The sequence below is a fragment of the Cricetulus griseus genome, chromosome 3 (assembly GCF_003668045.3).
Source record: "Cricetulus griseus strain 17A/GY chromosome 3, alternate assembly CriGri-PICRH-1.0, whole genome shotgun sequence".
NCBI lineage: Eukaryota > Metazoa > Chordata > Mammalia > Rodentia > Cricetidae > Cricetulus > Cricetulus griseus.
The window spans coordinates 32,308,840-32,380,928 of NC_048596.1; the positions used below are offsets into that span (position 1 = coordinate 32,308,840).

Consider the following 72,089-nt stretch of genomic DNA (forward strand, 5'->3'; position numbering starts at 1 on the left):
GAAAGCACCCATGAGAATTGAGAGTAACCACCCAGGCTCTCTTCTGGAGAGCCCATCCAGAGAACAGGCTAGAAGCATTCACAACAAGAGCTTGTTGTACGTACAAGAACATTTTTCCAGAAACCCTACTCACAAGGCCCAAACTCTCTTTCCAATTCCCAGAAACTGGGTTCTTTGTCCTGAAAGCCATATCTTTGCCAGGCTTGGTGGTGCAGATCTGTCATCCCAACTACTTGGGATGCCAAGGCAAGCTCAGAGCCTTCCTGGGTTAGAGTAGCCTCAAAGACAGGCTTAAAGAGCCCCCCCTCACATACACACACACACACACACACACACACACACACACACACACACACACACACACACAGAGTGAGAGCAAGAGAGAGAGAGAGAGAGAGAGAGAGAGAGAGAGAGAGAGAGAGAGACTGGAGATGCAGTAGTTCAGTGATAGGGCACTTGTACTTGTCTAGCATGTCCAACTTTGTATCTCAGTGACATGCTAACATGGAGCACCCAAATCAAACTTCTCTAAAACACAGGCATTTGAAAGCTCAGATTCAACCAAGTCAACCATAGAAGTACAGGGGCCTCCATTTCTCCAGGATCTCCCTCCCCAAGTATTTCTCCCAAAGTTCTTCTGACCTCATCTTGTAGAGGACTCAAAGTGAGCTCCAGGGGCACATTGAACTATTGGGATGAGGGGAATAGTTGATGTGATTCTCAGAAAACAATCACATAACTGAAAGAGTCCCACCCTACCCACCCATCTGAATTTCCTAAAGCCCAGACAACAGGATAGGACTTGGGACCTGACGTGGTGGGCAGTCACTGATTTGAAACTCAGATATGTGGGTTGTCCATGTTATAGATAGAGTGGGGATAAAGCCTGGCTTTTCCACCTTAAGTCCCTCACATTACTCAGCTTTTCAAAAATATTTCAGTCAAGAAAGTGAGCATTTACACTCATTTTGATGCATACCTGGAGCACTAAGGGAGTCTGAAGGGTGAACATCATGAGTTCAAGGCCAGACTGGGCTTCATAGTAAGGCCTTGTCTCAAAAAAAAAAAAAAAGAAAAAGAAAACAATAAAATGTAAGATTATTTATTTTCCTAAAAATATTACTGTGCCAGGAACCCCTAAATTTCTCCCTTCAGAATATATCATTATGTGACATTGTCTAGTTATGGTTCCTAATGCTGTGATGAAACACCATGACAAAAACCAAGTTGTAGACAAAAGGGTTTATTTGGCTTACACTTGAACATTGTAGTCCATCATTGGAGGAAGCCAGGACAGGAACTCAAATAGGGTTTGAACCTAGAGACAGGTCATGGGAGGGTGCTGCTTATTAGCTTGCTCAGCCTACTTTCTTACAGAACCCAGAACCACCAACCCAAGGATGACCCCACCCATAATGGGCTGGACCCTCCCCCACCAATCACTAATTAAGAAAATGCCCTACTGTCTGAAAGGAGGGAACCTCAATTGAGAATATTCTTTCATAAGATTCAGTTGTAATTAAGTCTATAGGGCATTTTCTTAATTAGTGATTGATGAGAGAGGGTCCAGCCCATTGTGGGTAGTGCCAGCCCTGGGCTGGTGGTCCTGGGAGCTACAAGAAAGCAGCCTGAACAAGCCATGTAAGCAGCACCCCTTCTTGGCCTCTGTATCAGCTCCTGCCTCCAGGTTCCTGCCTTGTTTGAGTTCCTATGTACCGTCTTTGGTTTAGAACTGACATGGGAGTGTAAGCAAAATAAATCCTTTCCTCCCCGAGTTGCTTTTGGTCATGGTGTTTCATCATAACAATAGCAACCCTCTCAAGAAAAGACACTTGTCAAAAAAAGTATAAGAGTTGTACCTTAGATTCTCAATATAAATTAGCATGTATAACATAACTAACTATAAAGCAAGATAGGGCCAATTATTTGGAAATAAGAGCAACACTTCTCATACTCCTGTCCCAGTGTCTCACTGCTACTTGACATCTTCATTGCTTTTCTGTGGGTAGCTCACTGTCATCAGTAAGATGTTTATATTCCAGGAAACCTTCCTCTGCTACCCCTCCCACTCTTAAATCGCTTTCCTCAAGTTGAGAAAGGGAGAGCCACCATGGAAAGCATCAGCTGACATCTGTATGAGGATGCTCTCTTTCCTCCAGCCAGGTCCTATTTCTTCCTGGTCCACATTCCACAAGATGCTCCCATATCTTGAATTGGTCATGGCCACTTCTTCATGTAGGTCACCATCCACATGGCTGCTCCTCTTTCTAGACCAAGAATTCTACTGGCTAAAATGGTCACAAAATTTATGCAGTATTTGTCTGGGCATTAGCCTTCTGGATATAATCTTTTTGTTGGTTGTAAGTTGTTAAACTGGTGGCATTTTGTCTAACCAATTCCTACTATAGTTCTGGAAGATTCTGGATGAGAACAGTGATCAGCAGGAAGTATTGTGGAGTATCTTTCTGAGAATGTTGAGGGGTTTAGCAACACAGATTACAACAGACAACTTGCTTCTGCCTCCCCAGGATCCATTTTTTTTTGTAAAAGCACTTCAGTTTTCCCTCAGGAATCATCTCTTCCTTTTCATTAATCCACACATATTAGGAGAGAATAACATTACCATCCAGAGAGAACAGGACCCAGAAATAGTCCCAAGAATGCACTAGTCAGCAACTGGAAATGCAATTCTAACAGAATTAAAACCAAACAAATTCGGCTAGAGAACAGAATACAAAGGCAATGTCTCCAGAGAAGGAAGATGTAGTCGAGCTTTCTTTTCAGTCACCAGTCCCTAATAATGACATGGAGACGTATATTAATTATGAAAGCTTGGCCTTAGCCTTAGGCTTTTACCCAGGTAGCTCTTAAAATTTAAATTAACCTGTTTTTTAAAAAATTAACTTACATTCTGTCACATGGTTCAGTTACCTCTCCTCTTTATCGTATGTCCAACCTCTTCTGTGTCTAGCTGGCATCTCTTGAGTACGTAGATTCATCTCAAGTTCCTCTCTCTGCTTAGAAGTCCTGTCTATTTTCTCCTGCTTAGCTATTGGCTATTTAACTCTTTATTAGGCCAATCACAGTGACACATCATCACACAGTGTAAATCAAAATTCTATAACATTTCTCCCTTTTGTCTAAATAAAAAGAAAAGAGTTTAACACAGTAAAACCATACATAATAAGAACAATTATCAAGTAAGAATTACATTCACGATGCTTAGCTCATTTCCACTTGGCAATTTCAGAGAAAATACTCCTATCTTAGTGAGCCCAAAGTTATGTACCCAATTTACTTCTTGTCATAACTTGTATCATCAATCTAAAAATATGTTTTTAGACCTTAAAACATTTCCTTAGATTAAACAACTTAAACTTTTATGTCTCTCAACTTTATACATTTTACATCTCTTTTGTAAGTTTTTTTTTTAATTGGTAACAAGAAACGCTATAAAACTATAGCTATCTATTCTTCAAACTATTCAGAGACCCAAGAAAGATATATTACCTGAGAAAACAGGAAGTATAGAGCAAACAACTCTCAAAACTATAAAAACAACAGAGCCATCTGACTGCCTGGTCAGCTCTGCTGCAATGTTGGGGCATCCATCTTCAGCCTAAAGGCTTAGAATATCTGACAGACTTTTCTGTGAAACAGGAATTTTATTTTATTTTATTTTATTGGTTTTTCGAGACAGGGTTTCTATGTATAGCTTTGGAGCCTATCCTGAAACAGGAATTTTGAAGGATTGTCCTACCCTGTCTTGACAAAGTTCAGAAGTTGCTTTGTGTCCTGCTTGTCCAATTAGGACAGCATACTGTTAGCAGTTGAGGCAAGGGCAGTTTCTTGCCCAGTGTCTAACTTTGCCACAATGGAAGCAACTCCATATGGAGGTTCTTCAATGCCCATCCTGTTTTGAAGTAAATTGGTTCTTCTAGGACCAGATGTAGCTCACTGTCATGAAAAGCCTTATGTTGCTAAAATATCTTAAATGCCATATTTTGTAGATCTCTGAAGTGTTTGAGGGTCACCTACCTATCTAAAATATATTTCTGTTTAACCTTGAAAACATACCTAACATGGCCACAAATTTGATTGTCAGATAACTAAGTACTATCCTTTATTTCTTAATTATCCTAAATAGTTTGTAATAATAACTTTCAGGGAATAGAAATTTACATTACATTATTAAATGAGTTGCATAGGTACAATACCTCAAACAAGAGTTGAAACAGATATACAGTATAACAAAAATAATCTTAAATTTTGTATCAGTATACAAAAATCCATACCAATGTAAAATATTTAAAATTAGTAGTTGCTTTTTTTTTAGTTTAAAAGTAGATTCAATAATCTACCCTTTTATCCTTCCATTCCCATTTTCTTTTCAGAATGAGATCCCTGAATCTAACCTCCTTTGCTTAGTTTTTTCCCTGACCATGACCAGTAACAACTTATAAGCAACCTCCCTAAACAATGACAAACATCCATAATCCACAGAATGACCAAAAATCACCTATCCCACCCTTGGGAATGTGAGTGCTGTGCTCTCTAGACTGCTTCCTATTGTCTGGGGGCAACGGCACCTTTACGGCACCCAAGAAAATTGAGATAATGGTCAAGTCCCGAGAGAGCTATCTGTTATCCAGTCTCTGTGTGGAGGCAAAGCATAGGGCTCATCTGAAGTCCTGGCTGGAGTAGTCTGTGAGGCTGGACCATCTCAGCTAGCAGCTTTGTTCTAGATGCAGATGTCTGAGGAAACTGCAAGAGACATTCTGAGAGGTTAGATCACCTGGGCTACTTTCTTTCTTTAATGGTGTCTTGTCCTTTTTCCCCCTCAAAACACACAAACTTTTAAAGGTAACATACATATCTGAATTAGCACAATATAGAATGTATGGCGTACACAAATCTGCTCTGTGGTTGAACAGGTTAAAGGCATCTGTCAACTTTATAAGTCCATTTGGACTGCATAACCAAACTGTAATATAAAGTTCCATCCATGTCATATGAAAGGATTGTAATAATAAGTCATGAGGACTCTATAAGCCAACAAGATTTATCATGTCTCACCCAGTCTCAGAGCTGTTCATGTAGAGGGATCAGCTTATATATCAACTGTCTTGAAGTTTTTCTGTTATGTCTATAGCCAAGATTCTCAGGAGGTCTCCTCCAGTCAAATCTGGTCTTTAACTTCAGGGAGGAAAATTCATAGCTTTTTGTTTACTGTAGAAACAAAAGCACAACCTCTCCCCCAACACAGTATTTTCTGACTTCCATTCTAAAGTTAAGAAATTCTTAAAATATACAGGCTGGCTTAATTCAGAAGCTTTTTTTTTTTTCTTCTGCAATCCAATATTTCTCAGCAACTGTCATTTTGTTGTTGTTCATTAGCATTTAAAAATTTTCAAGTCAACAAAGCACCATACAGGCTCTAGACACCTTGTGTATTTCCAATTTTTATGTCGCTTATTCGTTTTACATTATTTTACTTTCTCTCTGACTATCTATACTCATTTTCTTTTCTTTCTTTTGGTACCTACGCATATTTTCAAACATTTTTAAACCTATTTAGAGATTTTTTTTTTTCCAGTCTGGACCTGACTTTTTGCATGCCTGCAGCCTTGCACTTGCAGTGTTCTCTGATGGCAAGAAACAAATCTTTAAACTGTTAGGCTACAACCTGGAGTGGTGCTGGTGGCTGGCTCCACCACCCACCTCCCCCAACCCACCCCCACCCCCAGGTTCTGTGAGAGCCTAGCCTCATGCTGGAGGACATCGACCTCAGAACTACATTTACCCTCCCCAGCTCTGGGAAGCTGCCGAATGAACCTGCTTTCTGGAATCCCAGCTGAGCAGCAGCCAACTGGTGAGGGGCCAAGGTGGCAAATGCAGCAGCTCTGGCTGTTGTTGACTTCTCTGTCCATTAGGCACCAAATGTTGTCAAACTTTCTTTTTGACCACCAGCCCCAAATAATGACACAGAGATTTGTATTAAGTATGAAAGTTTGGCCTTAGTGTAGGCTTTTCCCCAACTAGCTCTTACAACGTAATTTAACCTGCTTTTATTAGTCTACATTCTGCCACGTGGCTTGGTTACCACCTCTATACCATATGTCCGACTTCTTCAGTGTCTCTGGCATCTCTCGAATGCCTAGATTAACCTAGAGTTCCTCTCTGTCAGGAAGTCCTGCCTGTTCTCTCCTGCCTAACTACTGGTCATTCAGCTCTTTATTAAACCAACCAGTGATACATCTTCACACAGTGTAAACAAATACTCTGCAACAGGGAGAAAACAGTGAAGAAAGCAGAGCTAAGAATAGGAGAGAGTGACTTACGAAGACGTTTGAATCCTGGAATCAGCTATTCCTGAAGCTAAATGTCTGAGTGAATTTCTTAGATAGAATTCACAAGTCTGAGTCAGTTTGTTGATTTCTTTGGCAACTGTATTCTATCCAGCTTCAAAGTCTGACAATTCAAGTTAACTCCCATAGTCCTCTGTCAAGGTACTTCTGGATGCAAGACAGTCAAGTGCCTAGTCTACCATCCATGAAGAAGTCAGCTTAACTTACTATGCCTAGTATGTGCCAGCTCAGCTCATCATGCCTGGTATGCTCACGAAATATGAGTGCTTGGACTTCATCACATTTCAGAATGGAGAACTAGATTTTGTTCATATCCTAGTGAGCAAAATGAGGCTCAAATGGACTTTGTAACTTGCTCAAAGGTAGGACTCAGCTATTAGACCCAACCTGACACTCGGGCTTGTCTGAGTTTTTCTACAACATGTTCCATGCAGTACCAGACTGGCTACAGATTATATACAGACATATGCAATCTCAGAATTACACACAGTTTCCTTTCTTGGTGGGAATGGCTGTTCCTTACAGCTCTATCTGGCAACATGAACAGGGAGGTCTGGGACTGGCAGCTCTGACTCAGCTAGGGCTTTCATTCTGCCCTCACTGTCTAAACACAGAGAACTTCACCGGGATGCCTGTAGGCCTTGTCACCTTGTCATGGGGCAGTCTGACCTCAAGCTTTGTGCAGGTGCCATGGATTGTATCCGGTCTGTTAACTGAGCACATCCAAGGACTAGATGTAAAGATAAGCCCTGTGACTCTCGTTGACAGTAACCTGTTAGATGAAGAAAAACTATTTTGATATTTTGAATCTACACTGAGAACTGAAGCCCCCCCCCCAAAAAAAAATCCCAATCTCAGGATATTGCTCAATAAATGCTCTGAATACTCGTGTGGAATGAGGTAGATGCTCCAGAAGAAACTAAGGGTCCGAAGGATTAAGCCAGCCTAATCTCAGGAATCAAAAGGCTTCTCTCAAAATGACCTTTAAAAAAGGTTTAAAAACGATGAGGTGACAAGTCACCCCGAATATTACATGCACACCCAGTAATCAATACTGTTAGTTAATCAAGGCGAGACAATTACCAGCATGATGGATACTAAGTAAGGGGTCTAGGGCACCTGTGAAAACAGGGAGAAGAGGGTATACAGGAGTCAGGGCCTTCCCCAGGAACTGCTAAGACTGGGGAGACTCAAAAGGAAAGGGGAAGGATGTGGCTTAAATTTCTAGGCCTTCTGAGAGTCATCAAACAACACATTAAAGTATAGCCACACTCCACATCTCTAAGACTTCATAGTTTTCCTTGATTGGTGGCCAGACATTGAATTCTTTGACAACCAGCGTCTTTACAAACCCAGCGAACACTCTCACTCACATGGTTTCCAAGGCTTTTAACAATTAAGTCAGAAAGCATTTATTTTGCTTTCTGGGCATTTAAATATTTTTTGCTCTTTGTAGTCTGCCACCAGTAATTTCCCCCTGGTTTCCTGCAAACATCCTCATAGCTTATAAATCCTAGACACGAAGCCTTCATTGCCTAGCATATTAAAACAGCAGTGACCCACAGAGCTCAAGACTGAGGGAAACAAGTGTCTGGGGAAGAAGTTCCAGAAACTAAACAGCCTCAAGCTGCTTGTCATAACTTAAGTTGGAGCCCTTCACATAGCACAGTCATTCTCCCATGTAGACTAAAGAAGAGTTTAAGGATGGCCGGGCACACCCAGACACAGCAGCAAGAAACAGTACTGTCCCTACTCCAAGAAGAGCAGCAGGCATGCTGACACTCTGTCCTAGCATTGGTGATCTGGCACTCAAGACAACAGACACATGAGATCACCATGTGCCTCATTAGTACCTTCATATTTAAAATGGCATCTACCCTGGTCAGTTTGAGTATATCATTTCCCCCAAAATGCAGCAGAGAAAAACTAACAATCCAACCAATCATAATAATTTTTGAATGCAAGGTTCTTTAAAGGGTTGGAGATTGTGGGGAGAGGGATAGAGTTAAGTCCTGAGCAATCATCAGAACCGCCTAGGATGTTTTCAAACCAAGTACAGTCAGGACCTGCCTGTCCTCCAGGTTGGGTCAGACTGTCTTGACAGGTAGAAGCTAAACATGACAAGGACCTAGAGTAGTCCTACACCCAGCGTCCTGACAAAATGACAACTTCTGCTTGAGCCATGATGTGGCTTGATCTGTTAGATGTCAAATATTGATAAATCATTCCTCTCAAATGACGTCTTAGTTGTGGCCAACAAAAGTAAATAAAGGCCTGGCCTGCTTCTGACCTTCCCACTGATAGTCACTTCTGAAGTGCAGGCTAGTGCCACCTGAATGTGGAACTCTAAGTCCTGGTTACTTGTCATTATTTGGATGGGTGAAAAATAATGGAGACATGAGTTGGGCTCGTAGACCATAGAGCAGAATCCCCATTCTTCAGACCCACTGAAACCACACGCTAAATACACAAGTCTCCAACACAGAGGCAACTCCATGTCTTCTCACATCCTTGATTGAAGCCCAGTAAATCCACTTATTCAGCCTACCCTGCCCCCTTGGCAGCTGGATAAAGCCATTCTTACTATATACATTGCCAAAACTCCAGAGTCATCTCTCCAGCACTTTAGTTTTCCCGTCTACCTTCTGCAATTTGTAAAGAGCAGTGTGCTGCATAGCTGGACAGTTATGCATCAACTTAACAAAGAACAGGGTCATCTAAGAGGAAACTCCCAGTGAGAAAATCTCTTAGGCTGACCTGTAGGCAAGTGTGTGGGGCATTTTCTAGACTAATGATTGAAAAGAGGGCCAGTTCACTGTGAGAGGGATCACCCATGGATAGGTGGTTTGGAATCCTATAAAGGAAGCAGGCCCAGCAAGCCAGTAAGCAACACTCCCCCATGATCTGTCCTTCAGGTTCCTGCTTGAATTCGGGCCCTGACTTCATGATGGATGCATGCCCTTCATGTGACTGGGCCATGTAAGTCAAAACAAACAAAAACCCCTTTCTCCCGAGCTGCTGCTTTTGGTTGTGGTGTTTTATCACAGCAACAGAAACCAAAACAGGATAGGCCAAGACAGAAAGCCAAATTCCCACATCAGATCTGCCCAAACAGAACTCAAACACAGAACTAAGCATTTACTAAACAACCCTGATGAGTAGATAGACCAAGGAGCAAAGCCAAGCTAGACCAGGGCAGACTGCAGGAGCCCAAAGGTCCCCAGACTACAGCTGACCTCCTGCCTACAGAATGGTTTGTTTGTTTGTTTGTTTGTTTTGAGAAACTTTAAATGGTTGTTTAACTAAATATTGCATTTGTGGGGATGCAGTCTTGTAATCACAGTATTTTGGAAACTGAGGCACTGCAAGTTTGGACTATTTACTAAGACCATGTCCAAATGGGGTGGGGTGTGGGGGGGAGACAATGAAAATCGAATCCACCCTTTGTTTTCAGTATTATCTTCACCACTGCTCCCATTTGTCCCATCTGCAGAAGCAGCTGTAGCAGAGGACTGGAACTCATCAGACACCCCTGTGTTTATAGACAGACATGTCCTCTCTACTGCTTGTGACAATCGGCTGGGGCTCTGACCTGCTCCCTGATACTGGCCATCAGTACCATTTCCAAAGCATACATATGATAGAACAGAAGGCCCCTATCAGACAAAACCCAGCAGGTCCAAAGCAATAGGGCCACTTAGTTCTGTTTGGGCAGGTCTGATATAAAACAACAGAGGCCTCAAATATACAGTAGACAAGATTCTAGTATGACCAATCAAACTAATTGAGACAGTGCCATAAGCGCCTAACCTGAAGACAGGAGGAGTGCCCAGGTGGGACTGCTACACCACAGACTGTTTCAAAGTACTGTTTTCTCTTGGTGTCCCAAGAGGCAGTCAAGTCAGATTCAGCTTCAATGTCAAAAATTTGATACAGCCTTGCTAGCCTGAAGATGGAGGGGTCAAATGAAAGGGAATGCTGGCAGACTCCACAGGTTTACGTTGTTGGCAGCAAAGAAACAGACTTCAGTCATGCACCCTGAAATCTGCACCTTCTTTTCCCCGGAGCCTCTGAATGAGAGCCAACCTTGAGACAACCTTGTGAGATGTCATTTAGAGATGCTACCCACCCCTGCCACACTTCTGACCTACCAACTCTGGGATGGTGTGCACTGTTTTAAACTGGTAGGCACCGACAGAACACAACTATAACGTGGAAAGCTCTGGACTTAGGGCCTCATCCAGAACTTCAAGATCAGCTCTCCAGCTCCGCATCTTCAGTCAGCAGCAAACGACACTGCTCTTTCACGAAAAGGAAAGGGTTCCCGAGGAAGATGAGTGAGGCAAAGGCCACCATGACCCCAAAGCCAGCCCCAGCAGGGAGAACACTGCTGGTTCTGTATCCTGTACATGACATGTATAGAATCTATTGATTGTCAGGGGAATCTGCCATGGTTCTGGGACCCTGCACATTTTCTTCCGTCTCTGCCTAAGTCCCTTTTCAAAACCCATGTTTGCAGTAAGCAGCCTTGAGGTGAAAAAGTCTTTCCAGTGGAACAAAGAACAGACTTACTATAGAAAGGAGGCATCATCCTCAGCATCCATGTTCCCTGCTTATGATGCAAATTTTACTGTATGGCACCTACCGGAGCCCCTCCCTTCCACGGCACGACTTGGCAGTAGGAGACATCAGTTTAAATATGTTTATGCTGCCTGCTATGCTACAAAGCTCTTGTGTCTCTGAGCCAGGACTTTGATAGCTAGGACTCTTGCTAGCATCCATGAAACAGGAATATTAGTTTACAAGCAGGTAAAATCCCAGATTCTAGCTGTTACATCTTTAAGCCAGGAGACCTAATGTTTTTGCATTCTAAACATCAAAGAAACAAAACATCCATTTGAATTTTCTTATCGAAAAAATAATTTACACTACAGTGCTATTAGAAGAATAAAAACAAAATTTATGCCATACCCGGGATACAGAAAGCATCTAAAGACACCCTGAAACCGCCCTCCCCATCCCAACCACCAGTCAGTCCCTCACAAACACAATTTACCATATTAGGTTATAGCAGGTGCCCATGCTACAACTCATTCATGAACAAGAGATATAACAAAAGCCCCTGGCATTCTCACAGTTTGTCATGATGAACGGAGAGAGGGCTTTTACACACACACACACACACACACACACACACACACACACACACACACAAACACACACACATACACACACACTCTGCCACATTAATCCCCGCACATAACCACAGTCCAAAGACACAGATGTGCTCCCAGGACACTGTTCTAGCAGCATGGCCACTTCTTGAGGGCCCCTCCTCCAGGCGAGTTGGGAAGCTCACAGTTTGGGCTTCCAAGGAATGTCACTGTCACTGGCGAAACAGCTGGAAGTCACATGGTAGAAACCGACTTTTATTTACACATCAGTATTTTCAGTGGACAATTAGTTAATAAAGTCCTTAATGTTATGAGGCTGTCCTGTCCTGGATGGACAGACACATCTGGACTTGGTTGGTCCCCTTGGTCCTTGGCTGCTTCTGCTTCATCCATACACAATGGATCCTCATGTTATGACAGCATCACTTGAGGGTCTTGCTGAGATTAGAGAAGCCAACACCAACGCAGGTCATCAGCACCTTGTCCCCACCCTTGAGTTCTTCACCACACGGCTTGGTTTCAATTTTAAACATAACCTGGAAAAAGCTCTTCAAATGCCGTAAAAATTCTATCCTAAAAGAAAATAATGGAAACAGTCATTTTAAAAGAAACTCTGCCCTCTTAAAACCCAAGACTTTAATTTTTGAGATTAAAGACTAAAATTAAAAATGTCTAATCAAAACTGCTTAAGTAATATTTATAGCCTGTCAGTTTCCCAAGAGGACTGGAACAGCCTGCAGAGACACACACAACCCAGCGAGGTAAGTTTGGCTGGAAACAGACTGGAGGTTGTGAGACACACAGCCACACACTTGTTAGAGGGAAGACATAAACATGGAGGGAACTGAGTGGTCCAGACAATGCTTACCTCTATGAGTCAGCATCACAGGGTAAAAAAGATGAACAAAGACTATTTCTGAGACAACTCCAGCAACTGCCTTCCACTTAGGAACAGTATTTCCTGAGTGTCTCTATTAGATACAGGCACTGTTACTAGGGACACTGCAGTCAAATGAAAGGATGAACAAAGGCGTGCTAGTATGTTCAGTAGTCTTAATTTAAAGAAAGTAATAGAGAAGGAGAAGGGAGGCTAGGGGTGTGGCTTGGTGGTAGAGCCCTTGCCTAGCAGAGAAGAACTGCATTTGTGCATATTTAGCCAGAGACAATGGTAAATACAACACCAGGGAGCCACTCACAGTGAACACTGAAAGATTCATTAGGCTGTTTCTTACCATTTCCTGTAAAAGAAATAATGGCATTCCTGCCAAGGGGACCTGAGGCAGCAATTCTTCAGGTGGGCTGCAAAGCAGCATCAGGGCCTCAAATAACAACCCTGGTAAGCTCAGTATGACCCTAGTCTGACCAGGCGGCTCACTGGAAGCATTCACTAAACACATAAGTTCCTAAGGGTGGAAGTATCCTCCTGGGAAACCCTAGAATCAAGGCGCATGCAAGCTCATGCTCTCCTTTTTCCTACACTCTGCTGTCAGAGCAAAGGGGCTACTACCACAAGCATCCCCAGGGGGTCTCACCAAGCAAGTTGAAGAAACATCATTAAGCGAAGAACCCTGTTGTGTTTAACTGCAATAAAGCAGACAGACACAGACACCAAGGTGTGTTGCTTCCTGACCCAGCCCACCTCCCTTCCAGCCACAGTTTTACGCCTAAAGCACACATGGATCGCCTGAGGAACTTTCAAATACCCTGATTCTGGACATGCACATGGGTGAAACAGAACTGAGGGTCAAGAAAGAAACCCGTATATTATTTGGCCACGTTAACAGCTTGATGAGGAAAGAATTACACAAATGACAGGGGAATAACTGATTACTCACAAGCAAAGAATGGAGGAATCAGACCTTTCTCCCATCACACACAAAAATGAACTCAAACACTTCAAAGACCTTGGAAAGACTTGAAACTATAGGGTGAACTTCATTACTTTTGGATGCTGAACAGTTTCTTAAGAGTTCTTAAAAGAAACAGAAACACCCAAATTCCAGCAGTAAGAGAAAATATAAAGAATTCTTACAACAATTTAGGAAAACAATTAGAAAAAACAGTCAAGAGATCCAAGGGGAATCTTCTCAAAGAAGACACACGAGTGACCAGCAAGCACGTGAAAAGCGGCTCTGCATCATCTGCTGTGAGGGAAATGAAAAGGCAAAACCGCTCCAAGAGACCACTTCATGCTCAACTGGATGGCGGCACTGAGAAAGCCACCCAGAAACAAGTGTGGTGGGAGGCAGGGAACGAGGAACTTTACACGCCCTGACAGCAATATAAAGTACCACTGCTTGGAAAACAATCAGCCCTTCAAACGCAAGCAAGGAGTCAAAAGTATGATCTATAACTCTAGATACATGCCCGAGAGAAGAGAAAACATACAGCCTAGAAAAACATCTGCACAACCATACATTTGTAACAGCACTGTTCATAAGAGTCAAAAGGAAGGCACGACCCAAACGTCCACCCACTGATGAAATGATAAATGTGTCAAATCCAATGGGGTATTACCCAGCTTTCTAAAGTGCCACATGCTACATACGTGCTGCAAAATGGACGAGCTTTGCAAATTGTGCTAAGTGAAAGTTGGTCACTAAGTACCACATATTATATGACTCATTTTTCATGAAATGATTGTAGTGGCATCCTGCCTTGCTAGTGAACTTGTAGCAGTGGCCACACCCTTTGGCGTGGTTTCAGGTGCAGACGTGACCCCTTTAAGTAGGAGAGGAGCTGGAGCACACTCTCTTGGGTTGAGGAGAGCATCGGAAGAGCAGAGACTGTATCTTCTGGAGCAGGAAAACCTGGGTGGTTATTTACTCTTATCTGTAAGTCCTTATCTAACAAACACCTACTTATCATTTATCTTAGGTCTGGTGAACTCATTTTGAACCCCCACCTTCAAATGGTCACAATAAGAACTCTTACTACAGGGCTTGGTGGCACACGTCTCTAATCCCAGCGCTCAGCAGGCAGAGGCAAGCGGGTCTCTAAGATGGATAGCCTGGTCTACAAATGAGAGTTTCAGCACAGCCAGGACTAAACAGAGAAACCCTGTCATGAAAAAACAAAGCAACAAGAACAAACTATTACTGAGACAGAGAGCTGGGAGAGTGGGGAGAACAGGCAGAGACCACAAATGGACACAGGCTTTCTTTCCGGGTGATAAAAATGTTCTAAAATTGGACTATAGTTATTCAACTCTATGAACATACTAATAACTGTTAAACTGTACACTGTAAATGGGTAAACTGTAAGGCCATGTAAATTATACTTAGATATGGCTGTTTAAATAAATACATACTTATGAGTTTTAACAAATGTAGTGATTCTGGTTCCCATCCCTAGTCAATTATGCATGAAACTAAGACTAAAGTTTGCCTCGGTGAAGAGGGTGAGGAGTGTGCTTCCCCTGTGTTTCTGATCCAATCACAGGACGGGAAAGATTCGGAGACTAAAGGGTGGCTGATGAACTCACCCGTCTGAGCTGCCTGGCATGTTCCAAGAAAGGAACCAACCACTAAGCTACCTGGTAGTGAAGGGACCAGCTCCCCTTTCGGCAGCCATAATGGCCGAACACGTGCTTGTCTGACCTTGTCCTAGACACTAGAAAGTCAGACGCCTGCCTCGTGACAAGGAACCAATCAGAAGTTAGCTGGTGGTGCTATCCTTTACGACCCTGGGTGTGCTTTACTACAAGCACACAGCAATGACGCACAGAGCATAGCAACCACCCTGGGAGGGCCTATGGACCATAACAACCAGTTGACCAATCAACACAGGCAAGCCCTCCAAGCCTGGGGGTACACCAATCGTGAGCCTGTGCGTACCCCTAGACACACCCCTTACGCTGCCCTACAAGATCTCTCGGGAGGCCCTAGTTGTTGTCTTTTGCAAGCATCCGCCATGGCGGGTGGGTGAAAGACCCGAGCTAACATGGGGTTAGCTCATTAAAAAAACCAATAAAGCTTCATGCAGTTTGCAGCAAACTCTCCTCGAATCCACCTGGTGATTGGGGTGACCGCAGTTGTGGCCTGGGACCCTGGATACCTTAGTTTTCCGGGGGTCTAACAGTAGAACCAGATCTCAGCAGAGATCTACTTCGCTGTCCCTCCATTTATGAACACGCGCCTTCATCTTTACAATACAAGCCCATTTTTAAACTCCGCCATGAAGGCTTTCTCAGCATCGACACCCGTCCACGTGCCTCTTCCCTCTCTGGTGGGCGTCAACATTCTCTGCCTGGGGACTACTTAAGTTATTGCCACAACTGTGCTGACACCCTGCCTGTCATCTATGCATCTCAGCAGTGATGGCCTATGCACACAACACTCCCTCCCTGCTACTGAAGGCTCACAGTAACAAGGCACCAAAAAGAACTGAGGTATTGAGGGTAACTGAGCAATGATGTCTACATTCTTGGTAATTATGGGAAGTTACTTCTCCCCCTGCTGGCTTTCTGGTCTTACTGACCATGGGAAACCTTTTTTTTTTTCTCTTTTTTTTCTTTTTCCTTTTCATCTTAGGGAACAAAAAAAACAAAGACATGAAGTCCACAGATAAACAAGCCCCATCTGTGGCCAAGCTTCTAGCTGGCCACAGCACAGAAAACACCAGGACCTCACCCCTCGTCTGTACACTGAGGGGAAGACGGTCTGTCTCCTCACTGCTGCAGTGTACACACAGGCCTGAGGCGAGCATCCCTCTGGGCCTCACCCAGTTACTTCACTCTGAATCATTCAACTGTGCTCTAAAAACCAGACACCCTCCCGAGCTGGCAGAATTCCTGGGGACTTCAGCTTGCTTGGTGTCTTGGAGGCTGGGAGAGATGCAGAACTGTGTGGGCCTATGTGTATGCAGCCCTAAGGGATTTGTAGCATTTGGAACAGTTAAGAAAAGCAAAGGCTGTTTGGACTTTCTACAAGGTGTCCTGCCAACCTCTCAAGCTTTAGGAGAAGAGCTGCAACAGATGGGATTGAGGCTTATATCAGAATGCCCTTCTCTCACCTCCAGCCTCCTCCCTACATCTTCAGTAGCTGGGATATTAAAAAGCAAAAGAGAAGTTGAAAAATGATCAGGGAATCAGCTGTTGTTAAATCAAAAGAAACAGCTTCATTAAGAAAGGGGAAACTAAGGCTGGGCGGTGGTCGAGAACGCCTTTAGTTCCAGCACTCAGGAGGCAGAGGCAGGCAAATCTTCATGAGTTTGAGTTCAGCCTGGTCTACAGAGCGAGTGCCAGGACAGGCTCCAAAGCCACAGAGAAACCCTGTCTTGAAAACCAAAACAAAAAAAAAACAATAGGGGGAGTGGAGAGAAAGGGAGGGAGGAGGGAGGGAGGGAGAGAGAGAAAGGGAAGGAAGGAAAGAAGGAAGGAAGGAAGGAAGGAAGGAAGGAAGGAAGGAAGGGAGGGAGGGAGGGAGGGAGGGAGGGAGGGAAGGAGGGAGGGAAAACTGATCCAAGAGCAAGGGGCAGTTTTTCTTTTAGGTAAGTCACTTGGGGCAACTGGAGTTTTATGAAACTTTTGAGTGAAGGATCTTAATATCTCCCTGAATCTGCAATTATTTTTTTTTTCTTTTTCCAGAACAAAATGATCCACTGTCAAAACAAACAGGACTTTTCTACGAAAGCCTCCAGTCTATCTGACAAGCAGGTTTCAGAGAATTTTGGAAGCAGAGATAATTGTCTCTGTAGATTCCAAAGCTCAGTTGTTCCCACTGCCACTGTCAACAGGTAAAGACCACCTGCCGTCAGAATCCTGACAACCAGAACTAGACAGGCTCAGACACAGCCCCTCCAAGTGCCCTGGGCCGTGATGGGTTAGCCACTTTCTGGTGACACAACAGAAAATGCTCCTTCCTGGTCCACCAGTCCAGCAGGGTTCTTCGTCACCTGGATGTGCGCCAGGGTGGCTTTAGCAACATGGTAGGTGTAAGGAGTTCTCCCTAGAGGCTGAGGGACAAGACCCAAGAGTAGGAAAGACTGCTTCCCATGGTCCCCTGCAGTCAGTACAGCGCAGCTTTGGAGATTGGTGCTGTGCCTGACGCCAACAACATTAAAACTCTACTCCAAGAATGATGTTACCAAACTCGCTTAGAGCCAACAGGAAACAGAACCAGGCTGGCTGCACTGCTGGCACACAGGGATCCAGGCTGAGTTTAGCCAACACTCTCCAAAAGCAGGCATCATCTTATTTTACTATAATCCAAACATCTCCTAAGGTTGAAATATAAAAAGTGTCACCAGGCCGGGCATTGGTGGCGCACGCCTTTAATCCCAGCACTTGGGAGGCAGAGGTAGGCGGATCTCTTTGAGTTCAAGGCCAGCCTGGTCTCCAGAGCAAATACCAGGATAGCCTCCAAAACACAGAGAAACCTGTCTTAAAAAACCAAAAAAACCCCAACAACAACAAAAAGAAAGTGTGACCAGACAGTGCAACATTCACAGCACTTCACAAATGTAAGGCACGGGACACTGCAAGTGCTCCCAAAAACCAGCAAAGCCAATATCTAGGAGACTGTCACATGAGTGTGCTTGGCTGTGTGAGCCAAGGAGCCTTGAGCAGCTGAGGTTTAAGGCAAAGACTTTTGTACCGCACCACTCCCATACCTAAAGGAAAGAAGTCATTATTAAGGTTTAAGGAGTTGAAGATGTCAAGGGTCACAGCAGACAGAGATTAAAGACCTCTGAAAGCTGCAGCATGATAATTCTGTAACAGCAAAGCACTGAGAAGCCAGAGACAGTGGACAGGACCCCAGCTCTTACGTGAGCTCACAGCAGCACCCCCAACAGAACTGTCCCAGTCAGAACCTCACTTGCTTTCTGTATGACCTTGGCAAATGACATGTCTTATCACCTAAGATGACGAACACAATAGCACCTACTTTTTCACTCATGCAGGGTTCTGGTGAAAACCAAATGAGTTAAAAGATGTAAAAAAAAAACACAAAAAACAAAAAACAAAAAACAACTTCCTGTTTAACAAGAGAGAAACCATGCCTGGTCCTGGAAACCCATCTATCTACCTATGGCTAATGAAGTCATGGATCTTGGAGGAGAACTGAGAGCCACCATAGTCCCTAACTACATTTTAAATACGTGTCCCTATACTCAGAGATAAGTGTGGTCCTCACACATCAAGAAAATTTCTCTTTGCAACAGATGGAGACCATTAGAGAAAACCATAACCCATCAAAATGCAGAGTTTGGAGCCCATCCCAACTGATAGAGATATGCCTACAATTCCTGTACCCAAGCCTCAGGGAACATCTTGGAAGGGGGTTGGGGTGGAGGAAAGATTTTAAGAGCCAAGGGATCAGGGAGTTTACTGTAAGATTGTGTCTTCTAGGAATGTCAGAAGCTACACACATACATGGAGTCTCTCCAACATGACTGCCTATCCATGAGCTGCACAAGGAAAACGACAGACATGCTAAAGAGGAAAAGGGGGGGAAAGCCCATCAGGCCTCTCAACTCTATACAAAGAACTAGAGGTGACTAAGGAATGCGGAGAACAGGAGAAATAGTCTTCCCCAGGGAAGAGCACATCTATTGGTTATCCAATACCAAATGGTCAGCCCTGAAAACATACATACAAGTAACATTATACAGATTGAGCAGACTACATTTGTGTATTAATGTGTGTATGTGTGCATACATGGATGGAGGCCATGAATTGAAAGAGAGCAAGGAAGGGTACATGGGAGGGTCTCCTGTCCTGGGAGGGACAGGAGAAGGGGAAATGATGTAAACAAATAGTTTTTCAAGAATTATCAGGGGGCTGAGGCTGTCTAGCTGGGTGACAGAGCACTGCTTGGCTGAACAGCATATGGTGCTGGGTTTGATCTCGAGGACCAGAAACAGAAAAGAACAAAAACAAGAAGCAATCAAACAAGTATTCTGCTCCCAGTAAACACGGTGTCTGTTAAACAAACGCTACCTACATGATTCTGGGGAAGAATAAATAAGAACATACAGTCTGTGAAGGAGTATGACTAGAAGGCAATCGTAAATCTTAAAAGTAATAGATTCAGATTTATTGATGGTTCAATAGCCAATACATAGCTGACTTTACTTCCTGTGCTCAAGGTGGCAGGATGGGGAGAAGGGACTAGGATGAGACGAGGGGTGTCCAGGCAGGATCTGAGTTCCTCAGATACGATGCCATGAACGCTGCTCAGTACCTCACCACCCCGACTTCAGTCACTTTCCACCATCCACATTGTCCACAGAGGTTGAGAGATGCTCAACGTCAGCCTCCCTGGTGGCTCCGGGCACAGACAGAACTGGAGTCCACACAGGCTAGACCCCAAGGCCTACGCACAGGTAGAAAACCCAAGGCTGCCAGCTCTGATCCCGTCATGATTTCTGAGCATTCTAAGATACCCGATGATATACTGATACATGTTCGTTGATGTTACTCCAACATTTAAATAAAGTATAATTTCTTCCTAAACTGTAAAATTAACCTTCTGGAGCACAGGGTAGAAATACTGTCACCAAGTGGAAGTCAACAATATTCACGTTTAAAAGAAACAGAGATTCCCTTCACATATCAACGGCATCCAATAGTATTTAATCATCCTGAGGAAAAACTGTCTGGCCTCAAAAAGTTCAAACATGTAGACTTTTTTCAAGCATGTAGACTATTTTCTCAAATAGTACAGAGGGGCAGAAACAGCAATGAGAGCAGGGCGGGGCAAGGGCAAGGAGGAACACAGCACCCCTGACTTCCCAGTGAGGGCCTGAACACAAGAGAGAAAACATTCGTTCTGAGCTCTGGTACTTAAGTGCTGCTCCCTCTAGTCAAACACATGCAAACTGCCAGAAGAGATAGTCAAGCTTTTTTTCAAACCAAGACTCTTTTTTCTGCTTTCCTTGAGAAAAGTGAGGTTCAAAAACTTTATTTCTGTGACTTTCATGGCACAAGAAAATGCACGTGATACTCCCCCACCCGCATGAGTCATGGAGCCTGCCCCATTGACAGATAGATGCAATCATGCCTGTGAGGTGCCATGTTTCACAATTCATCTTCCTGAGATGCTGGAGCCTTCTGCAAGATTAAGGACAAAAGGGTCCCAATCACAGACATGTCTCTGCTGAACTAACTCCTGCGCTTGCTTATATCAAAAGTGCTTGGGGCAGGAGGGGTATGTGTGTGGCGGAAGGGGTTCAGTGTGTACTTGCCCACCCTGCATGAAGCCACAGAGGAGGGAGCTCATGTCCAAGCCCCAGGCCCAGCTCTCCAAGCACAGAATGCTCCCATCTGGTCTACTCTTGTAAAGATCCGCTCAGAGCAGACTATTGTTTTCCCAGGAGCTGCAGTAATTTTAGGTTTCTGGAAGAAGAAAGGAAACCTAAAAGGATTATGTGGTGAAGGGCATGCTGAGGAGGGAACAGTCACATCCTAGCCATCTCCAGAGAGGCTATAGACATACAAGGCCCCAAAGCCAAACTGAAACACTATCCAAAACAACTTTTTAAAAAGGCATCAAGAAAAAAAAAAAAAAGATAAAAGCATATATTCCACGTTTACATGATGTTCTGCCAAGGCCCAAGCCCTGGACCACACACATTTGGAGACAGTGGCTCTTGCTGTCTGTCTCTAGGATGGCCCAGGCCTCCACTGCCCTGGAGCAGAAGCTGGACACAGCCCTGACCAGCTAAGAACCCAATGGCCCCAGAATGCTCACACAACCAGTAGCTGCTGCAGGCAACTCTGATGGGAGACGAATCCTGCACCCGGGGCAGTCCCTTCCCACCTCCTCTCTGAATGCCCCAGTGCGATTCTCTTTGAGCAATGTTGACAACTGAAGCTGGCAGGCCACTCGGATTACTCAACTCTAGGTTTCCTGTCCTGTGAAACACTTTATGCACATTAGCAGGAGATAAAGTGTGGCCCCTTCAGGTCCTGCTTATCAGTTTCCCCCGCTGCTAACACAGTACATTATTCTCTTTCATCTTCTGTTCCAAAAGACTCCCACTGACAACTCAAAAAGTAAAAGAATCGCTTTCTAGTTTCCAGTTCCCAAAGCCCCCTCTCTCAACGTGATGGCACCACCATTCTTCAGTTATCACAGTACTGTACCTTTCAGATATACAGCATCGGTACCATGATAACCGAAAAAGGACAGTTCAGTCTCAAATCTACCGGTCTCCCAACCCAATTTACCTCTCCTAGCTACCACACAGCTACCTTTAAGTCTGTAAATATGTAAGTACATGTGCATATACACATGTACACATATACACACACACACAAGCGTGCACACGCGCGCACTACCAAACCTGCTCGCTCATTTATTCCTAACTAGAAATGCTTCCTTCACTTTGAGCTCTGTAAGTCGCGTCTTCTGGCTAATTATTGTTCTTGGGAGTATGCAAGTTTTTATACCTCAGTAGTTAGTTTCTGCTAATATCCAACCGCCCGAAATCAACTCTGTAACTTCCCAACATTCCTATGAATTTACTCTCACAGCCAGCTAGTAAGTTATACCACTGGAAAAATAGCTCATTTGCCACAGTAAGAAAGCTAGAGGAAGATGGGATTGGAAAAACAGCAAGCTATATAAAAGTTTATCTCCAGAATATTAACAAAACATAAAGTACAGACACAAGAACTGCCCAATATATATCTGACACAGCTCAGATAACACGAGGACAACAGCTGTAATGGAAAGAAGGGAAGGCCCAAACCCATGTGTGAGTGAGTATAAACAAACACCAGGCCAGCAGTCACAACTGCTGGCTGGCTGAAGATCAACACAAGCAGGCACACGGCTGTGGTCACAGGCTACACACTGCACACTTTGTCATTCTGTACAATCAGAAAGTCAAACTGAACAGAATCATGAGGGCAAATGAAAACAGCTTACGTGTAAGGGGAGAGTGGTCCCAGAAGGACTTTGGAAACGTCCTGCTGTCCAAGCGTCATGAGCAGCAGAACTAGACTTTGGTTGGTTGAGTCCACACATCCGCCCTGTAAACACAAACACCCCAATGATTAATCATAGGACAAACCAGAAAGGGGACCCAACAAGCAGGGAGAGAGGAAGGCAGAAACACTCAGAATACAGGAGGCTCCAGAACAGTGGACCAAGTTCAAACAGCAACAAACAGAACATGGGCCTCCTGAGAACTGTTCTACAACCAACTTGAGGTTAAACTAATAGCTAACCCAAGTAATAGCTACAAACATGACAACACACAAGAAATCAACATTCCCAAGCATACATCTAGGGAAAAAAAAAGAAAGAAAGAAACTCTCCCTTTCTAACTGGGGCAATGGAGGGCGCCATCTTACTGAATAAAAGAAAGACATGCACATAGTTTGAGGACCGGGATAGTTGCTCCCAAGGGTTAAAAGGACGACCTATGCTTATTGAGTGTGTCACAGAGCAGTCAACCACACACAAAGGGACTATCTTTGAGGGCCCCTGCACTCATCCCAGCTGCTCTGAATTGGCTCCGGATGCTCCTTCCCTTTTCCCATGACTTCACACTGCCAAGGGCCACAGCCAGACCACCTGTTCTTACTTCTGAGACATTATCTCTCCCCAAGATTCCCTTCCTTTTTTCTTCCAAACATAGCCAAAACGATTCTCTTTAAACTTTGGGACAACTATTGGGGTTGCTTCTTTTCTTCATTCTTTATTTCCAACCATGTCAGCTGAGTTGCTATTTAAATATGTATCCTTAAAACAAGCCTTTATTCCTGATTATTCTTTCTAGGGTAACTGTAACAATGTCAACTTACATACAGTCTTACTGAGAACAAGCAGGATGTCATGAACTGTCTACCCATCTTACATATCTAAAATCATCCAGTTTGGGACCATGGCTCACTGCTGCCCAAGGCTGGACCCTTGAGTACAACAGGTAACCAGCCAGAGATGCTTACTGGGTGTAACTCCTTCCTATTTGAATGCATGCAGGGCAGGCAGTAAACCAACTCCCAAGCACAAATAGTCCTCCTCGGCTGTCACTCTCAGCTTAGCAGACCTGAAAACCCATTCCTCTCCTTAAGCACACTTTAGGACAAAAGCTGCTTTTCCATACAAAACAGGAAATCCAAAGAACAAAGCTAATTGTTTCACAGCTCTTGTTCATTTTCCCATTGTCTTCTGTCTGCTTCCTACACCGAGTTGCTCTTGCCCCATCCTCAGCTGACTTGTATTAGGTACTGGACTGAGGTCTTAATGCAATAAATATGTCAAGGTCCATGTACCGGGCACCGTGGAGTGGGGTAGGGCGGGCTACAAGATGTGAGGACACAGATGAGGGTGTTACTTGCCCAACAACAGAAGCAGGCTTTGGGGAACAGGCATTTGAAATGGCCTGGAGGCATAGACAGGCCTTGGAAAGAACAGCAGCACAGTGGAATGGCTCACAGCCAATGGGAAAGAGGTCAGGCTGTAGAGAGACACATGTAATCTGGGGGTCGGGAGTGGGGCAGTGTCTGAGGTGGGGCTTTCTGAACTGCTCACAAGTATCAATTGTGTTCTGGGAAGGTAAGAAGCCAGCACAGGGCTCTGGGTAGACATGAAGAGATCAAGTCCAGGTTGAGACAGAAACAGACTGAGAGGGAGGCTGAAGAGGCTGTGGAGAGGCCCTCCCCTTTGAAGACAAGGAGAGCAGCTCCCAGGGGCGTGTGAAGTGAGGTGAGGCGGAAAAAGTTCAGGGCAGTGGACAACACAGCAGGCCAGAACCAGTAGGGCATGGTAACCCACAAGCACAGGAGCTGGGTCAGAGACTCACAAATCTGATTTTTAAAAAAGCAGGTTTTATCATTTACACGTCACAACACAGACCTACAGAGAATTAGTCAAAAAAGCATTAGGTATTTTTATCCTTTTAGGAATTAAAGACTAGAGACACACGAAATTTTCTTAACAACTGAAACAAAGCAAACTCGGTTGAGGAACAATAATGGTTTTGAAAAGATCTCATTTAAAGATAAGAATTCAATACCTAATCCAGGGTGTATGTTTTCCTCCTGGAACTGGCAGGCCATGCTTTTACCTCAGGGCTCGAGTCTGCTATTAATGAGATACGAAACCCAAACTCCAGCTGTGCCCATGGGAGCCCACTAAACTTCTCTGAACACGGTGTTTTTCATTTTCCCATAGTCTACTAGAAAGGGACGGAAGTGTCCCCATAGTCAGAGAAAGGACCAATCAGCTCACAAAGTCACGGAAAAGATCTACACAAGCCAACAGGACCTTAGAGACCATACTCTTTACCCAACACAACATACAAGCAGAAAATTTAATAAAACTTCATGAAGTAACTGTTGAATCAATGGCCTCATCATTTACCCACAAACACCTAATCACCACTTACCTTTCAAAACCACCCATAAATCTATCCTCAAAAATGAGCTGATTTGGCACCAAACACCCTGCACCAGACCTGGGCTACACAAGACTCCTGACAGACCACATGCAGAGGAGGCCCTGACTTCCTGTCTCCACTGCTCCCGGCAGCAAGCACGGGGGCTCTGCCGTGCTTCTCGGGTACATCAGGAGGCTCTCCTAGCTTGAATTAGGTTAGACACAACCACTTAGGACCAGTGTTTACTTAATTCTGAAACAGTTCCGCATCCTTGATCGCACTATGAGAAAGCTGACTTTTGTTACATGACCACTGAGCAGGTTTCCATGCCAGGCTTGAATCAGGGGAGTAGCCTGCAGTGTTAAGCAGTCCTCCACTGAAGGGTCATTCCGGGGATCATATCAGAATGTGCTGTGCTCTCTTAGAAATGTATTTTCCCTCACCAGCATCTTAGCTCCACTCGAAATCTCCTTACTTTTTAGTCACCTCGGCTGTGGCAAGGCCAAGGGTGTGCTCACTTATGTGCCTATTGCACCTGTGCTCAACAGTTGGCGGCAATGAAGAATGCAGTTGGCCTGAGCTGCATCCTACCTACAGAACTGCAGAAGCGAAATGGGTACTGCCTAAAGTCTCTCTTTAACACTGCCTTGTTCTCACACTTTCCAGAGCCTTCCATGCTGTGACAGCCTGCCCTTCCCTAGGCAGTCTTCAATCCTCTAAATTACACCGTGAACTCTATTCACATACAAATCCAGCTTTCTACCTGGATAAATCTGAAGGCGAGTCCTTATCGCCACATAAGAACATCTGGGGGGAGGGGGTCGCTACGAGTGAGTAGTCTCAGGTTAAACAGATGGCTCGGTGGTTAAGAACACCTGCTACTCTTGCAGAGAGCCCGGATTCATTGTAGCACCCGCACAGTAGCTCACTGCCTTGTGTGTTCCAGGGAATCTGTCAACCTCTTCTGGCCTCTGCACATACATACATGCATGCATGCATCTATGCATGCATGCAAAACACTCATACACATAAAATAAAAACCGGGAGAGAGAGAGAGAGAACGCTCCTTTCGGTCAGGTCAGCCTCCATCTTACTTCACCTGCCTCTGTGTTTTGTTTTAACCTCCACTGCCTTTCCTGATTGCTCCGTTTCTCTCCTCTGCCTCCATTAAAACCCATCTGTTCTATGTGCCAATAGAGCTCGATCTCTGCTCATGGATTAATTCAATGAACCCATTAAACCAGTTAATTCTGAACACTTGCTGCACAGCACAGGTTAGCTCTTTAAGCTTAAGTGCTTAGAAAGGAATAAAGAAGGAAAGACATCCATTGCTTCTCCAGATTGCTCCTTCCCTGCACGTGCAGAGGCAGGGGACTTACCCTGTAGATTTCTTCAAGCAGCAGCTTTGCACAGTCCCTGCCCAGGTCCTCAGGAAGCACTGCTGCTCCCTGGCCCTGGGGATTAGAGGCCAGTTCAGCACTCAGGAAGGTACCATTGGTAGTCTCTGCCACCAGTGACAGTCCAAAGCCTGGAGACCTAGTGATTCAAAGGCAGACCCTGAGTAAGTAAAGGCACACACGGCAGCATACAAAGAAGACGGGGATGTGTTCTTCATTAAGGAAACACAGACTACTGAGGCACACAAAGCAGAATCAAGGCAAGAGGCAAGTTCGCACTTCCAATTAGTCCCCCAGTCCCTACTTTCTCCCTCCCTACTCTTTACAAAGACTCTCAATGTGTTTATAACAATCACGGAATATGACGTCAACAAACTTCCAGGTACTGAGTATGCAAAGAACACCAGGCCTCTACTTGAGCCTTGTTGAGAAGTTACCACTGCCTTCATTTTACAAATGAGAATATGCTGAGAATAAGCAGCCTGAACCATGTCCACTCAGTCGAAGACAAAGATAAGTCTCAAATGCAGGCCTTACAGATTCCAGAGTCTATGGACATTCTCCAGTTCCTATTCGACCCTGAACTACAGCCAATTCAGAACTTACTACAACCCTGGACACCATCTGACTTCAAGGCTGAGAAATACCAGATGTTTCCCGTAACGACAAGTATGAAACCAGAAAGGGTAAAAGGAGTTCCATCTTTGCACTTTTGTCTGGATACAACGCTAAACTGAGAATTCACTTAACTACAGTCAATGAGCTGGCACGGTGGTCTCTGCCATGTTTCCACCATCCTTCAGCTAAATCCTATCTTCCTGTCCAGGGTCACAGCTGACTTCCTAACGTATCCCACAAGCAAGCACCTGAGGGAAGCTTCCACAGTCAGGAACCGGAAGTATGCTGGATTAAACACCTGAGAGTCTGCTCTCACAAAACACAGTGACAACCAATTTAGCCAGAAAGAAAATAAGTAAATAAATAACCAGTCCATAAACAAGAAAAAGCACGTCTCCACAAATTTGCCAGATTTGATGCCTCAAATATACTTTGTCAACTGCAAAGTAAATCCATCTCTCGAAAAGCTTTCCCAATGGCACATTCCTCACACACTCCCAACACAGAGCTACTGCCTTGAACACTGCTCAATGCTGTTCTAAAATGGTCTTCTATACCCAGAACCCTGGCCAAAACAGTTCCAGAAAAACTACAGGCATACTTATGATGCTTATTTCATTTTTATTTTTAGAGACATTACTGCACCACTGAAGCTGGCTTCAGCTCCCATTCCCATTGTCTTAGCCTGCAAGGAGGACTGGGATGATAGACATGCACCCCCAAAGCTGGCTAATGACGTTTTCTATGAGCTATAGTGACTCCATATGTGGACAAATTCTATTGCCCAGTTTTTAACTTAGTTAAAACGATTATTTAGAAAAGGATAATACCACCTGCCAAAGTCAAGGTTCCAGAACACTCATGTTTAACAAACTTCACTCATCACTAGAGGCACACAGAAAATTATACTGCAACATACAAGATGCCTTTAAGTCACAAGAAGAAAACTGTGCATCTAGCATGGTGGCAACATGCACATGACATCACTGAGGACATGCACTGAGAGTCTGCAATGCACAGTCCAGCACGGAAGGACTACCATTACTTCTTTTTTTAAAAGTAATGACTGTGTGAGTCAAAATGCACCACACTGGACCAATGCGCATGCTGGTCTAAGTGCTAACACAGGCCAAGAAGAGCTGGCTCCCAGGGTTCCAGGCCTTGAGCACCACATGCCACAACCCTTAATCAAGTGGATCCATCTCTAGATCAGATTGGAGGAGTAATCCATATGACTACAGTCATTTATTACCCATAACTTGGGGGTTAAAAACTAAAACTAAACACATGGGTTTAGACATGATTTTTAAATGGTGTTTGAAACTAATGAACATCATGTCCATATCTTGATCTGTATGTACAGCTACTCCTCACAGAATCTGACCATATACCAGGTCAGCTGGGTCAATGGCACTATGAAAAGCCGTACTATCGCTGGTGGCAGACAGCATGGTTTCCAGGCCTGCGCTGTTCCTTTCCTGCCCATTCTGGTAAAGCAGAGATCAGAGAACGAACTCTCCTGGAACATTCTGCTTCTGCTACGACATGCCCTTCCCCAACCCGCAGGAATCCCCTCCAGAAAAGAAGGGGGGCCCATAAATTGCAGACCTACAGCTAAGGTAGAAGAAGGCAGAAAGAAAAAGCCAACATTAGGAGTCACCACTTTCGTAGCAAGTACTGCACGTACTAACGATTTATATACGTGCTCTTTTAACTTAATGTTTACAATTATCCTGGGATACACCATTACATTCAATGTGTAAATGAAGAATGTTCTGGTGATTGAGTAATAAAAGATATGGAAAGGTCAATGACCTTACTACCTGCATCGGGAAAGGCCAACTCTGTGTACCCATCATTTCCAGCCCTAACCTCTGACACCATTACTTTCTACTGGGCTGTGTGAAGGCCAGACTTCACTCACACTCAACCACCCCTTCCTCATCTTCACTCTTAGCTCAGGCCAGGAGAGACCCTCAAACAGCTGTGAGGACCAGTCATGCTGCCCCTTAGAGAAAAAGCAACTTCTTAACCCAAGTAGGTAATTGTAGGACCCGATGCTTCATTTTCAGAGAAAAACCTGAAAACTTCAGATTCAAACCAATGAGATGAGAACTGAAGCCAGGAAGGAGTGGTGCAGTATAGTATTCTCACTAGGGCATCTGTTCTAGAACACACTCACTTCCCAGAGTTGATGCCTTTCATGTGGTCTGTGTAAATATAGATGTCAGGGATGAACTTGTTGAGGATGCTCCTGGCAGAATCCACAATCCGGTTTGCCATCTGAGGAGATACGCGCACAGAGTACCTGCAGCCCAGGGTTAAGGAAGTCAAGATTCTTGGATGACAGAGGGGAGAAAAGCCAGTTAGAAAGCTAGAAAGCTTGCGTCATGCTGGGACTTACTTACAATTCCATTGTCTCTCAATGACTATTATTTAGCCAATTAGTTCCATTACTCAATTTTTTATTATAAAAAAATGGTTAAAACAGTCCTGATGAAAAAGAACCTAGATTCCTATAGGAAAGTATAAAGTCAAGCCAGACAGTCCCACAGCCCAATCCTGACTTCCCAACTACCCTTTCTCTGTAACTATTCCCCCCTCTAGAGTGTGAAGATGCCTGCTTCTTCAAAGCCACAGTCAGGCTCCCTGTGAAGACTGCTATAGCCTGACTGATATGAGAAGCCCAAGAATGTAGAGCTGGGTGGGGATAACACACGCCTTTAATCCCAGAGCTCGGGAGGCAGAGGCAGGCGGATCTCTATGAATTTGAGGCCAGCCTGGTCTACAAAGCTACAAAAGAAAAAGAATGTAAGGCCAGGCCAGATACCACACTGGGGTAGCCCTGGGTCAATCCCAGCCCACTTCCCAGGATGCCAACAGAGAGACAGGGAAGCAGAAAATTTTGACCAAGGGGACCACTATTTGAAAGATCGAAGGTTTTCCAAACACACAGAGCTATGTTCGGTGAAGAATCAGTCATTGCATTTGTGAGGACAGAGGGTCTACTTGCTACTCTGGTGAAAACAACTACCAACCTCTCCAAGGAACTCCTGAAATGGAGAAAAAATTTGCCAGAATTAGCCTGAGGATGTGGAACCCATAACCCCAAGTTATAACCGTGTAACAGAGTCTCCCTGACCCCACCTCAAGGTGCAGTGAACCCTCAAGAGCTGGAGGTATACAGATACAGATACAGATACAGATACAGATACAGATACAGATACAGATACAGATACAGATACAGATACAGATACAGATACAGGACTAAGCAGTGGGAACAAGAACGTGTGGTCCTCCCACCACCACGATAAACCATGTAGACTCCAGCATAGTGTGATGTGCCCATTCCTACAAAGCTGTTCAATAATTACTATCAATAACACATTTGATTTCATTAGCACTAAAAACAAATGCTGTGCACGGACCCTGGCCTATCAGCTAGCCCATCTCCTCGTCTGAACCTGAACACTGCTAAAGAGCAACCTTCCTGGATCCTACTGTCCAGACTTGCCGGCCTACCCCAGTTCACTCCCACCTGGAACCACTGCCCACCTCCATCCAGTCAGTCTTCACTCAACTGCCTTCCATCACTCTTCATTTCACAAATGCCTCCTGCATGAAGCCCTCCAGCCAGCACCTGACTTGAACTTACCACGGTTTCCTTCAGACCCATCTTGTCTTTGCTCCCTGAGGGCAGGGGCTTTACTGCCGCACCCCTCATAACTGTCCACAGGGTCCTTACGCTGCACCCCTCACAACTCTCTCAGGGGCTTTCCTGATGGACCCTCACAGCTCTTCTCAGGGTTTTTACACTGTCCCTTCACAACTCTCTGAAGCTCCACTTTTGTACTCAGAAAGGCTCAATAAATATTTGACTTGACTCAAAGGACAACTCCGGGATGGGGAAAGAGCAAAACAGGGATTTTAAGATACACAGCCCAGTTTCATCACCATCTCTTCTGTTCAGAATGTACTTTGAACAGTTTTAGACAAACAGCCTCGGGTCTCACAGCCTTTGGACTGAATGAGTGCCATCTTCCTGGAACCTGAGCCTACCCACTCTTCCTAGGACAGCTCAGGAGACGCCCCCACCATGAGACAACCCCACAGCACTCATGGATCCCCAAGTTCTTCACAGACATATCTGCTTATTTTATGCTTATGTCAAGCATGTTGCGGGGCCTTAAGTCCTGGCTCTCGGCTTCCTACAGGGTAAGCCCTTGGGATGCAGAACTGAGACATTTTCTCAAACAAACCTGACTACAAAAAAACAAAACAAACAAACCAGCTTCCTCTTACCTTCATGAGACAGGAAGCTGTGTTTGGGTGTGCACTGAATGTATACACATGTGTGGTACATGGTGTGTGTGGAAGCAAAACAAACCAAAAGACTCAAACTAGCTTCTCTACTGATGGGAATAACCCCAGACTGTCCCACAAGTCCCCCCAACACACCCAGCTCTCCTGCCTGTCCCCCCAACCCATCCAGCTCTCCTGCTTGTCCCTGGCTTCTGCACCTAACTCCTCCACAATGAATACTGAGCTCTGGATCAGCAGCGCCTTAGCAGATACTGGTCTGCACTTTCAGGGGAACCAATCTTTATACTCCTCCTCACTTTGTCTTCACTTTCCAGTTCTGAAGGCCTCTCGGGGTTCAAGTCTCCTCTCTGCATTCTTCATGACTGCTGACTTTAAAGCATTCACTTCCAGCCCTCATCTTGCCCCAGAGCTACAGATCCTCAATTCCAATGTCCTTTCTAGACTATTTCACTGGAGCCATCAAATTGAGCATTCCTAATTCTACCTGTGGTAGTTTGACTGTAATCGGCCTCCATAATCTCATAGGGAGTGGCACTATTAGGAGATGTGGCTTTGTTGGAGTGCGCGTATGGACTTGTTGGAGGAAGTGTGTCACTGTGGAGGTGGGCCTTGAGGTTTCCAATGCTCAGAACACTGCCAAGTGTCTCAGTTGACTTCTTGTTGCCTGTAAGCTGTAGTACTCTCAGCCACCACCAGGTGTGCCTGCATGCCATGCTCCCCAGCATGATGATATGGACGGAACCTCTGAAACTGTAAGCCAACCACACCAATTAAATGTTTTCTTTATAAGAGGTGCCGTGGTCATGGAGTATCTTCATAGCAATGAAAATGCTAAGACACCACTCGACTCCTCTTTTGTCGCTACTGTCAGAGCAAGCATCCCTACCAGCAAGCCTTGGTGAGAAGCATCAAAACCATCCCCAATGACTCCCAATCCTCTTCCATGTGTGTGTCCCATACCCTCCCTCTACTGCCTCTGTCACTAGCAGCTCTCACCAATCCTCTGACTACCACCTTCCCTGCCTCTCTGCAGGGCACAAGAATTGTTACCGCTGCCTCTAAGTGGCTGCCATGAGGCAGCCATACTTTCCAAATGTTCCACAAACGTTTGTGCATAAGTTCTCCTCCTAATATGCAAATCTGCTTTCCAGATGAAAACCACTGACTTTTAAATAAAGGCCAACTGCTCAAAACAGCCCTCAGTTCTTCGTGGGCTCCTGCTCAATTCAGACCCCATTGTGTCACTGACCACCTGAGTCCTGTCAGCCTGCATTGCTAGCCCTCCCCAGGAGGCTGGTGTGCCACTTCCTCAGCAAAGGCCCACTTTTCTCACGGCACCGTCCTCCTGACTTGTCCTACTTCACAAGCCTCCGTCCTTAAAGCCTCAGCCAAATGCCTCAGCATTGCTCCAGGGGAAAACAGCAGAGGGTAAAGCCTGGAGTTACTGACAAGGTTTAAATCCCAGTTGTGCCGATTAGCTAGCTATATGACATTATTAGCAAACAGCTTTTATACCTCAGTTTCCCTTATCTAAAGCCTAACACTGAGGTGCACAGTTATCCTCCCCCAAAGGACACAGAAGAAGCACTTCACAGCGGAACATACTGCCACGATTCCAGCCCCCCAAACATCCTGCAGACAAGTGGCCCCTCCCTCGTCCCGGATCCCACGGCCACAGCTCCTACCCCAGCATCATTTTACATGTTATACTACAACTCCACAGAATTGTTTCCATCCTCAGAGAGTGTAGCAGGAAGTGAAGAAAAAAGATGAATCAACCTTGTCACTGTGAGGCACAGAATGAATAAAACAGATCTCAACCACTACAATTTCACCACTGAAACTTTTATGAGACTGTTGTCTAAAATGCAAATAGTGGAAAGAAGCAGAGCCGTTCTCTTCACAGGGCAAGAAAATAATTAGATCTGATGCAAAGGATACGCCATTCCTCTGATACGCTTGATTTTTCCTGGGTCTGTGAGCTGGACGGGCTTCAGGACCTTCCTTACAGGGCATGAGAAAAGCACTTCGCCTCCTCCTCCAGGAGGCATTCCCCGTCGCAAGATCTGCACAAAATGGTAAGGGGAACACAGGGGTTAAGGCAGACAACAGAAAACACGGCTCCCTGACATCCCAACCCAGGAAGGTTAAACCATTCCCACCAGGCTTTGAAGACATCACAGATTCTCAGGAGCCCCTGGACACAAATTATACCAGGGTGATTCAGACAAGACAAATAACGGGCCAGACTCCAACAGCTATGGTGTGGTGGGAAGGTTGCCATACCTGTAAAGTGTTTATAACAGCACCTACTAGAGTTAAGTATCACATGACTGCTGACCACTATTACCGATATTAAAGGGTCCCTTTCAGTTCAGGGTTTGAAGCATCAGCTAATAAGCCCTGTAAATCACCGTGATGTATGATGACCTGAAATGTGGCACGTGTCTCTTCCAATAAGTTAAATAAAAAAACATCTTAGATGTATAGAGCCAGCAGCTCCCACATTCTTACCTTAAGCTCAAATGACTCTCCATCAATTCCAAACTGTTTCAATAGAGGGAGTGCTGTTGCCTTAAGAACATCAACCTGGAAGTTAATTCAAAGTAGAATTTTTAATTAAATTTTGGACATGTAGATAGAGTTTGAAGCAAACAAGACTCAAGAGACTGCTAGACTCGCACAGAAAACAAACTGTAACCTCTGTTCATTTTCATCATTTTATTTGTTTCTTAATAAATACTATTATTATAGCATTAATTTATTATTCTTTTCCCAATATATATAACACTATGTATATTCTTTTTAGCACTTAGAGCTGCTCTCTCTCCAGGTCAGAGTAAACCAAAGAACTCACAAATTATACCAGGGTGATTCAGACAAGAGAGGTAAAGGGCCAGACTCCAACAGCTGTGGTGTGGTGGGAAGGGCGCAATACCCGTAAAGTGTTTATAACAGCAGCTATTACAGAGTTAAGTGTCACATGACTGCTGACCACTATCAAGAATCTTGATACAGGTGCCCAATCCACATTCTGGGGGGCTTAGGGGGATGATGCCCTCAAAGCATATGAGGCACTGAACTCCCAATGGTGATTACAAAAGCACTGACAGTTTGTGGCAAGATTTTGCCGATTATTGTTATCTCTTCCATATCCAGAGCTCCCGGACCCTGGGGAGGCTGAACTAGGAGAGAAAGCAAGGGTGGTAGCTTCGTGAGGAGAAGAGACCAGAAGCCCTGGTCCTGGTCCCAAACTCAACCCCTGATGGCTCCCTTCAAAAATACCCCAGCAATCTAAACTTCCCTCCCCAAGACAGGTGTCAAGCCTGTCAAAATGATGTAGAAGTAGAGATGACACAGAAGGCCTAGGAGCCCCTCAGAATGGACTGGGTGTGGTAGGAACGGATCCAGCAGGACCATTAAAGATCAGCTAATGTCATTAATCACATGTCCCTCAACCACGAGATAGTGTGCGCCATCTCTTCAACTTGCCAGCTTCCAAAAGAGAAAAAGTTTCAATGTACCAGCTGCCTAGTCTCAGGAACTTTGTGACAGCAAAGTTCAGTCTGTATCAGAAAAAGATACAGACTCTATCAGGGCCAGCTTGTGCCTTCCGGTTTCCAGCTACACACCCCAAGAGAATGAGAGTTCTTTAAGGGAAGAATTAATTACTCCTGACACCCATTCTTACGCAGAGAGCACCACCACGGGGAACACAGAAAAGAAGATGACTGAAGATCCCATAGGCTGAAGAAGTTACTCTTTAATTAAGCACTGTGCTGATATTTTGTGTATGGTCTAACAAATAAAGCTTGTCTGAACATCACGCACTTGCCATAGAGGCCAGGCAGTGGTGGCACACACCTTTAATCCCAGCACTAGGGAGACAGAGGAAGACAGATCTCTGTGCGTTCAAGGCCACCCTGGGCTACTCGAGACTGAATCTGTCTAAAAGAGAAACAGAGCTCACACAACCGTGACCCCAGCACTTAGTGTAACCTGCCTTTAACCCCAGCACTAAGGAGGTAGAGACAGGAACGAATATGGCTGGACGGAGAGAGGAATGTAAAGTGGGAGACATGAGAGAGATGAAGTCTAAGGCAGCAGTCTAAGGAGCAGTGCAGTCTGAGGATTTGTAGAGACAGGATGGCCCCTTTGGTCTGGGGACTCAGTAGAGGTAAGAGGTCTCTCTTGTGGCTGCTCCTTTACTTCTATGACCTTTTAGCATTTACCCCAATATCTGACTCTGAGTTTTTATTATTAAGACGTATTAGAACAAGGCACTTTTGTGTTAACTTAGTCTAGTCAGGTTAAACAAAGTCATTTTAGTCATAGCTGGCAAACGTAAAGCATCCCCTAACTGTGAGAACAGATGTGCTTTAAGCGCACTGCATACGGGAATTCATCAACCCATCGCTGTTACTAAAACATAAAGTGTTTTTTAAAAACGTTTAAATCAGTGCTCATGAGCATTAGCAAATATAGAACGAGCATGAACTAGAGGGCAAATGCTGATCCCCAAGCCTGCATTTACCATTACTTGAGACACTTCACCTACCTACAATCTAAAGGTGCAGGCGCCTCCTCTCCTATTTTAACAAAAGGAACCATTTCCTAGGATCTCCAGACAATGTGGGGAGATGGAACAAGACGCTCTAATTTAAAAGTCTAAACAAGTTACATAGCATTCTTTCACCCACAGCTGAAAACTGCGAATCTTGCACTGTACTTGGCCTCCTATGAAGAGTCCATGTAGCTAAATGTCCAAGAACTGAGGAATAAGTCCTCAGCTGCCCAAAAACATATTACATAATGGGACCATAGTGGGAACCTTGCTAAGTATGAGTGGTCACCATTAACTGTTCCTTCCCAGTCAGGAAACTTGCAACACCCTGCAGCTACCCTGTATCTACAGAGAAGATAAGATGTCTCTTCAGTGATGACTGCACGGCCACCAGCTGTCCAAAGCCTTTTCTAGATACTAAAGTGTCCTCACGGAGACTCCTTCCCTCCCCACAGGATGTTAACACAGACACTGGTAACTACGGTGGACAAAATGAAAATTTTTGTTGGGTGTTAAACCATTTTCCTCCTATCTACAGGAAAATTAACATGCCTAATGAGAAGCTTGCTGTGTCCCACAACTACCAACACTCACACTTTCCTTGCCTGTCCTCATGCCCACTTTGTCAAAAACTTCTTTATGTGAAGAGTCCTTGAGTTAATGGCGGAGGCCTGGACAGGACAAGATTACTCTGTGGCAATGCCCAGAGATAATATTTCCTGCCGCTTCTAACCGTGGCCTGCTGTCCTCGAACCTCAGTGCTCACGCGACTCCACCCACACTGCAGCCAGCAGGGCCACATTTCATGTCAAGCAGGATGAGACAGCCAGCGTCAGTTCTGAAGGTTTGTAGATTCAACAGAAAAAGGCACGTTGACGAATGTTAGCCAGCATCTCCAACTTGAAGATTGTGGGTCTTAACTCACCCATGTCTCGGAGTGAATTAACGAACTCTACGTCTCAAGGTAAGTGGCAAAAGAAATGCATGTAAAAACAAAACTATGCTCATAAGAAACTTTTTTTTTCTAAGAAATCGGGGCTATGACAACAGACAAAAGAAAAATCACAGTATGGTTTGACCTAATACTCACCGAAGGGTCAACTTGGTCATTGGTCACTCCTCGTAGAATGATTTTTAATGGGTGCTTCATAAACGGAGCCAGACAAAGCAGGGCCTCCAGGTAATAGCCAATGCTTCGGAGAACACTACAGTCATGCTCCACAGACCCCCCATACAGGAGGCCAGGCTGGTAATACAAGGTTGTTCCTTAAACCAAGAGGGAGAAAAAAAAAAAAAAAAAGTAAATGATACAGCAGGAACAAAATTAAGTATCAAGACAACAAACGTAGTGAGATGAGTTCCAAGGGGAATCTGTTCAAGTCATCCAGGGAGCTCAAAATGTCATTTCTCAGAGTCCAAACCTCATGTCAAAAGCTGACTCACCACCACCAAGCCTCTGAACAGTAATAAGTGGTGGATACAATTTAGTACCACTCATATAGAAACTCCTCCCTGAGCTATGTAAGTGGAACGCAGAAGGCTCCTAACAGTTGCTAAGCTTCCTTCCAGTACACTCAGATGCTGGCTGTGGGTCTGTGGACCAAAAGGTCAGCACACCAGCAGCCTGCATCCTGTAGACTCCCCTCTCTCATGCATCCCACTTACCAAACACTTTTGATACCCACACAACCCAGATTCTTGTGATATCAAATATCATCAGTGGTAGCATTTTAATTTGCTATTAGTTAGTAAAACATCAACTTATTTTGTCAGCTGACCCTCATCATTATCCTAGTTCAGTTTTCCACAGATTCATGCAATCCAAAAATATTCACACTGCATTTATCAGGGGAAGCACAGTCAGAAAAAGACAGATGAACAACTCATTCCCAGGCCTGTTCTTCATTAGGTGTGGCTGAATACAGAGACCCAAACATCTACCTGTGACTTTAAAGTTGCATTCTTTCTTAAGAGAGTCAACATACTGGAAAGGTTAAAGAATCCTTTGTGGAATGTAGGTGGACAGTTCATGGTTCCAACCAATGTCTGCCCTACTTCCTAGTCAATGAAGGGAAGAAGAGGCTAAGGCTGAAGGGAATTTCTTAAAATATATTTATATAAACTTGAATCAAGTCTTTAAAATAAATAGGTTTCGGTACCTACAACAATACAGTATACCTGGGTGTTTGCTGTAAGAATTCAACATGGTTGCACATGCTAAATTCAGAACGTTTACATATATGCTAAGTATATGAAGAACTGAATGCTCCCTTTTGTCTGAAATGACCACTTGTCTGTTTCTCTAAACCAAGTGCATTTCCTGTCTCTTTTCTTCCAGTGTTAAGGATTAAACCTAGGGCCTTGAGCAAGCTAGGCACACACTGTACCACTAACCTACAGCCTTAGTTCTGTTACACAGCTTAAAAATTGGGAGATTTCATATATTTATGCTTGTATTTGGTATGATTATGTGTGTACATATATGCATAGTCATACCATAAACACACTGGGTCTTTCCAGTTGAAAGTACTATAGTAATGATCCAGCACAATGAACTATCTTACAATCTCCACTCAGCACTGTCTTGGGTTAGTTTCAAAAGGTGTTCTCCAAACACTCATGCTGATGGCTTAGCTAACACAAAAGTCAGTAAAATACATAATACAGTATTACCACCCAAATAAGAAAGAGGAATGCTTGTGTAGTACAAGTAGGTGCTTTCAGAAACAGAGAGAAGCCTACCTGTTTGGTTGATTTCAATTCGAGAACCATTAGTTATTTTGTCCAACAGCCTTATAAAGCTTGCTTCAAAATCTGGGAGGAGAAAAAAGGTAAAATCGTCCGTCAAGCACCTTTTCTAAAAAGCACATGTCATTCAGGTCCTGAAGGAGCCTTTGCTTTTAACATGTCATCTGGAGTTCCCTTTGGAACTGGCTGACAGATCAGTCATGGGCTGAGGGACCTGAGGCAGTGAAAGAGCACTGATGAGAACAATTCAACTCTCACATCTGACAACAACAACAAATACACACACACACACACACACACACACACACACACACACACACACACACACACACACACACACACCCCACACTCTATCTAATAGGAATGCTAATTTTGCCCACACAGAACCTATAAAAAATCCTGGTGTGGCAGCACACAACTTTAACCCTTGCACTTGAGAGGCTAAGACAAGAGAATCTGAGTTCAAGACCAGCATGATATATACACCCAGTGAGCTCTAAGGCAGCATAGTGCCTCAAAACAAACAAGCAAAACTACCCGACCTCAGGAGGACGCACCACAGGTGGTAGTTTGGATGGGAAATGTCCCTCATAGTCCACACTCTCAGACTTTTGGGTGCTTGTGATCCTGTTTGGAAAGGGTTAAGAGGTGTGGCCTGGTTGGAGGAGATACATCATTGGAGACGGGCTTTAAGTGTTTAAAGACTTGTGGTGCCGCTTCCAGTTCACTTTCTCTGCTTCCAGCTTAGCTGAAAGTGTGAGCTGTCAGCTCTCCATCCCAGCCTCCATGTCTGCTGTATGCTACCATGCCCCCCATGATGACAGACTCTCGTAGATCTGGAACCATTAAGCCCAAATACTCTAGGTTGCATTGGTCATGGTTTTTGTTTTGTTTTGTTTTTTAAATCACCGCAGCAGAAAGTAATTAGTACGCCAAACAGAAGAAACAGCAGAAAGTGTGAAAACTGAAGTTGTCCTTTCTCCAGAACGTCTAGGAGGAGATGAAGTAGAGATCACCTTCAATTTCACAGATGAGGAATTCCCCCTCCCCTTCTGATCTGTAACTATCTGGCTAGTTCAGTTCGGGTGTGGAGGCTTTGTTGTTGTTTTGTATTGTATTAAAGGGGTATTTGAGGGTCTGGGGGGGGTGGCTCAGTAGGTAAAGTACACACTATAGCAATACCAGAGTTCAGGTCTGTTTTGTGCAAATGGTAATAACCCACCTGAAATTCCAGAGTGTGCAAGGTGGAAACTGGTCACCAGAGCAAGCCAGCTACAAGAGCGGAAAGCAGTGAGCTCTGGAGTCAACCAAGAGCTCTGCCTCTAACTGTACATAAGGTGAGGAGAGCCAGAAGACTCCCATTGCCAACCTTTGACCTTTACATGCATACAAATGTATACCCACATAGGCAAACACGCATTGCAAAACTAAATAATTCTTTAAAATCATACTTTAATATAAAACATTACTACCATCTATTTTAAAATGCATGAAAAGAATATTAATGAACAGATTTCTATTGATAGGAGTAGGTAGAATTTAATTTTCTTTAATTCCTTTCTAAATACATTTTTATGTATGTGTGGCTTTGCCTGCATGTATGTACAAGTATCAAGTACGTGATGGGTGCCCTTGGAGCCAGAAGCAGATGTCACATCCCCTAAAACTAGAGTGAAAGACAGTTGTGAGCCACCATGTGGGTGCTCAGAACTAAACCCCAGTCAGTTCTCTGCAAGAGCAGCAAGTCCCCTTAACTGCTGACAGTCTAGCCTCCCAAATTTGTTTTAATAGATATTATCTAAAATCTAGTAACTTGTCAAAAGTCAGGCATGGTGGGTTCACACCTGTAGTCCCAGCACTTGGGAGGCTGAGGCAGGAGGGACTGTTGGGAGGTTAGAGCCAGCAGAGGTACATAGTGAGTTCCAGGCAAGTCAACTCCTCAGTGAGACCAAACAAACAGAACACTAGCAATTCTTTAAAAGAGAAAGGGATGAAGGGAAGAGTGGAAGACAGGAGCATGAAAGGGGAGCATGTCCTCTAGCCTATCTCCCTGCCTCTCCAAAGCTCATGTCTTCAGTTACATCAGGACTGAGTTTACCTCTCCACTTAACACCTCAAACCCAAGCCCTTCTGATGGGGAAGGTCCTTCTGTATATATGTTTCTCTTATTGGTTGATAAATAAAGCACTGTTGGCCAATAGGGAAGCAAGATAGGTGGGGCTAGGAGAAAGGGAGGATTCTGGGAAATGTAGTAAAGAAGAAGTCGAAATGTGATCCTGGCAAGAGAGGACGAATCCCAGTAAGATAAGTCTTTATAAAATATATAGATTAACGGTTATGGTTGAAACTTAGGACAGTTTTAGCAAATGAGAAATCGTAGTCATTGGCCAGCAGCATTGTAAATAATATAAGACTCTGTGTGTTATTTGGGGGCCCTAGCGGGGCTCAGGAGGCTGGCGGAAAGAGTTCATCCATACATCCTTCCCCTAGGAAACCTGAACTTCTTTCTCTACTATGCAAGGAAGGATTCTGCAAGCAGTTGAATGAATGGCCCTCAATCAACACTCCTTTTTTGTTGTTGTTTTTGTTTTGTTTTTCCAAGACAGAATTTCTCTGTAGCTTTGGAGCTTGTCCTGGAACTCGCTCTGTAGACCAGGCAGAGATAGTCAGATCACTGTGAGTTCAAGACCAGCCTGGAGTACACAGTGAGTTCCTGAACAGCCAGGGCTACACAGAGAAACTCTGTCTAAAAAAAAACAAAACAAACAGAACAAACAATCAACACTCCTTTTTAGTAAGAGCAGTATGGATCACAGTAGACCCCCAACCAAGCAGTGATTTAAGTTTCCAGTTATTTTCTGTTCACTTGTTTGTTTTTTGTTTTTCAAGACAAAGTTTCTTTGTGTAGCCCCAGCTGTCCTGAACTCACTCTGTGGAATAGCCTGGCCTTGAACTCAAACTCCCAAATGCTGGGATTAAAGGGGTGTGCCACCACGCCAGCTTAATTTTCCAGTTTTAATTGCTACCAGGCAGGCCTATGGAATCTGGGAAAATAAAGGCACTGCTACCAAGGCTGAGGACCTGAGTTTGATCTTTGGGCCCCACATGATGGAAGAAGAGGATTGACAGGTTGTCTTCTGACCTCTACATGCACGCATACAAAATAAATTAAATAAATGTTTTTTTAAAGATTACTACCAGTCAATGACAGTGAAAATATTAAATAGAAAGGTCTAGAAATAAACAATTCTTTTCAGTTCTCCCAAGATGTGAATCCTACCTTTATCCAGCACATTGAAATCATATATTCTACATACCCACTGGTATCTTAAATCTTCCTAGGTGTCATAGCTCCACAGCTGTGGTACCACAGCACTTTGTTCAAGGCTTCTTTATCTTACCCAATGATGACCCTAAAGCACAAGGGCAGTGATGCTAGCATCGTGGCCATGCTTAGGAGAAGCATACGCATACCATTTATGTATAGAGAAAAAAAGTTTCGCAAGGAATGGTGGTGCATGCTGACAATCCTAGAACTAGAGCGGCTGGGATAGGAGGATCAAGAGTTGAAGTTCAGTGTGGAAACAAAGCAAATACCAGGCCACCCTGAGCTACACAGTGAGACCCCGACTAAAATAAAAACAAAACTGCAAAACTAGAAGAGTTCAATGCTATGTGCCGTCAGGCATCAACCCGGATGGGGGGCTTGGTGGGGGACGGGCATATCTTAGAAGAAATGCCTCAAGGAGAAAGGGTATAGCAAGGGTATTCAAGAATCTTTAGCTTCAGTTTTACACACACACACACACACACACACACACACACACACACACACACATATATGAAGTTCTTTTATAAGTAGCATTACAAAAACTTGAAAGTAACTGAAGGATGGCATTCATTATTTCTATAGAACATTCTATTTCTAAAAACAGGCACAATTTGTATGACAATGCCACTTTCTAGTTAGGTTTACAGGAAATGCAAAGTACTCTGAAAGAAGTAAGCTTTTAATTTGCTCAAGCTTTCTAGAAGAGGCATTTGACAAATGAAGCCTAAAATTAAAGTCCCATAGATCTTACAGATTAAGAAAGAGAAGGAAAAAGTAAAATGGAAGGGAGGAAGAGAGGGAGGGACTTTAAAATCATTTTGTTTTGCAATCCACGGGTACTCTTAATCATGACCTCAGTCAGAAGCCATCATTTGGCAGGAACATGAGTAGGAAGAGAACAGCACCTTAAAAGACCTCCAGGCAGGATCAGCCCGGGTCACTGCAAACATGCACTTCAGAAAGCCAGACTCCAGCTAGTTCCGGAGTCCTCCTACCAGTGAAGGTACAGCTCCATCATCTGGTGCAAAAGATCATCTCAAATCCATCTAACAAGTAGAGTCAATTCCCCAGCCTCATAAGCCGGGAGGCACATGAGTGTTACCCATCCAGCTCCCTACCTGGAATCTTCCCTTCTGGGTTACTCCTTGGTGTCTAAAACTTCAGCCAGATGAAAAACTTAGGGTAGCGTTTCAAAATCAAGCACAATGCTACTGCACTGTGTTGGAATACACAATGTAACTCAGATGTGGCTGCCATCAGACACAGCAGACGGCTGTGAATGTTTAAGTGCACAGACGCAGAAAAGGGTCTACACTTCTTGACCTGGGTGGGGGTCACACAGGTTAGGGTACAATCTCTCAAGCATTGTTTTATGTCTTAAAGTATCTCTTGAGTTCTTTTAAATGTTTTAATTTAAATTTATCGTGTGTGTGTGTGTGTGTGTGTGTGTGTGTGTGTGTGTGTGTGTGTGTGTTATATGTGTCATGGTGTGTATGTGAACATCAGAGGGCAATTCTCTTGAGTCAGTATGTCTACCTTTGTGAGTATTCCAGGGATAGGACTTGGGTCACCAGGCTTGCACCAGAAACACCTTTGCCCACCAGTCATCTTGAAGGCCCAGATTTATACTTTAAAAACAAGGGTCATATACATTCCCATCTGAGGCAGGAGGACCAAGACTTTAAGGCCAATCTGAGACACACAGACAACCCTTGTCTCAAAAAGGAAAATAAATAAAAGATAAAAAAGAGCTAAGCTGGGCATTGGTGGCGCACGCCTTTAATCCCAGAACTCAGAAGGCAAAGGCAGTGGGATCTCTGAGTTCGAGACCAGCCTGGTCTACAGAGTGAGCTCCAGAGAAACCCTGTCTCAACCACCACCCTCCTCCCCCACAAAAAGGAGCTAGTCCCCCAATCCCCCTTTTGTTTTTCTTGAGACAGTGTGTGTGTGTGTGTGTGTGTGTGTGTGTGTGTGTGTGTGTGTGTGTACATACACACATACATGCATGCATGCATACATATCCTAGCTGCTATGGAATTTGCTATGTAGACCAGGCTGGCCTCACACTCTTAAGATCCACCTGAAAGGAGCAAATTTCAATGAACTAACTATCCTTAGGAGTTAGGTTGAGAGGTATTCTAACTCAATTGTCTACAAATAGCAGGCTGGCTAGCTCACAGCACATCCACAGCAGAACACTGCAGCCTTGGAATCAATGACACTTTTGATGTAATCAACTAGTATGAGTCACCTCAAATGTACAATAAGAAAAACTGTGAACCACGAAGATGACTATGTAAAAACAGTGTGTGTGTATGTGTGTGTGTGTGTGTGTGTGTGTGTGAGAGAGAGAGAGAGAGAGAGAGAGAGAGAGAGAGAGAGAGAGTGACAGAGAGAGCACGCATTTATGAAAACAAAAAAACACAGAGCCTGGAAGACACAAATTAGCAACACTGGCTGTTTCGGAGTGGAGACTAGAAGACAGACTCTAAACTTTTTTTTCTCTCTAAACTCTGAACCATGCACATAATTTCACATAAAATCCACATACTTTTCCACACACTTTAAAAGTTAAAGAATGATTTCAGCAAATTCTGTAATACTATACAGTTGTCAAGAATGTTTTAAAGCCTGACCTGCAGGGTATAATTGTAATCTCAGAACTCAAAAGGCTGAGGCAGGAAGAAATGAGTTCCAAGTCAGCATGGGCTACACAGTAAAAGCATTTCTCAAAAAAAGAAGGAAGAGAAAAAATAAGGCTTAAAGGAATTATTCAATTGCACAAAGAAATGCTCACACTATATTAAAAGAAGGGCTAAAAGGATCATAGTCAATGTGATTTCAAGTTCTTTAGAAAATAACAGGAAAGCAAGACAATAAATGGTTAAGTTAGTGTCATGTTTCCCCATTAAGTTCCAAAGGCAGAAATTATACACATCCAATTCTCAGTTAAGAGATGTCCTGTCCAATAAAAAAAGAGAGAGAGATGTCCAATCATTTCAAAAAATATTGCCTTATATAACATTTTATAATTTCTAGACCTGTATAATTCTTAAAGAAACATGACGTTTTTTCCTAGATTGTGATCAGAGGAAAAGCTATACAGAACACAATAAAATATCTTCAATAGAAACACAAATCATGAAAGTATATGGGAGGTTTACTAAAGCAAATGTCACCACTCTAAACTTTTATGAATTAGAAGGAAAAAGGGGGAAAAAAAAAAGGACACAGGTGGTGCACGCCTTTAATCCCACCACTCGGGAGGCAGAGCCAGGTGGATCTCTGTGAGTTCAAGCCCAGCCTGCTCTACAAGAGCTAGTTCCAGGACAGCTTCCAAAGTCACAGAGAAGCCCTGTCTCGAAAAACTAAAAAAAATAAACAGATGAACTGAGAGCTTAGGAACAGTAAAGAAAATCTAGCAGTAAAAGTCTGGAAGGCTGCCTGGGAAATGGAGGTGTTCTGTAGTCTAGGAATTAAAGCACACAAACTATTCCAATTATTTAAAATTTTGAACAACAATAGTTTCCCCAAAGAAATATTACTTTTATAACATAAAGATGAAAGTACGTTTTGTCTCATACATGCAAATTTTGTGTGTATTATGGTTTTCTTATATGAAAACCAAAGAAATAAAATAAAAACCAGATAAGTAAGATAAAAGGAAAGAAATAAAACCAACAACACTAATACTGAGGATCCAAACTCATGTTCTCATGCTTGCAAGCACATCATCAACTAAGCTAGCTCCAAGCTCCCCTAGGATTAAGAACTTCTGCAATAAGCTAGTCTCTATTATTACATTTATAATGAAGCCAGCCCAAAACAAAGCAGAAGACACAAAAAGATCCAAAACAAAGAGAATGAGAAAATGTATTACTATCGAAGAACAGTGGTGAAGGCCTTGGAAACTTCAACAGTCAAAAAAAGTCAAATTAGTGATAATTGTATCTTCCAAAGTACAATAAAAGAACATACAAAGAGGATTCCTGCGCAGGCGTTGGTGACACACGCCTTTAATCCCAGCACTCAGGAGGCAAAGGCACAAGATCTCTGTGAGTTCGAGACCAGCCTGGTCTACAAGAGCTAGTCCCAGGACAGCCTCCAAAGCCACAGAGAAACCCTGTCTCGGAAAAAAAAAAAAAAAAAAAGGAAGGAAGGAAGGAAGGAAGGAAGGAAGGAAGGAAGGAAGGAAGGAAGAATGGAAGGAAGGAAGAAAGGAAGAAAGAAAGAAAAGAAAGAAAGGAAAAAAGAGAACTCCTGCAAGACAATAACGAACATTAATTTTCAAAAATAAGCTAAAGTACAAGCTAATCTCATTTAATGAAAACAGGTCAAAAAACCCCAAATAACACCTAAGTAAAGAAATGCACATCATCATGTATTTTTTAATCTCCCACTCTGACTAAGAAGGAAGTCTGGACTAAGAATCTTAGTCTGGATGGAAATGTCTGCTTTCTAATAAGAAACACTGTAGATGGAATATAAGAATGCCTATGTCACTACATCACTTAACACATAAATAAGGGGGAAATCAAGTAGCCTACTAGTGAAAAGGACCTGCACATTCTGTTTTGAAAGGTACGGTGAGCTTACTAATTTTAACAAAGGGTTTATTTAATAGAAGCCTTAGTTCAAGAACGGAGAAATCTTCCTTAGTCACGGGTGAATCAGTACTAAGTTCTGAATACAATAGACTTTTCCTCTATACATTATGTATCTACATTTAATTTGCGAATTAAGAGGCCAATCATAACTACTCACAAAACAACAATTTCAAGAAAATACCGAAAGCTACACGAATGTGCTGTCTCTCATCTCACTGTACCACCTTCACCTTTCTGACAGTGCGCTGCTTCCGTATGATGACGTGAGGAGAGTAATGAACGCGGTGGAGTAGCACAGCTCTGTGCTGTAAGGATTACCAGAAGGTAATTACAATGACACCTTTGTTACTGAATTTGGGGGCAGGGACACGACTAGTGACCCAAATCAAGTCTAGCCACCCATCCTCAATAAGTCACTTAGAGGAGCCAAATTAGCCTGGGGGCTGTGTTGCACACCTTTAATGCCAGCACTTGGAGGCAGAGGCAGGTGGATCTCTGTGAGTTCCAGACCAACTTGGTCTACAAAGTGAGTTCCAGCATGGCCAGGGCTCAAAAAACAAAACAAAACAAACAAACAAAAAGAGCCAAATTAAAAGTGGAAAGAAGAAAAAGGAGATTTATTCATGTGGCCACACCGGGAAACCTGAGATCAAAGTTAAAAGACAGGGCCAAGAATATTTACATCTAGGCATTTCTGGTCAAGGTGCGTTCCAACTAGCATTGACCTGCCATTGTCTAGGCTCTTATCAGCAGAAAGCCTACCCAACAACAGCAGAATATGCGCTTGTTCTAAGTGACCACAAAATTTATACCAAAATAGACTTAAAAATTCTACAAATTTAAAAGTTGAAATCATACTGATATCCTCATACCACAGTAAAGTTAAAATCAGTATCACAAAGAAAGCAAGAAATAATCCAAACACTAGGAAATTAAACACGATAATTAATAATCCATGGGTCAAAGGAAAAATTTTAAATCACACTGAACTGAAAGAAAACAAAAATACAACGTACGAAAATGTGTGGGACATGGCTAAAGCACTACTGAGTGGGACTTCTTGTGCACTTCACGCTTTTATTAGAAAAAGACATCTCCATCAAAACTCCACCTCAAGAAGCTAGAAAAAGAAAAGCAAAATAAAGCCAAAACTAAAGAAATGATACAAGCAGAAATTAAATTAAAACAAGAGAAACTGAAACAAAGCCCTACCCCTCCCATGACCATGGGAGTAAAGGGGAGGGGAAGACCAGAGCCTCAAGTACTCTGGGCAAATGCTCTACCATTGAGCTATAGCCAAAAAAATCTCAAGAATACAAACAATTATATTTTAAAAGGGGCAATGACATGAAAAGACATTTCATAAAAAACATTAGATATATGGTAGCACATGCAAATTAATACAATGAAAAATGACTTCATAGTAAGCATGGCCCAGAATGACTAAAATAAAAGGTATTTCAAATGCTGGTGAAGGTGTAGAGAAACCGAAGCACTTGTACATTGCTGATGCTAATACAAAATGGAACCCACACTGAAAGAACCTGGCACCACCTTAAAAGAGGCAAATGACCATGCAACCAGAAAAAGGAAGACTGTGGGCCTCATAAAATCCAACCCACATGGGGCTAGAGACATGGCTCAGTGGTTAAGAGTACTACTTGTTCTTCCAGAGGACCTGGGTTCAATTCCTAGCACCCACATAAATATTCACAACCATGTGTAACTCCAGTTCCAAATCTGATGCCCTCCTCCTCTGACCTCCGAGGGCACCAGGCATGTATTCAATATGCAGACAAAATACCCTCACATTAGAACAAAAGAATCTATTAATTGTGTAGAATAGTTCAAAATTAGAAACGAGCCAGCTGTTATTTTTTAAAAAAGTTATTTTAAAAGACAAGGCAGAGATACTTTCGATTCATTCTCATACTCGGGAATTTTTTCATTTTATTTATTTATTTTTGGTTTTTCGAGACAGGGTTTCTCTGTGTAGCTTTGGAACCTGTCCTGGCACTCACTCTGTAGACCAGGCTGGCCTCGAACTCACAGAGCTCTGCCTCTGCCTCCCGTGTGCTGGGATTAAAGGCGTGCGCCGCCGCCGCTGCCGCCGCCACCACCACCAACAGGCCTCAGGAATTTTTTTTAAAGGACCAAACTATATTAAAAAATAAAAGTTTAAAATAATTTTCACTCAATAATCCACAAGCTGCATGCTGTCAAGGATAATTATGAGCACAGCCCAACAAACTCCTAAACTTACTTTAAATATCAACTCTAAGATTTTAAGGTATGAACTTTGTAACTTTGTATATAACATTGTTGTATCAAAAAGACACCCCTGTTGTATCAAAGAGACTATTGTTGAATGAAGCATCTACCCAATATACTTTATAGTTCCACTCATATAACCTTTTTTGTTTTGTTTTGTTTTTAGAGACAGTGTTTCTCTGTATAACCCTGGCTGTCCTGGAACTCACTTGTAGACCAGGCTGGCCTCGAACTCAGAGATCCATCTGCTACCACCTAGTTTATATCACATTTCTTAATGACAAAACTGGAACTAGAGAACAGATGAGAAGGAATGAGTGAAGGAAGACAATGGGTGTGAGTGAAAAGGGGCAATATGATTAACTTTTCCTTTTGATTTTAGTTGTGGGGGGAGGGAGAGCATCAAGGTCCATCAGGTAGGTAAGGAGAGGAATATACTCTTCAGGGAATGGTATAGTGAAATGGGAGCCAGGAGGATAAGTCTCACAAGGAGGCATGCGGGTATCATTCAGGGCAGTAAAATATTCTTCGTAAGAAGCTGAAGAAGTCTCTGCGGCTTCAGGGAAAGGCAGGACTGTCTTCTCAATGGGACTCACTGCACTCCAGTATTGGGAAGGGAGAATGGTAGCCATTCCACTGACTCTGGATTGCCTTCCTTAATGTAGATCATGTCAGTGAGGCAGCGCTAGGGAGGCAAAGGTTTGACTGGTGTTAGAGTCTATATTTCCAGGTATTGCCACAGCAGCTAGGCAGGCCTCCAACCCTTCCACCTCTACCAAGGATTACACTGGCAAAAACCCCCCAAGGGGAAAAGCTCCTGAGGCAAAGAAACATCTCAAGGCTAGTCATCTTCCAGGGACAGTCTGATCAGAATGCAGATTCTGTGCAACAGGCCACCTTCAGTGTGTACAGGAGGTACTGTCTGCCATAGTCCTGCCCCAGGCAGCTGGCTGCAGATGCAGACTGCAGAATTCCGGCTTGCTGCCATCATGAACCACAGGTGCCCCAACAGCCACTTGGCAGCTTCTGGCCAAACCAAAGTCGGCCAGTTTGACTGTCCCACTTGTCATAATGTTTCTTGGTTTCAAGTCTCTTGTAATTGACATAAAGGATGAATCTAAGCTTTTAAAAACGAGTGCATTAGATCCTTAATGGTCTCAGCCTGATGGGGGGTTCCTAGTCTAGTCAAATATTCCTTAGGTCTTGGTCGATGTGCCTCAGAAATACCACCTCACCAACTGTGCTGAGGGGAAAACCGCCTCTAGCTCTCACCCATTAAGAAATCTCATACTCTTTTTTTTTTTTTTTTTAATTGGTGGAGGTATAGAATCTACTGTGTGAATGACCAGCCTGTCCCATGAGCTCCAGTACCAAATTCAGACCCTGGCTCATATGAAGAAGTGCCCATTCTCATATCAGGAGAAACCCTCACACCGAGCCAAGAGCTCTAGGATGGTCTGTATAGACATGTGAAAACCAGGTAATGTGGGGAAGTTTCATAGTCATAAAGATGTTCTGTAGCTCCCTGTGTCAGTATGGATACCCTGGTTGTGATACTATTGGTACAATGGATTGATCAGACGGCCCCATTAGGAATGTGGGTAGGGTATAGACAAGAATCTTCTATTTAAGCTGGGCAGTGGCGGCACACGGCTTTAATCCCAGTTCTTGGGAGGCAGAGGAAGGCAGATCTCTGTGAGTTCAAGGCCAGCCTGGTCTACAGAGTGAGTTCCAGGACAGCCAGAATTGTTTCACAGAGAAACCCTGTCTCAAAAAACCAACAAACAAAAAATAACCTACTTATTTCAACTGTCAATGAAGTTACAATGATCTCAAAAAGATTCAGTTAAAAAAAAAAAAAAAAGATGGCACATAGTTCCAACAAAATAGCATTCTTACAGCATCCAAACAAGAGCAGAAAACAGGTCGTTCAGATTCTTGACAAGTTTGGTATGTCTTGTTTGAGGCAGCCAAAGATCATCACTTGGGAGTACAACAGAGGCACAAGGCAACTCCTAATTAACAGGACAATATGCAACCTCTACATGTCATTATCTGTCCTCTGGCTCCCTCCAATCCAGTTGTCTTAACAATTCCAATTACCAACTCATGGGGGGGGGGGGAATTATAGGCTCACCTTCCTTTTAGAAGACCTAATTTACAAGCAGCAGATTTACCTCCTAAGTCCACCAGCTAACCAAAAGCTGTTTTCCTTCTCAAAGAACCTCATGTAGCATTTCCACAGCACATCTTAAAGGATTCTTTCGATTAAAACTCTGCTTAACCTTCCCATTTCAGGACGACATCTACTTAAGCATGTGGAACATTCCCACAGACCCAAGTAGCTCTTCCAATTTTGCAGAAGACGACTCTGACGCAGAACATATGAGTGACCAGGTAAAAGCAATCTTATCAACTGACTCCTAAACTTAATTAACACTTCTACCCAAACCAAGTGTTGACACCATTTGGATGATTCAAACAACTACCTATCATGTGGACTTCTCCATTTAGCCCTCGCATAACAGAAATTATTAGACCAAGTGAACTCCTTAAGCCTGTGTGAAATCCAGAGGTAAAGATACCCTGGACAAGCCAGGCGTAGTGGTTCACGAATTTAATCCCAGCACATGGAGACAGAGGCAGGGATCTCTAGATGTCTCAGAGTTCAAGGCCAGCCTGGTCTACAGAATGAGTTCCAGGACAGCAGGGATACACAGAGAAACACTGGGTGAGGGTGGGGGTGGGGGTGGGAATGGGGGTTACCTGGAACAGGTGCTGTATCATGCCAATGAAGAACACCCAAGTCTGTAACAGGAAAAGAAGCCCCTCAGGCTGGAGCTGGCTGAACACTGTAGTCCTCATGAAATAAGACACTTAAACCCATCAGCTCACTTAACTATCCTGGCTATTTTACTTTCAATAAAAAGACAGAAACAAGCCGGGCGTTGGTGGTGCACGCCTTTAATCCCAGCACTCGGGAGGCAGAAGAAGGCAGATCTCTGTGAGTTCGAGGCCAGCCTGGTCTCCAGAGCGACTGCCAGGATAGGCTCCATAGCTACACAGAGAAACCCTGTCTCGAAAAACCAAAAAAAAAAAAAAAAAAGACAGAAATATTACTTCCTTCTCTGACATGAAGAATACAATGAGGCAGTATAATTGGTTGTGTTCAAGAGTGAACTATAAATTGCTTATGATTATATTTTTGTTGCTTCTGTTTTATTTAGTGTTTTGCCCTTTAATACAGTTCCTCATGTTGTGGTGACCCCCCCCCACCATAAATTTACTTTCCTTGCTACTTCATAACTGTAATTTTACTACTATTATAAATCCTAATGTAAAATCTGTTTTTCCCAATGGATTTAGGCAACCCCTGTGAAAGGGACGTTTAACCCCCCAACCTCATCCCATGGGGTTTCCACCTACAGATTGAGAAGGGCTGGCCTAGCTGACCCCGCTAACATGCTCCATTCCTGAGTTCTGGGGTTACAGCAGGTGTGTGCCACCATACCAGGTATGTCTGTAGAGTTCATTGAAACCATTCCAGAACCATCTTTCTTTAGAATCCTATTTCTTTTCATTATTTAAACCTCTCTGCACAGAAAATGGGCAATTTTATTTAATGTGTCAGTTTCTTTGCCTGAAGTCCCAGGGCTTGGGTATGACCTGAGTTTCATTCACTTCTGAAAGCAATGGTCTTCCTTTGCAGCCCAGACTAGCTGCAAATTCAGCCTTCTCTACAGGAGGTTACAGGTATAAATACTACCATTACTAGTTCCTTGGGCAGTTCTAATAGGACATATTGTTATTCCTAAGAATTTAAGACATAAAAGCTTTAATTAATAAAGTCTAAGAGTTTTTAAACACCAGTACTGACATTTCAATAAAATTACTGCTGTTATAAAGAATAATTCTTGACTGTAAGGTTCATCCTGTATATTGTAGAGTATTAGTAGTTTCTTGGGCTCTCCTTGGTAATTTCCCCAGTAACATCCAAAAATGTCTCTAAATACTGTCAGCATCCCAGAGAGCAAAACTACCAATAATATGCAAATATGTAGAATTGGTCACCTAAAAGGGAAACTTCAAAGGCACAACAGAATTCTCTTTAAATATTTGGAAAGTTTCCAATGGCAGCAGAGAAAGGCTTGGGACCCCAGACAGCACAGTTTTACCCACACTAAACTGGCCCCTGTTCCTCCTGCTCCCTGGGTCCTGCTCATGCCATCTAAGCATTAGTTAGACCCCATAGTCGTCATCCCATGAAGCAGGACTACTTGACCCCACTTTACTGACGGAAAAACCTGAGTTCATCAATGTGTTTTCCTTTGACATTTATTTATGTGTGTAAGAGGTGGGTATGTATGCATAGAGATCAGAGGACAACCAGAGAGAGCACTGTGGTGCACTCTTAGACACAGACAGATACAAAATACTTAAAAGGAACTGTTTCTTTAACCTATAGAGATCCTCACAGCCACCATCTCCACTGTCACAACAGAAGGACATCCAGAATGTCTTCCTTACAACTGCTAGGTTACTTATTTATTCTGTGCTCTGGGCTCCACACTAGACTCTGGCTACTTCATCATGCTATTCCACTCAAGTTCTTCCTGCTACAATTCAAGGGCAACCAACTTCTAGCTATAGTCCCCTCCCACAAAGCCTTCCACATAATGAGGCTCAATAAACTTCTGACTAGTCCCGAGGCAGGCTTTCTCCAAAGGGCACTCACTTTGGGATGTTTAAACAAGCACCCTTGGGGGATGTGACTGCTTTTTACGTTTCAGATGGAGACTGTACAAATCCCATAATCCAGGTCAGTAAGAGGCAGAGATGAAGTTCCCACAGATTTGACTACCCAAATCATGTGTCCAAGGCTACATACATGTTTATGTGTATGTATATTTTATGCACACTTAACCTGAGTACATACTCATATGCACATTGTCTACAAACGAAAGTAGAGATGTGTATCTGGGTCCCTCTGTAAGTAACCAGACAGATGAGCATCTAGCTAGAAGGTTCCTAAGCCCTTAAGTCAGCACAAGGTCTATGGCAGACTCTATTATACTAGTACATTGAGGAGGTAGCTGGTTGGGTTTTTCTGTCAATCTGACACAAACCAGAATCATCCAAGAAGAGGGATTCTCAGTTCAGAAAGTACATCCATCAGATGGGCCTATCTGCAAGCCTGTAGGACATTTACTAGATTGATGACAAATGTGCAAGCGCCCACCCCACTGTGGGTGATGGCACCCCTGGGAGGGTAGTCCTGTGGTGTCTAAGAAAGCAGAGTGAGCAGATCACCAGGGGCAAGCCAGCAAGCAGCATTCTTCCTTGGTCTCTGGTTCAAGCTCCTGCCCTGGCTTCTCTTCCTGATAGGCTACAACTTAAGTTGTAATAAACCCTTTTCTCCCCAAGCTGCTTCTGGTTATAGACTTTTATCACAACAACAGAACCCCAAGGCATGAGGTAAAGCAAACATCAGTGCATCCCATAAAATAACTACCTCCCCGGGTACCAGAATCCCCTACCCTTCAGAGAAAGGCAAGTGTCAAGTCCTATGTGAGTTCCATTCAAGTTCTTAGAAACATGAAATAGTATACTGGATGGAAGGCACCAATCAAGGGCCAACTCTGAATTGTTTCTTATGAGTAATATATTTGTGAAAGAAGGCCTAGGGTCTCCAGGCTAAAGCACTTGTGGTAAAATAATAATAATAATTAAAAAACAAACAAAAACCGTGCCCAGTAGTCATAGCAGAAGCAAGGATGGGGTTGAAAAACAACAAAGCCAACCAAACAATAACTTTTCCCAAGGACCAGATTTAAAACTTGGGGGAGGGGTTTAAGGGAAAGAGCACCAGCTATTCAGCGGCCTCTCCTCAACTTTGAGGTTGACAGTTTTCTTTCAGTTTTTTTTTTTTTTTTAAAGGTCTAACTATGTAGCCCTGGCTAGCCTGGAACTCAATGTGTAGACCAGGATGGCCTTGAACTTGTGATCCTCCTGCCTCAGCCTCCTGAGTGCTGGATTACAGGTGTATGACCTGTGTTCTCTCCAGCACTATGGGGAGCACAGGAACTTAATCTTAACCTTACTAAGCCTTTCTAGCCTTCTGTTTCCATCACCACACACAAAATTTCAAGAGTGGCAGAAACGAAATTACCAATAAATAAATAAATAAATATTCAGACAGATGATGAAATGTCTAGTCATCTATTCCAGGAGCCTCTACAAAGTTAAACACATCAGCCTGACCCAGAAGTCTCCTGAACCAACTACAGCCCCTCTCTACCTTCAGGCTATGGGAAGGTTTTGATTCAATTGTCTCAATTTGGAGAGATCAGAGAGACACTTTTGAACGTGTACCTAAATTCTAGGGCAACAGCTGAAAACCAAAGCCACTTAATGAGATGTGGGTTCCAATGATCGGTTTAACCCATCTGCCTTTGTGGGGCAAATAAATAAAAGAGCTCTGAAGCCTATAGCTAACTGTTTGGTGCTGCTTTTCCTGAAGATAAGACAATTAGGTCTATGACTTAAAAATTAACTCCACTGAGCGTAATGGGGCAGGCCTGTAATCCCAACACCCGGGAGGTGAAAGCAGAAGGAATAGGAGTTGAAAGCTCGGCTATAACCCAAGTGTGAGCCTAGCCTGGGCAACATGAGACCCCATTTCAAAACAAAACAAAAACCCATCCCAAAGATTCTCGAGTGCGCACATCAGTAACTAATAGAAACAAGCACATCATTTAAAAATAAAATTTCGTAACTGACTCCCGAAGAGATGTGGGGGGCCGAGACACAATGGCGACAAGAACTGGTGTCCAAGCGGGGCAGCGGTTTCAGAGACAGACCTGCTTTTCAGAGAACGGGGAGACCAACCAGTGGTACTTTCCTCTCCAAATGTCTGACCGTTACTACGTGTTGGTCCAATAAACTATTTTTTCTCCTTCGAGAGGTCTATGGCGAAAGCAAGCGTCTCAAGAGAGGGGAGTGAGTGGGCGACGCCTACGATTCGTAGCAGCGCGCCTGCCAGGAAAACGTGTAGCTGTTTACTACCCGCGCCCGGGAGCCGCAGGGAATCGTTCCACGCGTGGCGCAGCTCGGGACCAGATCCGCCTCCCGCGCCGCCCGACCACCAGCCCTCCCACGCACCCCGCGGCGGCTCGGGACGGCGACCCCGATCCCCGCCCCCACGCCCCCTCCCGAGTCACCTCGGAGGCCCGGGTTGTCGTCCCTGGCCCGAATCCTGCGGATCTTGACCGGGCGCCCGCTCAGGGTGGACAGGACCAGCCGCTGGCGCAAGAAGTTGCACCCCGCGTAGCTGAGGGAGTGCGCCTGGGTCGCCATGTGCGCGCGGCGCGCCGAGGGCTGGGAGCTGGGAACGCGACAGGGACCACCGCGGCCCCCGACGCGTCCACGTGGTTTGGAACAGGAAGACAGAGCGACTAGACACCGGGTCAGAGGGGAGCGGGGCGGAGCCAGTGGCCGCCTGCCCGCCTCCTCGCCTGGCTGGGGCGGCCCGGGCGCCGGGGCACGCTGCCATTGGTCTGTGGGGGAGCAGGGCGTTGCCCTTTCTGCGCCGCCATTGGTCTGCTCTGTAGCTGGGCGGTGCTCTGGCCGCGCCGCCATTGGCCGGTAGTGAATGAGGGCGGTGCCCGGGGCCCCAGCAACAGCGCGCGGCTGCAGGACGCGTAGCGCTGCGGGGAAACCTGGGCGCCCAGACGGCGGTGGGGTCTGTCTGTGTGCGGCTTCCCCGGCCTGAGAGCTAGACGAAGCAATGGCTCCGCCTGGGTGCCCGCAGCTGCCTGGTACTCAGCCTTGCATCTGCAGCAGCCCCTTGGCGAAGATGCTATGCACCCCCGTGTTTTCCCGACAGATCAGAGAACAGGGTTGGCGCGCTTACCCTGTTGTTCTCGCGGTCTGGATCTGAGCTGTACTCCTGGGAGGTGCAGCCTACGATTGCAAAGCTGTCAGAGGCTGCCTGAACTAGGACCCGAGCCTTTAGACAAGAGGCCACTGTTTATTTTGTAATGAGATGCTTCGCATTGTCCCTTTCTTATCTGCCCCTTCGTTTATATTCTTTGAGTTTGGTGTCAAGACAGATCCTTCACCTAGCATGTCTCAAAATGGACAATTACAGTAACTTCGAGGCATACATGAGCATGCATACGCGAGCGGGGAATGGGGTGGCCTTGTTTTTCCATCTTTTCTGTCATCCAAGCCTGAGCTCCAAAACCTTCCTAAATACTGGATTATTTCACGCCTCTATTCAAAAACTATCAAATGACTACCAACTTAGGAACCCAGTATCTTAACATTAGGTTTGCATCTGTTTATGGGCGGTAAGAACAGACCTTGAGTCCCAGAAAGCCCCGTGGAGGATGGGAGTGGGAGAGGAAGAAAGATAGCGGGTCAGAGTGACGAGAAAACCCCCGAGGAACAACTGGAGGGTAGCAATCAGTGCAGAGGTACTCATGGATCAGCCCTGAAGTCCGCGGTGGTGGCTAACACACTTATGGTAATGCCAGTCTGTGATGCTGCCTTTACACAGCTCAGAGTGATCTCAGGTGGGCAGCGTTGGAAAAGCTCCAGGACCCTCAGGGGCTCCTCTAAATGCTTCTGTGAAGACTACCAAAACACAGGGTGTACTTTCACACCAGGAATGGAGTTTTTACTTTCTTTTTTAACGCTATCTCGTTTACTTACTCAATAGCCTTAAGAAAACAATTATTATTCAATGAAGAATGTCCACGTCCCTTAAGATCTCACCGTTTTCATTGCAAACACGCTCAAATAAATTATGCCCACTCTAAGCCCTGCCTCAGCATCTTTTTCTGGGCAATTGAGACTAAGTCCTGACATAAAATTTGAGAACTGAGATTCAGAAGGGGGAGAGGAGCAGCGAGCTTGTTGTGAACAACATGGTAAATGGCAGAGTAAAAGTGAAATCTATTTATTCTTTTAGACGTCTGATCCTTCCAGAAACAAACAAACAAACAAACAAAAAAGATGGGCCTCCACACAGCTGAAGGATGCAGCAACATCCACACAGAGAGAAGAGTGCTAGCTGCCCCAGCTGCCAGAATCAAGGGCCGGACAGGGTCTCCAATAAGCCCCTGGATTATTTCACTTGACACCTACCCTCTGGTCTTCCGAGCCACCCTCACTAATGCCATCTGGAGCACAGATGAGTTGTTCCACTGAGCCCTGCCCAAACCACATAGCCACAAATGAATTATTGCCACTGTTTAAAGCCATGGCTTGGGGTGGTTTGTTACACAATAATAAATAACTGAAAATGATTTACTGTGGTATGAATGTCTTGTTTCAATTTAGGTAAGTTCTACTACACATCCCTGATCGGTAAGGAGTTAGCAAGCCACAACAAATGTTCCTATGATATTACTGAGTGCATGCCCACAGTCAATTTCCACAATAAAAGCCTTGTATATCGGATCTGATTTTGTCTTCACACCAAGCTAGCTCACAAGTTGGACTGTACCTAGGTAAAAGCTTATGACACAGCTCTGTTGAAGTTTGCCTATATTTACATCGCCATGTACATGTATTAATTTGTTCACTAAGTAAATCTGCCTAACGAAATGACAAATGGCATACATCTCATTCTGTGGTCACTTCTATGCTAATAGGGACAAAAATCTGCTGGACTCAGCCGCAGGGCATTGGGTTTAGGAGCCAGGGTAGAAGTAAATTCTTCCTACCTCACAGAAAAGTTTGCTCAAAACCATACTTCCACACACACCCTGCTATTTTTGTCATCTTTCCTCAAGTCATCATGGATCCCAGGACTTTTTCTTGCCTCAGTCTAGAATGGATGCTTATACCACCAGAGCTTTAGGGTGAGTTTCTTGTCCAGTCCTCCTCAAGCCCTTACAATGACTGTTCAAAACCCTGTTTGGGTATATACTATATAGCCCTTGATCACTTGCTTATGTGCTCGCCTCTCTAACACACTTTGCATCCAGTAAAGGCAGGTCTGGGATAGTTTCTTATGATAAGAGCATTTACCATGACAATAAGAAGGGAAATATTTTCATTGTATTCTCCAAGCTTAGCACCTAGTAGAAGTTTACCGAAAGTATGACCTGACTGGAATTATTACTTAAACAGTTGACTGAAAGGTACATAGGAAAGATAAGCCAGTAAAAATCCAAAGCGTCAAAATCATTGATTCTTAAACTTTGGCATACACCAAATTGTCTTGAAGGGAGAGCTAGCAAGGTGGCTTAGCAGGCAAAAGTGCTTGGCAGAGAAGTCCAGTGACCTGAGTGTGATTAATCTCTGAAACTCATATAAAGGTGGGAGGAAAGACGCAGACCCCTGACTTCCTCATGCATGCTGCAGCATTTGTCACACACACACACACACACACACACACACACACACACACACACACACTAAAATATATGCTTCAAATTTGCCCAAAGAGTTTTGTTATAACACAAATAAATGAAAGATCCAGAGACTGATATTTATTGGGGTTAAAACTTCAAGCTGGGCAGTGCAGGCCTTTAATCTCAGCACTGCTGAGGCAGAGGCAGGCGGATCTCTGTGAGATCTACAAGAGCTAGTTCCAGGACAGCCTCCAAAGCCACAGAGAAACCCTGTCTCAAAAAAAAAACAAAAAACAAAACAAAACAAAAAAGCTTCAAGCTGAAGATCAGAAAAGCAAAGTAGCCGGCCATTAGCTCTTACCACTACCTCAGGTTGAATGGGCTGATTCTGCTGCCTCTCCTCAGCCTAGATAGAGAATGAATGCCTGATACTGAGACCTTGCTCCTGTCTTATATACCTCCCTAGTGCTGGGATTAAAGGTGTGTGATCCCAGGGGCTGAGATCATCTTTGTGTGACCTGTTTTATTTAGGACTGGATCAATCTTATGTAGATCTGGGTAGCCTTGGACAGAGATCCATCTGCCTCTTAATCCTGAGTCCTAGGATTAAAAGTGTGTGATGACACACACCCAATGTAAGGAGTCGCACAAAAACACCAGCTACACGGAGGACCTATCGCAGACCCATGCAGGCTCCATGTTCGCCAGTTCAGTCTGTGTGAGCCCCTTGGGGCCCTACTCTGTTGCTGTCTGTGGTCATGTTCTCCTGGTATCCTCTGGCTCCTACAATCCTTCCTCTCCTCTTCAAGAGCTCAAGGGGGTGGAACCTGATGGAGATCTCCAATTTGAGCCCTCTCTCTGCCTAATATTTGTCTGTAGGTCTCTGCATCTGCTCCCATCTGCTGGCTGAACTAGGCACTCCGTTGAGTGTGTAAGAATATCATTAAGAATGAATTTGATTTTTTTTCTATCCTAGGTCTCTGGGCTCTCCAGCCTCCCATTCCTGGCCATCTGGACAGTGTAAGGCATGGGCTCCCTCTCATGGCATGGATCAAATTAGACCAAACATTGCTTGGCCACTCCCAAGTTCTGCACCTCCATTGCCCCAGGACATCTTTCAGGCAAGATAGACTGTAGGCTGAAGGCTTTGTGGCTGGGTTGGGATCCCAGTCCTATGACCAGAAGTTGCCTGCTTACAGAAGATGGCCGGTTCAGGGTCCAGTACCCTCCATTACTAGGACTCCTCACTAGGGTCACCCTTGTAGAACCTGGGAGTTTATACGTCTATGTTCCCACGTCACTGTCCAAGTGTCCATTCCAGTTGTCTCTCCCCGTACTCTCTCCCTCCACCTCTCCCGCCCCAACACACACCGGATGTGCAAGGCCCTGGGTTCAGTCTCGAATACCACACTCTCATTTGTAAAAACCAAAATGTAGAAGCATCCCAAATGTCCATCAACTACCAAACAGACAAAGGGGTGTTTCTGCATAATGATAAAGGACTATCTACAGTATTGATGAATCTAGAAAACATTAAGCTAAATGAAAACAGCAAGACACAAAAGGTCACAAGATAAGAAAGATGGGAGGTGTGAAGTTTCGTTCTGGGGTTGACAGAATGTTCTGGAATTAAGAAAGTCATGCTTTGCAACATTGGGGATATTCAGGGAATATACACTTTTAAATCACTGGACTGTGTACTTAGAAATTTTAAAAACTGGGAGTTTTGTATTATGTGACTTTTATCTCAATAAAGTGTAACTTGTGAGTTAGAAATAAATAAAACAGTGAAAACAATAATCTAATAGTAGAAACATGACGATCACTACGACGGCATTTGCTAAGTCAGTAAGCCCTAAAGCACATTGTCATTGCTGTGGGGAGTGTTTCAACTCCAGAAGTTGCTAAATTTGGTATTGACACAGACATCCTTCACTCTGCTAGTACTTATGTGGTATTGAGTCACATTTATTAGGTCGTGCTTATTATGACAAAATGAAAAGAAACAGAACAACTCTTCTTGTAAGTGGCCTGAGATAACCTGTGAAGACTATTCCCCACACTCTCCTGACCTAGAAAAACCTACAAAACCATGCAAATAAAGAAATTCAAGTCTTTGTGTTCACTTTTAGAAACCTGTGAAACTGCTCAAGCCATCAAGCATATGCCCATCCAAAAAGTCACTGAGTATCTAAAAGATGTCTTTTTTTTTTTTTTTCAAGACAACATTTTTCTATGTAGCTTTCACTCTGTAGACTAGGCTGGCTTCAAACTCAGAGATCCACCTGCCTCTGCCTCCAAGTGCTGGGATTAAAAGTGTGTGACACCACCATCCATGCCTGCAAATGTGTGTGCGCCATATGTGCTCCTGGTGCCTTCAGAGGCCAGAAGCAGGCAATGAACTGTCATGTGGATGCTGGGAACAGAACTCTGGCAAAAGCAGTCAGTGCTCTTGGCCACTGAACCGCCTTTCCAGCCCTGAAAAATGTCATTTTAAGGAAGGAATGTGTGCTAGCACTCTGATGGTGGAGTTAGCAGGTGTGCCCATGCTAAACTGTGGGGCTGGGCACAGGGTTGGTTGATGGGGGATGTCCTTCTGTACATATGTTTCTCTTATTGGTTGATGAATAAAGCACCAATGGGCCAGTAGCCAGGCAGGAACTATAGGCAGGGCTACCAGACAAGGAGAATTCTGGTGACAGGAGGCAGAGAGTGAGCCGACAGAGAGCCGCCAAGTGGCTACCAGGAAGGTAGGATGACTCAGCACTCTCTGGTAAGCCAAGGCCACGGAAGTACTTAGATTAATAGAAATGGGTTATTAATTAAGAGAGAGCTAGCCAACAAGAAGCCTGAGCCATTGGCTAAACAGTTCATAATTAATATAAGCCTTTGTGTGTTTACTTGGGACTAAACGGCTGGAGGACCAGGTGAAACAGAAACTCCATTTACAGTTGGCGGCCCAAAAGGAGTACTGAGTTTTTGCTGCACATGCTTTAAAATTTAGACACTGATGCTGAACTTAATGGGTTAGCTGTAGATTCTCTAGTCATTGAACATATCCAGGTGAACAAATCACCCAAATTGTGTCATTGAACTTACAGAAAAACCCTGTCTCAAAAAAACCAAAGAAAAGGTGGAGGGGAGGAGGGAGGAAGAAAGGGGGGGATGGAGGGAGGAAGGAAGGGAGGGAGGGAGGAAGGGAGGGAGGCAGGAGGAGGAAAGTGTGGTGGTTAGAATAAAAATGTTCCTCATAGACTCATAGGGACTCACATTATTAGGAGGTGTGGCTTTGCTGGAGTAGGTGTGGCTGTGTTGGAGAAAGTGTGTCACTGGGGACAGGCTTTGAGGTCTCAGATTTGTTCATGTCCGGCCAGTGGCTCACTGTCTTTTCCTGATACCTGTCAATCCAAAGATAGAACTCTCAGCTACCTCTCCATCACCATGTCTGCCTCCAAGGCCACCATGCTTCCTGCCATGACAATAATGAACTAAACCACCTCCAATTAAATGTTTCCATCATTAAGAGTTGCAGAGGCCATGGCATTTCGTCACAGCAATAAAACCCTAAGTAAGACAGAAAGGAAAAGAAAAATGTTTAAAAACCGACTGAAGCTCTAGAAAACAAGTCATTGAATTTAGAGAAAATTCTAAAAAAACATGTGCGACAAAATACGAGATTAACCATCATTACACATGCAAAACTCCCATTTATTCATGATTCTGATGTTAATATGCTCTTACTGAATTTCATAAAATTTGAGCTCCTAGGTGCTACAGACACACCTTGAGAACAGTTAGAGACTGGTCTCTTTACCATGTGGTTTCCCTAGTTGTCCCAAGTCAAACTGAACCTTCTTCAAATACAGTACCCCAAAGAACTGTTCTGGGCCAGAGATAATGAACATCAGGCATGAGACCATTCAGTCACTTTACTTACAAAGTTGTTTTCTGCCCTATTTATATTTTACTTCACAATTTTCTGTTTCTAGCACACATGGAACCAGAGCTCCCATATACTCAGATACAAATTGGTCATTTGTACAAAAGGAAATGTATTAACAGAGTCCTATGTTCTTAGTAAAGATCACAAATGGAGCCGGGCGGTGGTGGCGCATGCCTTTAATCCCAGCACTCGGGAGGCAGAGGCAGGCGGATTTCTGTGAGTTCGAGACCAGCCTGGTCTACAAGAGCTAGTTCCAGAGAAGCCTCCAAAGCCACAGAGAAACCCTGTCTCGAAAAAAACAAACAAACAAAAAAACCAAAAAACAAAACAAAACAAAAAAACACAAATGGCTAAGAAGGGGTCTTATTTTGGTTGAATTTCAACAGTTACGGTGGAGGTTACTCTATTGTGTTAGTTGGAGTTTCTATTGCAGTGAAGAGACACCATGACCATCGAAACTCTTATAAAGGAAAACATTTAATTGGGGTTGGCTTACAGTTTCAGAGGTTTAGTCCATTATCATCATGGTGGGAAACATGACAGCATGCAGGCAGACATGGTGCTGGAGAAGGAGCTAGGAGTTCTACATTTTGATTTGCAGGTAACAGGAAGTGAACCGTGGCATTGGAGTAGCTTGAGCATAGAAGAATCACCCCCTCCCCCCATAGTGACACACTGCCTCTAATAAGGCCACACCTCTCAATAGTGTTCCTCCCCATAGGAGCCATTTTATTTCAAACCACCACAACTATCACATTCGAATTTACAAACATGAAATTGCTTTTTGGTAATAGAGCCATAGACTTTAGTAGGCCGTTAGACCTTAGCACAACTGTTTCCATGATGGAAGTGCCATTCGGGCTATAAAACTCAGCTTGTTTTATAGACAGCACCACCTGCCAAAACAAAGTCCATGTGGTTCTGAGAAGTCTCAACATGTTCTAACCTTGATTTTTAGCTTCTGGAGTTCTGCCTCTGGCTAACCAAAGTATGTCAACCCAGAAGTCAGAACATGGTTTTTGTGTTTAAACACTCATCCTGAGAAAGTCTCAGTGTTACACTGGGATTCCAACCACCCAGCGTGGTCACCAGCTGACTAATAAAGACTTTCTATTGGCTTATACCCATGTCGCAGTCTTCTCTGGTGAACACCCCACATTTCTAGGCCCCACAGAGATTCCAGAGACCAAACTTTGAGACACTGGAGACCTCAGAGCCACTTGGAGTGTGGTGTTCAGGGAACTCTTAGGGATGTGCAATCTGAGATATTTCAGCTTCCCAGGGCTCCCTCGGATCAATCCCAGCCTAATGATTGGAGGGGTCTGACATCTCTGCCCCAAAAGGAAACAAATTAGAAAGTTGCCTCATCTGTCACTTCCAGACAGTGTCCAGAATCCATGTGACACATCACGGGTTCCTTCTGTCTATTCAGGTGCATGAATGTGTGGTGGTCACCATTGGTTGTTTTCACCCCCTCTCCCCAGTGTGTGTGTGTGTGTGTGTGTGTCTGTGTGTGTGTGTGTGTGTGTGTGTGTGTGTGTGTGTGTGTGTGTATCTTTCTATGTATTTCTTTCAGTTTTGTTTCCCTGTATTGACCAGTGGCGTTCTCTGGTGTGACCCTCCCCCAACCAGTTTCAGACCTGTGCCCTCTTCTGTTGGGGACCCTAATCCTTTTGGCTCTGCCAGGCCCACCCAGAGAAACCCAAAATCCTCTACCTGGCCCACTCCAGGAACAGGAACACTTGGTTCGGTTGCTTTACTCCTCCTCACAGTCAGGGTTGGTCCCTGTGTGGAGGAGGGGAGGGGCTGGGCCTCTCATCCAGGACCCCTGCCACCTAAAGGGAAGGCGCACAGGAAGGGGGAAACAGCCCCCCGCCCACATGAGCATTCTCTGTTCTACTCCTGTCTACTCTAAGAAGCCCCAAGGAAGGGGAAAGTTCCTCTGGACTGAGACGGGAGGAAAGGAGAAAGTTCTACTCTTTTTAGTTACCCTATATATGTCTGCTTCTAAACCAACAATCCATAAAACTCTGAAAAAAGTGAAAAGAAAAAACTGCCCCTGGTCTGGGCAGGGGGATTGTAGCCAGACAACATAGCCTGGAAAGAATGGATTTTCCCTTCTGTCCAACACGGACCAAGGAAAATTTAAAGAATTTTCACTAGGCCCCTTTAAAGGATAAAGACAGCTCCTAAAAACATTTCCTTCATTACTTAGTCAGCCCCAGATTTTAGAAAAAAGTTTTAAAAATTAAAATTATAAGTAGGTCCTAGTTGCTGGAGGTAGTTTAAAGGGTGTTTCACAGCACAGAACTGGTTGGGACAAGACCTTTGGCATAAACTGAAAGCCTCTATCACCTTCTCCAAAGATGAGATGCAATTAGATTTATAGATGACCAGCAAAATTTTGATGTCTCACCCTCTGTCTAGAAGAAATTAACCCCCAGGATTGGTCCAACACCAAGCTCCTATAATTGTTCAACTAACCAATTCAGCTACTTCCATCCAGATTAAACAATATCCAGTGACCCTGAAAACAAAGGGAGAAAAGCAGTCCATATTGCCTGGCTTGAAGACACAGGCATCCTAGTGCCCTGTCAGTCACTCCGGAATATAGCTCTCCTGCCTTCGAAGAAACCTGGGGCCTCTGATTCTCTGAGTCTTCCAGAGAAACAGGTGTCCACTCTCTTGGGCATGAAAGATACATTCTTCAGCCTCCCATTGGCAGAGGTGAGTCACCCATCTTTGCTTTTAAATGGACAGACCCAATGGGAGGTTACAGCAAGAAACATACCTGGACCAGGTTGCCCCAGGATTTAAAGACACTAAATGCAAAATTCCTGCCCTTCCGTCAGAGGTTTCCTAGAAAACAGATTATAAAAGGGCCACCAAGGGACTGATGCAAGAGTTACAGACGTTGGGCTATGAAATGTCAACTAAGAAAGCCAACTGTGTGCATCAGAGGCTACCAATCTTGGCCACCAAAAGGAGACAAAAGGAGCCTGACTCAGAGTAGGATTGCTGCCATACTTCAGATCCCAACTCCAAAGACTAAGAGACAGGTTCAAGAGTTCCTACGTACAGCTGGACATGACTGCCTCTGGATACCAGAGTTTTCAGAAATGGCAAGCTCTCTATATACCAGCATAAAGGGGATACCAAGTCCTTAATCTGGACTAAGACTAAACAAAAGGCATTTGAGGCTTTAAAAACAGCTCTGACTTCTGCTCCAGCCCTAGAATTTCCAGATATCTCCAAACCTTTTCATCAGTTTGCTCAGGAAACAAAGGACAAAGGCCCCCAAACTTTGGGGCCATGAAGACACCTTGTGACATACCTGTCCCAACTATTGCACCCTGTAACCAAACCGCAGGATGACTCACCTGTCTAAGAGCTGTGGCAGCTACTGCTGGTTTAATAAAAGAAAGCAAACAAGCTAATTCTGGGTCAGGATCTTATACTCACAGCATCCCTCCGAAGAGAACCCATACACTGGCTGTCTGCCGACTATGTAACCCTGGACCAGGCCCTACTTAAGTCCAGTTTGAGAAAGCCACCACCATCAATTCAGCTACCTGCTTGCCTGATGACACAGGTGCTCATCCATGACTGCCAGGAGATGAAAAATGAAACCAGGTATGCAGGAACTGCAATAATTGCTTTAAGCAAAATAATTTGGGCCCAAGCCAAGTACCTCAGCCCAGAAATCAGAACTGATTGATCTGACTCAGGCTCTCAGATGGGGAAAAGGAAAGTCTAGTACCATATACTTGGACAGGGGTTGTTCTTCTACTGTTGGCATGTCCACAGTATGATCTATAGAGAAAGAGAGCTTCTCACCACTAGGGGTATTAAAAAACAAAAACAAAAACAACAAAAACAAAAATGGCCCTCCTAGAGACTATTTGCCTTTCCCTACAAATTGCTGTCCTCTACTTCTGGGCTTCTGACCTGGCTGCCAGAAAAACAGCCCTAAGGCCAGTAAGGCCTATTGATATTCTGATATTCTGGTGGCACAGCCTGACCCAGTGCTACCTGAGATTCCATGGTAAAGAAAAAAAATGGACAACTGAAATCCATAGGTCAATGAAGGACACCAAAGGTAAAGATCATTCTCCCAGAAACAACTGGCAGGACTTTGGTAACTGACCTTCACCTGGCTACTCATCTGGGGCCCAGAATACTTTCTGCATTGCTCAGATCAGAGTATGTTACACCTAGACTGGACAGCCTAGCGCTGGATGTCTCAGCCGGATGCCAGGTTTGTGCTTAAGTGAATCCAAACCAGAGACCCCTTACCCAGGAAGGGGACAAATGAGAGACCTCAGAGAACTGTTCGAAACCTGGCTTCACAGAGATCTGGCCTGTTGAGGCACGAGGAAAGTACTTTGCTAGGTTTTATAGATGCCTTTTCTGGGTAGCAAGAAGCATTCCCCACCCGGACTGAAACTGCTCAAATAATAGCTAAAAAGCTCCTCCAGGAACTGGTCCCATGATATGTCCTCCCCTTAGCAATGGGGTTCAACAATGCCCTGGCTTTCATAGCCAAAACCTCTCAATAAATAGCTAAATCTTTAGACATAGATTAAAAGCTCTATTGTGCATATAGACCTCAAAGTTCTGGCCAGACCAAAAACAAAAATAAAAACAACAAAGCCTTTAACAAAACTCTCATCAGAGTTACTCCCTGTGAGATTATGTTTGGAAGACCTCCACAACTGCCCTCCAGGCTCAGAAACCAGCAGTTGGCAGAAGGCTCTAACAATTCCTTTCTCAAGTCACTACAGGCCCTCCAGTCCAGCATAAAGGCTATTCACTGGACTGTCGGAGGGACCCAGCTGACCTCAGAGTCCACCACCAGTTTCCTCTTGTTCCAGTCCAGTGATACTGTCGGGGTCAGGCAGGTAGACAAAGGGGCACCGAAACCAACCTGGATAGGACTCTACATGGTGATTTTCTCCACTCCTGTGGGTGTGACGGTAGCTGGCTTTACACATGGATCCAACATACCCAGGTCAAGAAAGAGGAAGCCACAGATGCTGCTGCCAAATGGACTGTATCCGGACTATGGACCCATTGAAATTAAGGTTTCATTGGGCCCCAGGCCCTACCACTGTCTGCCCCCCTACAACCATCTGAGACTTGTGTTTGGTATGAATACAGTGCTATGGTGCAGCCTTACCAACCTCAGGCCTGGACTGGAAACGAAAGAACACAGCTACAGGGAAGGCATTAGCTAGTGTGACTACAGACCAGCAGCCCATATTCCATCCTGACCTCTACTTTTTGATGCCTGCTTTAAGCATTTCGTTAAAGAGAAAAAAGGAAAAGATACAGAAATTTATCTTTTCAGATGGGAATACAGAGTTTACAATTCTATGCAGAAACAAAGGAGTTTCCATTACAAAAATTGAGGTTGTAAAATTGAGGCTTCCAGAAAAAATCCTTTAGAAAGATTCTGGCCCTTGGGAAACTGGAAAACCAGGGGAATCAGACTCTATGCCACATGAAGGGGCCTGGCTATGGAGTTAATCATTCTCAATCAAAAATCAGCCAGGATTGCTGGTTTTGCTTAGACCTGCATCCTTCTTATGAATAGGAATCAACCAGGCTGTCGTCCCATTGGCAGACAAAACTCACTGTAACTGGAGGGTAGTCCAAATTAATGTTAGAGGGCTAAAACTTATCTAATATCTAAAATCTTCAACCTAGGCATGTCCCCTTATTCTGATGCCTGCTAGTCTGCCTTATGGGTTAATTCATCTACTAACAGCAATATTACAGAGCCTCTAAGACTACTTGGTGGGCATGTACTAATTATTTGACTAAATATACCTCTTCTAATGCTTTCCAAACTAAGTAGACAGGCTAATCAGGACATAGAGATATTAAAATTTTCCATTTCTAAATAAAAATGACAGATATCCTTGCAAAAATGATCCTACAAAATTAGAGAGGCCTAGACTTGCTTCTCATGAGTTAAAGGAAACTTGGCTTTGAGAGAAATCTGTTGTTTCTATGCTAATTAATCTGGAGTAATTAGAAAAAAATCTTGGCTTGGTTAAAAAATAATTGATACCATTCTGTTTTCTTGGCCCCCCTGGCTAACTACTCTGCTATCAGCGCTGACTAGGCCTTTCTCATTCTAATTGGATCAACATCAGAACCCTATGTCTTAAACTAAAACAGGACAGGCCCATGATTTGACTCATTCACTAAGACCACTGGGGAAGGTAACAGGGCCCCAGACCTTAGCACAACTGACTCCATAACAGAAGTACCATTCAGGCTGTAAAACTCAGCATATAGACAGTACCACGTGCCAAAACTGAAACAAAGGCCTAATCCATCAAAATCCATATAGCCTGGGAAAGTCTCTAAATGTACTAGCCTTGCTTTTTAACTTCTGTAATTCTGCTTCTGGCTAACTGTTCATGTTAACTGAAGTATGTCAATCAAGAATGTGGTTTGTGTGTGTGTGTGTGTTTAAAAACTCATCCTGAGAAAGGCTTGAGGCTACACTGGGCTCCCAAACACCAAGTGTAGACGCCAACTGACTAATAAAGACTTTCTAGTGGTTTATACCCATGTATAAGCAGTCTTCTGATGGATACCCCATAACTCTTAGGAGAGGAAAGTGGGAAGTAGAGGCTTCTGGAGGAGAGATACAGAGACCAACAGAGGCCAGAGTACTAGACTCTCAGACAAGGGTTTGGTCACTTTCCCCACATGGTTGGTTTTTTTTCTAAACAAGGCTATATAGTAAAAAATTTTGCTAAATCTTGGGCCTGCAGAGATGGCTCCATTTGCTCTTGTAGAGGACCTAGGTCAAGGTCCCATCACCTGCATGGTGGTTCAAACCATTTCTAACTCCAGTTCCAGGGGATCCCCATGCTCTCTTCCACCTTTTTGAGTACTGTTTATACACAGTGCACAAACATACACCCCAACAAAACACACCCATAAAATAAATCTTCTGAAGTGTTTGAATTTTTAAAAGATGATGATAAATCTATATGTCAAAGTAAATCAGACTGAACAATTTGCTTTTGAGTTCATAAATATTTCTAATTCTAAAGTCTCCACATTTATACAGGTTCAGAGAATGTAACACAGGGTCATATAAGTCTCTTGTCATGTAATGAATTTCACTCAGGTCTGACATTATCTCCATGGATCCTTAATGAAACCACAATGGCACTGAGATTCTAAAAATCTATCCAAGTTTTAAAGAGAGTAAAAAAGAGCAGTAACGCCTCCAAACTACAGGGAGAAAAATGATTCTTTTCTTTTGCTTTTTGCTTGGTTTGAAAAATGCTGGAATATTCAAGAACTTAACTTTAACAAATTGTGGGGTTTCCTTCCTCCAGTTCCACTTAATATTTAACACCAGCTGTGTTATGTTGACTTTCAGAAACCTAAGTAACGAACAGTGGGTCTGGGATACAAATCACCGAGGGTTTCCTATGGAAGTGCTGGAAACAAGATACAAGGACAGGAAGCTTAGACCAATGCAACCACAGCCTTAAACATGAATCTCCTGTCATTGTCGTACGTGTTCATGGTGATTGGAAATGCACGCCCTTTTTTTTTCTTTCTTTTTTGTTTTTTCGAGACAGGGTTTCTCTGAAGCTTTGGAGGCTGTCCTGGAACTAGCTCTTGTAGACCAGGCTGGTCTCGAACTCACAGAGATCTGCCTGCCTCAGCCTCCCGAGTTCTGGGACTACAGGCGTGCGCCACCACCGCCCGGCTCTTTCTCTTTTTTGTATCAAATTTCAAGAACAATTTGGTCTTGAAGTGCATTTCCAAATTTAAAGGAGACCATATGGACAAGATCAGTGTGTTCAACAAAACAGAGAGTAGTGATGATTGTATTAATAATATGCACTAAAAACTCTAAATACATGAAATTAAATCTCCTCTTGAGTATATTTTGTTATGTGCTACGTAGGAGGACTGGATAAAGCAGAATCCTCGCTTCTGTGAACTGCTCTGCTGGTGAGAGACAAAAAGTCTTAGATCCCGTGTGTGTGTGTGTGTGTGTGTGTGTGTGTGTGTGTGTGTGTGTGTGTGTGTTACATATGAATGTATGTGCACCTATGCATGCATATGTGAAAGCCAAAAGTAGCCTTACACACACACACACACACACACACACACACACACACACGTACATATACACAGAACTAAGACACATCATGTGTCTTTAAGTGCTTCTCCACAGTTTTTGAACCATTGCCTTCACATCAGCTCTTGCCTCCATAATCCTGCCCTGCTTGTGTTCCTGCCATGATTTCCTTCAATGATGGATTATGATATGAAAGTGTAAGCCAAATAAACCCTTTCTTCCCTGTCTTAGCTAGGGTTTCTATTGCTGTGATGAAACACCATAACCAAAAGACAAGTTGGAGAGGAAAGGGCTTATTTGGCTTACAGGTCCATATTGCTGTTCATCATCAAAGGAAGTCAGGACAGGAATTCAAGCAGGACAGGAACCAGGAGGCAGGAACTGATTCAGAGGCCATGGAGGAGTGCCATGTTGTCAGATATTTATTTGGACTGCCAGCTCACAAATAACAACATGGATACTTGTTATTAATTATAAAAGCTCTGCCTTAACTTAAACTTATTCCTAACTAGTTTTTATAACTTAAATTAACCCATATTTTTAAATCTACATTATTTAATGAGGCTTATTACATCATCTCCGTATTGTCCATCCTGTTTCCTCACCTTCCTTATTCCCAGAGTCTTCTAACTTCTCCCTGCTTTGCTATTGGCCATTCAGCTCTTTATGAAACAAATCAGAAGGCTCCTTCACAAAGACACACCTTCATAGTGTAAACAAATATTTCACAGCATTTCCCCCTTTTGTCTAAATAAAAAGGAATGGGTCTAACTCTAACATAGTAAAGCTACATATAATAAGAACATTTATGCAGGTAAGAATTATACTGATAATACCCAATCCATTTGCATTTGCAATTTTGGAGACAATACTCTATTATTTATCCTATCTTGATGCTTCCAAACTTTTACACCTAAACTT

General features: G+C 44.0%; 1 protein-coding gene and 1 non-coding gene across 2 annotated transcripts; both read right to left on the reverse strand.

Annotated features, from left to right (window-relative positions):
* Positions 1-11,770: 11,770 nt before the first annotated feature.
* Rcl1 (RNA terminal phosphate cyclase like 1) lies at positions 11,771-56,206 on the reverse strand. Its single transcript, XM_027406442.2, has 9 exons — positions 55,957-56,206; positions 38,522-38,593; positions 36,870-37,045; positions 33,730-33,804; positions 33,157-33,281; positions 29,075-29,200; positions 26,257-26,413; positions 22,420-22,523; positions 11,771-12,115 (listed from the first exon to the last, which is right to left on the reverse strand). The coding sequence occupies exons 1-9, from the start codon at positions 56,090-56,092 to the stop codon at positions 11,965-11,967; spliced, it is 1,122 nt and encodes a 373-aa protein (XP_027262243.1). The 5' UTR covers positions 56,093-56,206; the 3' UTR covers positions 11,771-11,964.
* Mir101b (microRNA mir-101b) lies at positions 21,600-21,676 on the reverse strand. The gene has a single exon (NR_105095.1). It is a non-coding gene; the product is annotated as a microRNA mir-101b (primary transcript).
* Positions 56,207-72,089: the final 15,883 nt, after the last annotated feature.

Excerpts from the sequence above, each read along its gene's own strand:
- Rcl1 (XM_027406442.2), bottom strand. The coding sequence starts at position 56,092 with ATGGCGACCCAGGCGCACTCCCTCAGCTACGCGGGGTGCAACTTCTTG. Across the intron at positions 37,046-38,521 it reads AATTGAAATCAACCAAACAG|GAACAACCTTGTATTACCAG; the intron begins GTAGGCTTCTCT and ends TCTTGGTTTAAG. Across the intron at positions 12,116-22,419 it reads GGACCACTCTCCCCTTACAC|GATAGAATTTTTACGGCATT; the intron begins GTAAGCTGTTTT and ends ATTTTCTTTTAG.